We start from the raw sequence: 72,089 nt of genomic DNA, 5'->3' as shown, positions 1-72,089 counted from the left end.
GAGGCCAATATGACCTATTCTTTGCCTGTTTTCCACATTTCTAACCAAATGAACCATTTCTTTGTCATAATATGTCCATTATAGGTAGTTTTACATGGATAAGCCTTGAAATCACAAATAAAACCAACTCTCTAAGTTTTGGGAACGAATTGGACCCTAATAGAACCAACTAAGGCCAATATGACCTATTCTTTGACTATTTTCTACATTTCTAACCAAATGAACCATTTCTTTGTCATAAAATGTCTATTATAGGTAGTTTTACATGTATAATCCTTGAAATCGAAAAAAAAAAACCAACTCCCTATGTTTTGGGAACGAATTGGACCCAAATAGAACCAACTGAGGCCAATATGACCTATTCTTTGCCTATTTTCTACATTTCTAACCAAATGAACCATTTCTTTGTCATAAAATGTCTATTATAGGTAGTTTTACTTGTATAAGCCTTGAAATCACAAAAAAAAAACCAACTCCCTAAGTTTTGGGAACGAATTGGACCCCAATAGAACAACCTGAGGCCAATATGACCTATTCTTTGCCTATTTTTTTTTATTTCTAACCGAATGAACCATTTCTTTGTTATAACATGACTATTATATGTATTTTTACATGGATAAGCCTTGAAATCAATAAAAAAACCAACTCCCTAAGTTTTGAGAACGATTTGGACCCCAATAGAACCAACTAAGGCCAATATGACCAATTCTTTGCCTATTTTCTACATTTCTTACCAAATGAACCATTTCTTTGTCATAAAATGTCTATTCTAGGTATTTTTACATGTATAAGCCTTGAAATCACAAAAAAAAAAACCAACTCCCTAAGTTTTGGGATAGAATTGGACCCTAATAGAACCAGCTGAACCAATATGACCAATTCTTTGCCAATTTTCTACATTTCTAACCAAATGAACCATTTCTTTGTCTTAACATGTCTATTATAGGTAGTTTAACATTTATAAACCTTTAAATCACAAAAAACCAACTCCCTATGTTTTGGAGACGATTTTAACCCAAATAGAACCAATTGAGGCTAATATGACCTATTCTTTGCCTATTTTCTACATTTCTAACCAAATGAACCATTTCTTTGTCATAAAATGTCTATTATAGGTATTAGTACATGTATAAGCCTTGAAATCACAAAAAAAACCAACTCCTTAAGTTTTGGGAACGAATTGACCCCAATAGAACCAACTGAGGCTAATATGACCTATTCTTTGCCTATTTTCTACATTTCAAACCAAATGAACCATTTCTTTGTCATAACATGTCTATAATATGTAGTTTTACATGTATAAGCCTTGAAATAACAAAAAAAAACCTACTCTCGAAGTTTTGGGAAAGAATTGGACCCCAATAGAACCAACTGAGGCCAATATGACCTATTCTTTGCCTATTTTCTACATTTCTAATCAAATGAACCATTTCTTTGTCATAAAATGTCTATTCTAGGTATTTTTACATGTATAAGCCTTGAAATCACAAAAAAAAAAACCAACTCCCTAAGTTTTGGGATAGAATTGGACCCTAATAGAACCAGCTGAACCAATATGACCAATTCTTTGCCAATTTTCTACATTTCTAACCAAATGAACCATTTCTTTGTCTTAACATGTCTATTATAGGTAGTTTAACATTTATAAACCTTTAAATCACAAAAAACCAACTCCCTATGTTTTGGAGACGATTTTAACCCAAATAGAACCAATTGAGGCTAATATGACCTATTCTTTGCCTATTTTCTACATTTCTAACCAAATGAACCATTTCTTTGTCATAAAATGTCTATTATAGGTATTAGTACATGTATAAGCCTTGAAATCACAAAAAAACCAACTCCTTAAGTTTTGGGAACGAATTGACCCCAATAGAACCAACTGAGGCTAATATGACCTATTCTTTGCCTATTTTCTACATTTCAAACCAAATGAACCATTTCTTTGTCATAACATGTCTATAATATGTAGTTTTACATGTATAAGCCTTGAAATAACAAAAAAAAACCTACTCTCGAAGTTTTGGGAAAGAATTGGACCCCAATAGAACCAACTGAGGCCAATATTACCAATTCTTTGCCTATTTTCTATATTTCTAACCAAATGAACCATTTCTTTATCATAACATGTCTATTATAGGTAGTTTAACATTTATAAACCTTGAAATCACAAAAAACTAACTCCTTATGTTTTGGGGACGATTTTGACCCAAATAGAACCAGTTGAGGCCAATATGACCTATTCTTTGCATGTTTTCTACATTTCTAACCAAATGAACCATTTCATTGTCATAAAAAGTATATTATAGGTATTAGTACATGTATAAGCCTTGAAATCACAAAAAAAAACCATCTCCCTAAGTTTTGGGAACGAATTGACCCCAATAGAACCAACAAAGGCCAATATGACCTATTCTTTGCCTATTTTTTTTATTTCTAACCGAATGAACCATTTCTTTGTTATAACATGACTATTATATTAATTTTTACATGTATAAGCCTTGAAATCAATAAAAAAACCAACTCCCTAAGTTTTGAGAACGAATTGGACCCCAATAGAACCAACTAAGGCCAATATGACCAATTCTTAGCCTATTTTATACATTTCTAACCAAATGAACCATTTCTTTGTCATAAAATGTCTATTATAGGTATTTTTACATGTATAAGCCTTGAAATCACAAAAAAAAACCAAACACTAAGTTTTGGGATCGAATTGGACCCTAATAGAACCAGCTGAGGCCAATATTTCCAATTCTTTGCCTATTTTCTACATTTCTAACCAAATGAACCATTTCTTTGTCATAACATGTCTATTATACGTAGTTTAACATTTATAAACCTTGAAATCACAAAAAATCAACTCCCTATGTTTTGGGGACGATTTTAACCCAAATAGAACCAGTTGAGGCCAATATGACCTATTCTTTGCCTGTTTTCTACATTTCTAACCAAATGAACCATTTCATTGTCATAAAAAGTCTATTATAGGTATTAGTACATGTATAAGCCTTGAAATCACAAAAAAAACCAACTCCTTAAGTTTTGGGAACGAATTAGACCCCAATAGAACCAACTGAGGCCAATATGACCTATTCTTTGCCTGTTTTCTACATTTCTAACCAAATGAACCATTTCTTTGTCATAATATGTCCATTATAGGTAGTTTTACATGGATGAGCCTTGAAATCACAAATAAAACCAACTCTCTAAGTTTTGGGAACGAATTGGACCCTAATAGAACCAACTAAGGCCAATATGACCTCTTCTATGACTATTTTCTACATTTCTAACCAAATGAACCATTTCTTTGTCATAAAATGTCTATTATAGGTAGTTTTACATGTATAATCCTTGAAATCGAAAAAAAAAAACCAACTCCCTATGTTTTGGGAACGAATTGGACCCAAATAGAACCAACTAAGGCCAATATGACCTATTCTTTGCCTATTTTCTACATTTCTAACCAAATGAACCATTTCTTTGTCATAAAATGTCTATTATAGGTAGTTTTACTTGTATAAGCCTTGAAATCACAAAAAAAAACCAACTCCCTAAGTTTTGGGAACGAATTGGACCCCAATAGAACAACTTGAGGCCAATATGACCTATTCTTTGCCTATTTTTTTTATTTCTAACCGAATGAACCATTTCTTTGTTATAACATGACTATTATATGTATTTTTACATGGATAAGCCTTGAAATCAATAAAAAAACCAACTCCCTAAGTTTTGAGAACGATTTGGACCCCAATAGAACCAACTAAGGCCAATATGACCAATTCTTTGCCTATTTTCTACATTTCTTACCAAATGAACCATTTCTTTGTCATAAAATGTCTATTCTAGGTATTTTTACATGTATAAGCCTTGAAATCACAAAAAAAAAAACCAACTCCCTAAGTTTTGGGATAGAATTGGACCCTAATAGAACTAGCTGAGGCCAATATGACCAATTCTTTGCCAATTTTCTACATTTCTAACCAAATGAACCATTTCTTTGTCTTAACATGTCTATTATAGGTAGTTTAACATTTATAAACCTTTAAATCACAAAAAACCAACTCCCTATGTTTTGGGAACGAATTGGACCCAAATAGAACCAATTGAGGCTAATATGACCTATTCTTTGCCTATTTTCTACATTTCTAACCAAATGAACCATTTGATTGTCATAAAAAGTATATTATAGGTATTAGTACATGTATAAGCCTTGAAATCACAAAAAAAACCAACTCCCTAAGTTTTGGGAACGAATTAGACCCCAATAGAACCAACTGAGGCCAATATGACCTATTCTTTGCCTGTTTTCTACATTTCTAACCAAATGAACCATTTCTTTGTCATAATATGTCCATTATAGGTAGTTTTACATGGATGAGCCTTGAAATCACAAATAAAACCAACTCTCTAAGTTTTGGGAACGAATTGGACCCTAATAGAACCAACTAAGGCCAATATGACCTCTTCTATGACTATTTTCTACATTTCTAACCAAATGAACCATTTCTTTGTCATAAAATGTCTATTATAGGTAGTTTTACATGAATAATCCTTGAAATCGAAAAAAAAAACCAACTCCCTATGTTTTGGGAACGAATTGGACCCAAATAGAACCAACTAAGGCCAATATGACATATTCTTTGCCTATTTTCTACATTTCTAACCAAATGAACCATTTCTTTGTCATAAAATGTCTATTATAGGTAGTTTTACTTGTATAAGCCTTGAAATCACAAAAAAAAACCAACTCCCTAAGTTTTGGGAACGAATTGGACCCCAATAGAACAACCTAAGGCCAATATGACCTATTCTTTGCCTATTTTTTTTTATTTCTAACCGAATGAACCATTTCTTTGTTATAACATGACTATTATATGTATTTTTACATGGATAAGCCTTGAAATCAATAAAAAAACCAACTCCCTAAGTTTTGAGAACGATTTGGACCCCAATAGAACCAACTAAGGCCAATATGACCAATTCTTTGCCTATTTTCTACATTTCTTACCAAATGAACCATTTCTTTGTCATAAAATGTCTATTCTAGGTATTTTTACATGTATAAGCCTTGAAATCACAAAAAAAAAAAACCAACTCCCTAAGTTTTGGGATAGAATTGGACCCTAATAGAACCAGCTGAACCAATATGACCAATTCTTTGCCAATTTTCTACATTTCTAACCAAATGAACCATTTCTTTGTCTTAGCCTGTCTATTATAGGTATTTTAACATTTATAAACCTTGAAATCACAAAAAACCAACTCCCTATGTTTTGGAGACGATTTTAACCCAAATAGAGCCAATTGAGGCCAATATGACCTATTCTTTGCCTATTTTCTACATTTCTAACCAAATGAACCATTTCATTGTCATAAAAAGTATATTATAGGTATTAGTACATGTATAAGCCTTGAAATCACAAAAAAAACCAACTCCCTAAGTTTTGGGAACGAATTAGACCCCAATAGAACCAACTGAGGCCAATATGACCTATTCTTTGCCTGTTTTCTACATTTCTAACCAAATGAACCATTTCTTTGTCATAATATGTCCATTATAGGTAGTTTTACATGGATGAGCCTTGAAATCACAAATAAAACCAACTCTCTAAGTTTTGGGAACGAATTGGACCCTAATAGAACCAACTAAGGCCAATATGACCTCTTCTATGACTATTTTCTACATTTCTAACCAAATGAACCATTTCTTTGTCATAAAATGTCTATTATAGGTAGTTTTACATGTATAATCCTTGAAATCGAAAAAAAAAAACCAACTCCCTATGTTTTGGGAACGAATTGGACCCAAATAGAACCAACTAAGGCCAATATGACATATTCTTTGCCTATTTTCTACATTTCTAACCAAATGAACCATTTCTTTGTCATAAAATGTCTATTATAGGTAGTTTTACTTGTATAAGCCTTGAAATCACAAAAAAAAACCAACTCCCTAAGTTTTGGGAACGAATTGGACCCCAATAGAACAACCTAAGGCCAATATGACCTATTCTTTGCCTATTTTTTTTTATTTCTAACCGAATGAACCATTTCTTTGTTATAACATGACTATTATATGTATTTTTACATGGATAAGCCTTGAAATCAATAAAAAAACCAACTCCCTAAGTTTTGAGAACGATTTGGACCCCAATAGAACCAACTAAGGCCAATATGACCAATTCTTTGCCTATTTTCTACATTTCTTACCAAATGAACCATTTCTTTGTCATAAAATGTCTATTCTAGGTATTTTTACATGTATAAGCCTTGAAATCACAAAAAAAAAAACCAACTCCCTAAGTTTTGGGATAGAATTGGACCCTAATAGAACCAGCTGAACCAATATGACCAATTCTTTGCCAATTTTCTACATTTCTAACCAAATGAACCATTTCTTTGTCTTAACATGTCTATTATAGGTAGTTTAACATTTATAAACCTTTAAATCACAAAAAACCAACTCCCTATGTTTTGGAGACGATTTTAACCCAAATAGAACCAATTGAGGCTAATATGACCTATTCTTTGCCTATTTTCTACATTTCTAACCAAATGAACCATTTCTTTGTCATAAAATGTCTATTATAGGTAGTTTTACTTGTATAAGCCTTGAAATCACAAAAAAAAAACCAAATCCCTATGTTTTGGGAACGAATTGGACCCCAATAGAACCAACTGAGGCCAATATGACCTATTCTTTGCCTATTTTTTTATTTCTAACCGAATGAACCATTTCTTTGTTATAACATGACTATTATATGTATTTTTACATGTATAAGCCTTGAAATCAATAAAAAAAACCAACTCCCTAAGTTTTGAGAACGAATTGGACCCCAATAGAACCAACTAAGGCCAATATGACCAATTCTTTGCCTATTTTCTACATTTCTAACCAAATGAACCATTTCTTTGTCATAAAATGTCTATTCTAGGTATTTTTACATGTATAAGCCTTGAAATCACAAAAAAAATAAAAATACAACTCCCTAAGTTTTGGGATCGAATTGGACCCTAATAGAACCAGCTGAGGCCAATATGACCAATTCTTTGCCAATTTTCTACATTTCTAACCAAATGAACCATTTCTTTGTCTTAACATGTCTATTATAGGTAGTTTAACATTTATAAACCTTGAAATCACAAAAAACCAACTCCCTATGTTTTGGAGACGATTTTAACCCAAATAGAACCAATTGAGGCCAATATGACCTATTCTTTGCCTATTTTCTACATTTCTAACCAAATGAACCATTTCATTGTCATAAAAAGTATATTATAGGTATTAGTACATGTATAAGCCTTGAAATCACAAAAAAAATCAACTCCCTAAGTTTTGGGAACGAATTGACCCCAATAGAACCAACTGAGGCCAATATGACCTATTCTTTGCCTATTTTTTTTATTTCTAACCGAATGAACCATTTATTTGTTATAACATGACTATTATATGAGTTTTTACATGTATAAGCCTTGAAATAAATAAAAAAAACCAACTCCCTAAGTTTTGAGAACGAATTGGACCCCAATAGAACCAACTAAGGCCAATATGACCAATTCTTTGCCTATTTTCTACATTTCTAACCAAATGAACCATTTCTTTGTCATAAAATGTCTATTCTAGGTATTTTTACATGTATAAGCCTTGAAATCACAAAAAAAAAAAACCAACTCCCTAAGTTTTGGGATCGAATTGGACCCTAATAGAACCAGCTGAGGCCAATATGACCAATTCTTTGCCAATTTTCTACATTTCTAACCAAATGAACCATTTCTTTGTCTTAACATGTCTATTATAGGTAGTTTAACATTTATAAACCTTGAAATCACAAAAAACCAACTCCCTATGTTTTGGAGACGATTTTAACCCAAATAGAGCCAATTGAGGCCAATATGACCTATTCTTTGCCTATTTTCTACATTTCTAACCAAATGAACCATTTCATTGTCATAAAAAGTCTATTATAGGTATTAGTACATGTATAAGCCTTGAAATCACAAAAAAAACCAACTCCCTTAGTTTTGGGAACAAATTGGACCCCAATAGAACCAACTGAGGCCAATATGACCTATTCTTTGCCTGTTTTCTACATTTCTAACCAAATGAACCATTTCTTTGTCATAATATGTCCATTATAGGTAGCTTTACATGGATAAGCCTTGAAATCACAAAAAAAACCATCTCTCTAAGTTTTGGGAACGAATTGGACCCTAATAGAACCAACTAAGGCCAATATGACCTATTCTTTGACTATTTTCTACATTTCTAACCAAATGAACCATTTCTTTGTCATAAAATGTCTATTCTAGGTATTTTTACATGTATAAGCCTTGAAATCACAAAAAAAAAAACCAACTCCCTAAGTTTTGGGATCGAATTGGACCCTAATAGAACCAGCTGAGGCCAATATGACCAATTCTTTGCCAATTTTCTACATTTCTAACCAAATGAACCATTTCATTGTCTTAACATGTCTATTATAGGTAGTTTAACATTTATAAACCTTGAAATCACAAAAAACCAACTCCCTATGTTTTGGAGACGATTTTAACCCAAATAGAGCCAATTGAGGCCAATATGACCTATTCTTTGCCTATTTTCTACATTTCTAACCAAATGAACCATTTCATTGTCATAAAAAGTCTATTATAGGTATTAGTACATGTATAAGCCTTGAAATCACAAAAAAAATCAACTCCCTAAGTTTTGGGAACGAATTGACCCCAATAGAACCAACTGAGGCCAATATGACCTATTCTTTGCCTATTTTTTTTATTTCTAACCGAATGAACCATTTCTTTGTTGTAAATTCCAAAACCCAGAAAAAAAAAGCACATAAAAACCCCCAAAATCCCCAAAACAGTTTATTTAAAAAAAAAATAAAAAGGGGTAAACACTTACCACTATCCAACGGCGACGCATATGGTGAATTCTGATGAAGCCTTGGTGGTTGTGGTGGCTAATGGTGAATTCCGGTAAAGCCTAGGTGGTGGTGGTGGTGGTTAGGGTTTTCCGCAACATTTAAAAAAAAACCCAAAAAAACGTGACTTACCTGCACCGGCAGCGGCTGGTGGTGGATCAGGCGTTCTCCTTCTCCCTTTCTCCTTCTCTCTTTCTCTTTCTCCCTTTCTCTCTCTTCCTCTTTTTCCCTTTCTCTCTCTTCCTCTTGGTGTTATTTTTTTTCTGTCGGAAAACAACAATTAAACTCCAGGTTTTTTTTTTAATTTGTTGTAACGTTTTGACGGAATTAATTCCCTCGAAATTAACTTCTTCTGACGGAGTTTTCCGTCGGAAGGTACCTTTTCTGACGGATTTTTCCTACAACTTCAATTTCCGCCGGATATTTCAAATTTTCCGAGGGATTTGCAGTCTGTCGAAAAAAAGTCCGTCGGAATTAAGCCTATTTCTAGTAGTGTTATTATTTTTAATTACAGGGTGATTACGTTCATGCCTCAATTAAAATCAACTTTGTTCTACAATATTGTTCAAAATTGATTGAAGGAAAAGTTTACTCCATTCGATACTTTTCAGTCGTTACAAATAAGAAGCAATATCGCACGTATTGTCAGCGACAACAAAATAATTGATTCAATTTTCCAAAATACTATTGTTTGGGCGATTGGGGACGATGGAAAATTTTCAATGCATAGATTTAATTTTGTATAATTACAATTTTTAGATTAATTTCACAACAATTATTCACTTTTTGGTAAATATTTTAATTTATTTTATAAGACTATAAAGATTAATTTTATATGAATTTTATTTTTGCTAACATGTTCAATTTATCCACTTTTATTAGATGGAAGAAATATGGGTGTGAACAAAGTTGGTGATCCTATCGAATTTTTTTTTTAATACAAATTTTTCTACATCGAATTATTACATCTAATAACTATTATTTTTAATGTTCTTATTAAAATATTTATTAGGGGAATAAATTACATAAAATTAATAAAAAAATTATCCTTAACAAACAATAGCAAAGTAATCAAAAATATTATGAGTATGATCTAATTACAAAAATTATTTTTGTGAGATTTTATGTTTAAAAAACCGTGGATATTAAGATTTAAATTATTAAAAAAAATAAAAATTATCTTATGAAATTAATGGTTTTATCTAAATACCCGATAAATAAGATGTTTTTTTCATAAAAAAAAAATTTAAAACTTATAATGCAATAAAAAACTATACCTTCTTTAAACATTTTATGTCTAAAAAGTTGAAAGGACAGATAATTTGTTAGAGATCAAGAAATCACAAGAAATATACAAAATGATATATAGATTTGAGAGTTTAATTTCAGGTGTAAAAAGCAACGAATAATAATTTAGGATTTAAATTATTTTAAAAATAAAAAATTATTATCTTTTCATATTAAAGATCTTATCCTAATATGTAATCAATGAAATATTATATTTACAGTTTTTTTTTTAAAGATATCATGTTATTGTCATATAACTAACAACAACGAATAAAATACAAAACAACAATAAATTAAGTCGCATTATAAATAACATTAAAAAAATTATACTTTTGTAATTGGCAATATAACTTTAATTAAATTATTATAATTATTTTTTATTTTTTTATTTTTTTTATTTTTTGTCTGAAATTATTAAATTGTCAAATAAATCAAATAATTATTTATCCATTTATATAATTTTTTAATTTATTGGTAAATATATTGATTTATTTTATATAAATGTAAAGATTTAATTTATATTAATTTCAGTTTGGCTAACATTTCACGATTCAATTTATCCATTGATGTAGTAGGTTGGTTGTGGACGAGGTTGGTGATTCTATCGAAATAAAAGATATGGTAAAACAATTAATAATGATTGAGGATTTAAATTATTAAAAATTTATCATTTCACATTAAAGATTTTATATAACGAAAAAAATATCATATTTACAATTTATTATATTTAATAAATTCATTATAAATTATAGTAAAACAAATAAATATTAAACTTTTGTAATTTTGTGTAAAATTATTAAATACAATAAATGAGATAATTAAAAATCTTAGATGAAAAAACCGTGCATCGCACGGGCTTCCATCTAGTAATAAATAAATAAAGTAAAACACAAACAAATAAAAAAAACAAAACCTTTGCCGGATAGCAACCTTAAGGATAATCTGTACTACCTGTTACTCACTGTGAGTAACAAGTTTGTTACTCACAGTGGCAATTCAGAAAATAAGTGGAAGTTTTTCACTTACTGACTTGCTGAGCTGGATTCGTCTACGTGTCAAGTTGCAAATTTGGATTTGTCTATGACATCCTTCCGTCAATCTGTTGGAGACTTGGAGGGATGGCGTTAACTTCTTCACGTTTTGGCGGGAAAATATTCACATACCCGGAAGCTTGTTCGGAGAATTAGCGCTGTTCTTCACACATCGCCGAATTGTACAAGTCCAGTTGAAAAAACACGGAGCTTGTTCGGAGAATTAGCTCTGTTCTTCACACATCGACGAATTGTACAAGCCCAGTTGAAAAAACCACCGACATCTTCGAATTACGAGGTATTTTTCTGATCTATGTTATCGTCGCTTGTTGCAGTCTTCAGTTTTGTTCTGTAGTTGTCATGCGCCCACAATTCATGAAAATGAATTCATAATTTGGATCGAAGTCGGAATAATTTTGAAAGCAATAGGATTTTAAGGACCTTTTTGTCTGTTAAAAAGGGGGTTGAGGTTGCCGGAAATGGCCGGAGGATTTTGTTTACATTGCAACTTTTTACTTTTTGAGAACAACGTGTTGTCTTCGTATGTTTTTAAAAAAAATCCATGTGTTGATTTGTTAGTTTATGTGAAAATTGGTTGTGTTGGTTGTTCAATTGGTTGGTTGATTTGTGTCGGTTGGTTGAATTTCTGCGTTGGGTTGAATGTGTGATGTGAAACGTGTTTGGTTGATTTGTGTTGAATTTTATATTATAATTATGTTGGCGTTCTGTATTAATTTGTATCGTAGTAATTATGTTGGTGTTCTTTATTTGAAGGGTGAATTGTTGTTATTGGAGAAGATTGATATTATGCAAATGGAAACAGCAAAAAGCGTTATAAGGGGCAGTGAGGTGGTTGTTGGTGATTGTGGCAGTGGAGATAAGTTTCGGAGTAACGTCCATATGGAGGAGGGTACAAAAGACATAGATGATGCAGGTAGTTGTGCACTTGACATGGATGTTAGGTTTTTATCCCCCGTGAAAACAATTGATACGACTCACACTATGGTTGGTAGCAATGAAATAGCAGTAGCTGTTGAGGAGCCTGGTGATTGTGGCAGTGGAGTTAAGTCTCGGGGTAACGTCCATATGGAGGAGGGTATAGAAGACATAGTTGTTGCAGGTAGTTGTGCAGATGACATGACTGTGGTTGGTAACAACGAAATAGCTGTAGTTGTTGAGGAGCCTAAGGAAGGGATGGTTTTCCAATGTTGGCAACAGGTTGAAGCCTACTATAAGGACTATGCTGAGCAAACGGGGTTTGGAGTGACAAGGGCTCAAGGTGTAAATTCTAAGACGGGGGACCCAAAAAAAATCAAAGTCACGTGGAAGTGTGAGTGCTGGGGAAAACCCGACATGAGGGCTAGGCGGGAAGCGAAGAAGAGGACAAAGGCAATGAGCCATGAAGGTTCAGGTGGTTTAGTTGATGGGGTGGTATGTGCGGATGAATTAAGTGGTATGAAGAGGACTTCGAAAAAGTGCGAATGTCGGGCCCGTGTTTATGCTAAAGTTAACGAAGATGGCTTGTGGGAGTTGAAGAGCGTGGAACTAAAGCATAATCACGCGATTGATCCGGCAAATTATAAGCTTGTTAAGGAGTACCACATGAAGCAAATGACCTGCAAAGCGAAGAAGACACTAACAGATTTGTACGAGCAAGGTGTACCGGTTTCTCAAATACACGGTTTCATGGCGACCGAACGGAAGGGTAACATGGATCTAACGTTAAAAGATTTACAACATGAGGTGTACAAGGCTAGGCGGTTGAAGATGGTTGGAGGGGACTCGGTGGCAATGATGGAGTACTTTGACAAAATGTAAACCGGGAACCAAAATTTTTTCCATGCTCAACGTTTGGATGAAGAAGGGAGGCTTAAGGATGTGTTGTGGGTGGATGCAAGAAGTAGGGTAGCTTATGAGGACTTTGGTGATGCGGTTTGCTTCGACGCAACATACCTAACGAATGAGTACGAGCTCCCGTTTGCGAACTTCGTTGGTGTGAACCACCATGGGCAATCGTTGTTGTTGGGATGTGCTCTTGTTTCACATGAAGATTGCGATACGTTTGCGTGGATATTTCGACAGTGGCTAGCTTGCATGAACAATCGAGCTCCTAAAGCCATATTGACCGACCAAGCAGCAGCTATGCGGAGGCCCCTTGCTGAAGTCATGCCAAACACGGTGCATCGTTGGTGCATATGGCATATCATGAGTAAGATCCATGAGAAACTTGGCAAGTGTGCACGGTATGTTGTGAAATTCCTCCTTCTGGCTTTACAATTTCCAAGGTCTTGATATTAATAATCTGATTCCCATAATAAAGACAAGCTATCATTGTTGTGTAGTTACCAGGAGTTCGTCAACCCCCTCAAAGAGCTGGTATATGAGAGCTTTGACCCTGAGGAGTTCCAAACCCGATGGGCAGAGTTTATTGCTGAATATAAGTTGGAGGACAATGAATGGCTACAGAGCCTACACAAAGACAGTCATATGTGGGTGCCTGCGTACATGAAGGAGTTTTTTTGGGCCGGTATGAAGACCACACAAAGGGTGGAGAGCATCAATCGGTTTTTTGACGGCTATGTGAACCGCAAAACAAAACTCCATGAGTTTCCTCAAAAGTATTGCATGGCCTTGGATCAACGCGTTCGAGATGAACTGAGTGCAGATGCGCGTTGCTCGAAGTACCTTAGGAGGTTGGTTAGTGGATTCAAAGTCGAAAAAATATTCCAAAAGTTATACACGGACAACAAATTTCAAGAAGTTCAAAAGGAGTGTACGAGAATGATGTATTGCAACGTCCGAGGAGAGAAGGTTTTGTCTGAAAAGCTTATTCAGTATTCGGTGGTCGATCGTGTATGGATAGTACCTCCCGGTGCGAGTGAGGATGTCATTACAAACAGGCGAAAATCCTACAATGTTACTTTCTGTCAAATGACAAAGGAGGTGCAGTGTGACTGTAGGAAGTTTGAGACTAGTGGCATACTTTGCAAACACTGTATTACGATTTTGGATGTAAACTTAGTTGAAGATGTACCAGAGAAGTACGTTGTAGATCGTTGGAGGAAGGACATACCCCGGAAGCACACTAGGGTGAAGGTGGCCTACCATGATCCGGGAGACACGGTCAATGTGAAGAGATTCAACAAAATGATGAAAAAACTCGAGCCCTTATGTGAAACCGCTGCCATGGTGGACGATCAAACGGTCCATATGGTAATTGAAACACTATCGAAGCTTCAATTAGCTGTTAATGAGCGTAGGGACAAGAAGAGTAAGGAAAATGTTCCTGTAGTTAGTACATTGTCATCAGCCACTGAAGGCAGAACGTTTTCCTCAGTTAGGAATCCTGCTGCTGATGCTACTGCCGTAGACTCCTGTCCAGCTGCCATGGACCTTGTTATCAAAGACCCTATAATTAAGAAAAGGAAAAGGGGCAGGCCTAAGGGTTCAAGGCACAAGACGTTAGCTGAAACCGGCTACAAGAAAACCAACAAGAATAAGAAGCCTAGCCCGGTTAGGATTTATGCTTTCTTCAATACTCAAAGAATCTGACTGCTCAGCATGTTATTATTTTCTGACTGCTGTTATATCTCTATCTAAATCATACAGGAGCAAGTCGGAAATGTTGTTGAGGAGGATGCAGCAAACTGCGTTCAGGAGGAGGATGGAGTAAATGGTGTTGAGGAGGAGGATGCAGGAAATGGTGTTGTGCAGGATGCAGGTGTGTCGGAGGAGGAAATGGTGTTGCAGGATCTGGTGTTTCGGAGGAGGCAAGAAAAGGCAGGAATGGCAGGAAATGTTGTGGAGCAGGATGCAGGTGTTGAGGAGGAAATGGTGTTGCAGGATCTGGTGTTTAGGTAGACAACAAAGGGGAAGGGGAAGGCAAATACGTCTTCTCGGAAGCTACATGTAAGTATGAATCCTAAATTCATGTGATTTTACTTCAGTGATTATTTCACATTTAACCCATCACACTTGTCACAGGTGAAGCAGAAACGTCTTGATGAACTAATATAGCTTGAGCATATCTAGGCTGCTCGTTTGTTTGAGCATATGAAGACAGATTACGGGGGCATATTCTTTCCAACGATTTGTAAAACTGTTAAGCATTTGAAACATGTAATTAAACTCATCACATTTGTGTTTGAGATAATTTCAAAGGCGACAAATATATATACACACAAAGGTCCAAGGTCTTGTAATCCTTTTTAAGATGTACAGACAAAGGTCCAAGGTCTTGAGGTCAATTTCAAAAAACGATACTTTTTAAAAGACGATGCTTTGAGTATGTCTGATTTTCATGTGTTAACATGTAAACATGTAAAAATAACAGCAGTAAAAACAGAAGAAAAATAAGCATAACATAGTAACTTGCTTCCTTAAACATGACTTTAGCTAAAAATGCGTAAGCCATGTCATTATCCTAAAACATTCTCAAAACACAACATGGGATACATAGGCCCACTCCCACATCATGATGATATGAATGGCCTAAACAATAGCAAGTCATTGGAACTACCCTAAATTGGGGGCTACAAGACTTGAGAAATAGCAAGAATGTGCATACCCCGACACATGGGGGCTCCAATATTCACAAGAAACAAAATGAGATATTCATGCCATTTGAACTACTTTCGAGAATCTTCTAAACTATAAATAGTTTAAGTAGATCTCAAGCCTTATAATTTTCAAATACATCGCAACGATTTAATAATCATTATGTTCATTTGAAAACTAAGTTTGCAACTGAATTTGGCCATAGATTAAACTACAACTACAAACATATCACATATTCAAGCCATTTTCAAGTTCAACTTCAAAAACTAATCTTAGTACATAATTGTTGTTTCAATATTTCAATTTAGTCTAGGGATTAGAGAGTATGACTAGTATCAAAATAATGGAGAATTAAACGCATACGACATGCTTGCTCATTCATCATGAAAATGGTATCAAAATACTTCATTAACATAAGACAAACAATTTCATGAGCTACAACATGAATCGAAAACTCCCGAGTTCAAAACTAAGGGGTCTTCATTCAAAATTCCCCATTCCTGCACAAGTGACAAATTTTAAAACAATAGAATTTTGCAAAGGGGACAATAACTACTTTCTCAAACTTCAATCGGTAAAAAATTTGGGTTCAAGAGAAAGAGCTTGAAAGTAGCAAGAAGAGAAGGAATAATTACATCACATTTCCTTTGTTAAAACTATAAATGGTCGAAAACGATTTAAACACACTCGTATTTGAGAATACTATCGAGTGCAGAGAACACAAACTGATCATGTTCAAACAGCAGAAACCATATTCCTACAAAGACAATAGAATGTAAATGACAATGTTCAAATTGTTTGTCAGGTCCCACATCACAGTCGTTGCGCTGTTTTCCTAGTCCCTGGAATGGCATCTCCCAGACAGTCTTTCAATTCGTTCACTTCACACTGCACGTCGTCTAAGAACAGATTTGCCCGAGCAATAGGAATCTTCCGCTATAAGAACAGAACAGAACAAACACTTTAGCCAACCATTCTAGAGATCTTCACACAAAACACAGATATATACACCACGTACCACACTGAACCTCGTGGTGAATCTTCTAGCAAAGAACTTAATACACGCCAACATAAGAACACCGCAGTATGAGCTGCATATTAGAGGACAACAATCAACATGAAAGCTGGAGATACGTTCTCCTAACCTTAAAGGTAGGAAGATAGTCATTGGCACAATAAACAAACCAGGGAACACAAGTTCTTACTTATCCTTTGGGTCTAAAATCTCAACAGTGCATTTGGTCCAAGACTGTAGGTGACCAACCTTCCATGCTGGGTCACAGAGGTGGAAAAGGACGTCCAAGCCACTAAGCTGTAGTTTAACAAACACATTACACACTACTAAATGGTCCCAATAAATACCATGTTTGTTTAGAATGAAAGTCATCATTAGTACCAGAAGATCAATCTCCCTAGCATGTGTGTCGAACGGGGCAGGGTACATGGAATCTATCAGCCACAACCGTTGAGCCTTCATGTCTAAAGCTAAGCACCACCAGTGCGAATCTCCAGGGGAATCCTGAGGAACTTCGAGGACTGGGACAAAAACCTGTTTAAATGCCAATGTCAGTGCCGTAAGCACAATTTTAGCGCATATGCATGGAAAACACATTTAAACCTGCGCTAATAGTAAGTTGCTGACCGCTCGAATATCCGACAGGTTAGAGCTGATGAGAGATTTGGCATACTTCGTACAAATATTCTCTTCTTTGCCTTCGTTCAACAACAGTCGATTCTACGATCCAGACAATAAAAACAAGAAGCATGATAATCATCGAATGTGAACGTAAATATGTCACCCCAATGGTAAAATGAACCCCGAACGACTTACCGAAAAGCTTGGGTCAAGCAAAAAACGCTTGCTTCTGTTCAGAAAATCTTTGGTGGCCCATTGCTTGGTGTATAGCACACTGGCCATTCTAACGTAGTCAGTGGAAACCCAAGATTTATTGTGCACCACTTCATAGCAATCCCTCTGGCTGGCTTCCATGTGATCACACTTTATCATCACCATACCACAGCTATGTGGTGAACCGTCATCATAACACCAAGTATACACATAAAAATATTAGAATTTACAATTAATACAAAAACTTTGCAAAAGGCATGCACAATAAACAGACTTTTCACACTCAAATACACTTTTTTGAATTACCTAAGTGGATCCTTCAGGTCCTTCCACTGATTAACAAACTGTAGCAGACGCGTCTCCAACGCTGTATGGCGACGGGTGTTTAACACATTGGTGAACATGGCTGACAAGGCTGCCTCGGTAGGTTTCACCACACTCCTATCAGCAGACTCATCTTCCTCATCAGATGAAGATGACCTTTGCAATATGCACCGAGCATCAACCAAGACAGTCGTTCCCCTCGTCCCAAGCGAGCATACAACAGTTTCAGGTCCAGTGTCCACGTTCACATCTTCCTCTTCATGATCAGAATAACAGACATTTAAGTCTGGGGGAGGACCGCTATCAGCCCCAGTCACCTTGGATTCATCCCCTAACACGTTGGACACAGCCTGTTGTTCATGCGCAACACCAGCCTTCTCCGTTCGCCTATCCCTCTCGATTGCCTGCCCCCTACTCGCCCCCAAGGCATTAGCGACGTCAACACAATGCGACATCAGCTTATGCATTTCTTTCATAACATAAGCTATTTTATGATCTACCAGAGCCACCATGGCAGGAGTTATTTTATCCAACACCTTAAACAAAGCATGAGCACAAACTATTAACAGCTGCCATATATAGCACATGTCACTTATTTTTATACATTACAGAGCTACGTATGAAAATATTGTTGACTTGGATTATACTTGCTGCGTAATATTCTCTGCGTCTACCTCCCGCGTAGTCCCTATTTTATGATCTACCAGAGCTACCATGGCGGGATTTATTTTATCCAACACCTTCAACAAAGCATGAGCACAAACTATTAACAGCTGCCATAGCACATGTCACTTATTTTTATACATTACAGAGCTACGTATGAAAATATCGTTGACTTGGATTATACCTGCTGCGTAATAGTCTCTGCGTCTACCTCCCGCGTAGTCCGTTGCACCTCTATGCTTTCCACCCTTTGCTTTTGACCCTCCCGAGGACTCAACGGATGCGGCTCCCCATACGCTACATCCAACGACTGAAATTGAAGCAAACACAACAGGTTCAGCAGGGATGTATTCCCATCAAAAGTAAGTCAAACTGAAACTAACCCGCAATTTCCCAAAATCCCCAGATTGTTTTTTTGTCATCGCCAACCGCCTCATTGATCTTTTCTTGGCACCATGCCTCCAGTCTTGGTCTCACACCCCACCTCATTGGTACGCGACTGAGGTGATCTACATAAAAAATCTACAAAGAGGGAGACGGTAGAAAATTAGATAACATTACTAAAAAAATTATTTGATGTAGTGGCAATACCAACAATTTACTCACCAACAAAAAAAGGATACAACCCCCACAACCTGCTACATATCCATCACGAGCAAATTTCCTTTGGAAACTCCTCGCTGATGCAACCATCCACTTAAATACATAAGTGCACCAGTCATACTCATTGGCTTCATCGTAAACCAACAACGACGGTACAAGATTCACTCCAAGGTAGCTTGTGTTTGCCGTAGCACACAGTATGCAGCCAAGAGCCGCTATGAGAAAGGTTATCTTGAAATCAGCCTTCTCCTCATCCGACAACGGCAACACATTACCTTCCCCATCCTGTCTAATCAGTGCCTCCAAAGCAGATACTAATGAAATGTGTTCCTTCTTTCCAAACTTCTCCAAGATTCGGCTATGCTCTGCCTGCTTGTCCTCAGGAATCTTACACGGCAATTCCTGCGACCCCATGGGAATCCCAAGTACGTACTCAACCTGCACAGGGCTCAAAGGAAGCACAAACTCATCTCCAAAAGTTATGGAACCATCTGCCATCACCCTTGTCAACAGCCAGTACACAAACTTCCGGGGTACATAAGTGAGGGGAATACTTAATAACCCTCCAAAACCCATTTCTGTGACCACCTTCTTCCTAGAGTCATCAAACTTGTTCACTGCAGTTGCAAAAGCTTTCACACCATGCATATTTGGGGCCTACAACAATACATTCAAACAAGTCAAATGACCGATTAAATTTCTTTTAAGTTACTGAAAATTCTTCAATTCCTTTTGTAGGTAGCCTCAATTTTTAACACTTCGAACCACATTACAACCAAAATTACATAAAAACTGATTAAAATCCCATTAAAAGTACTTGCGAAGTTGCGATTATCGTCGTCCAGCGAAATTTAACCCTACTTACGGAGTCACATTAGTCATACTTAACTTGCAACTCAACTACAGTTTACAATTCATCTTTACTAATCAAGTTTAATTACCAAACAACCCCCTTCACTAACCAAATGCCCAACCACAGAACTCAGCAGACAATTTCGTTTCATGGATTTTATCAAATATATTTCAGAGAGTACCTTCTGCGTACTTCTTGATTGGGTTTTTACGACAACCCCTTTCTCCTTCACCACGTCTCCCTTCGTCTTCTCATCCTACACATGACATTACACATTTCATTTCTCCATCCAAGTGTAACAGAATCAATAAGCTTTCACTAATTCAATCCAACATGACATACCTTTAGCTTGCCCCTTTTTGTTGTCCGTCTGTCAAAATGACCTCGCTTGCGCTTCCCTTTGTCAACCTTTTCCCGCAATAACTTTATCAGGAGATCCTGGTAGCTCACTTTGTCCTGTTCTGGTTCGTCCTCACTACCTTGACCATCGTAGTCCACATCCTCATCTTCCTCATAATTAGCAGATGAGGATTCAACATCATTAGACGCAGCTTCATCAGAAACTGATTCAGTGTTACCACGATCATCATATCCCGGTTCATCAGAGTCCTTTATATACTCTTCCTCACAAAAAGGATTTGATTTCAGTGTCTTCTTCCCTTTAGTAGCTGCTTTCTTACTTGGCCCCGCTTCGTTCCCTTTAGACCGCCCCTACACAAGCCAAAAAAAAATTGCAATTTTAATTCAACTACAACACACAACGGGTACTACCAAAATCCACCAAACACACATTCTTTAATATCAACAAACAATAACTCACACACAATAACTCACCATGTGTGATGCATTGGTCCTCCTACGCGGCATTATTTCCTCCAGCGAAGTTAAAGATCCGAAATCGGATTTCCCAACTACAAAAAACCCGATCAACATACGCTTACATACCATTTCACATTAAAGTCATTATATCTTAATGTAAAAGTATGACTTCTTCATAACTCAGTACGTCTTCCACAAGGAACTCACAATTAATCACTCATTTAGGCTACAAAAAATTAAAAAACTTTCAATCAACACTCATACCTCTCATAAAAAAAAAAAAAAACAAAAAAAAAAAAAAAGATTGGAATTGGTGATTTGAATTACACTACAAAAGGTAGCATATTCGACGATCGTGTATCACATCCTCAAATGAATTCCAATTATAAAATTGATCAGCAAAGGAAACCCTATTTCGCTAATTTCACTGGACAATCAAAATAATTAAAACATATAAAACAATTGGTATACTTAACTCATTCTGCACTTGGTTTTAAATTTCTTAAAATGCAACAATTGAGTCCGTAGTAAACAATTTAGACAAAGGAATGAACGACTGTCGGACGCAACGGCTGCCGGAAAACAATTCCAGTCCATACCTTTAACGGCGACAAAGTAAGCGACAAATGACGGAAAACAATCGACCGAACTACCGAAGAACCAAAATTCCTGTTCGGCAACGGCATCAACCGCTGTCTTAGTCTCTTCTCCGGAGCACAGTAAATACGGAAGCAACAACTGTGTTAGTCTCTTCTTCGGAGCACAGTAACTACGACAGCACCACCGTCTTTTTCTCGTCTTTGGAACAGAGCACAGTATTAATTTCAATGAAAGGGTATAGGAATAGGCAGAGACTAAATTCGAACCTAATTGAAACTGAAAGTCAAAACCCCTGAATGTAAAAAATGACAAAAACGGGCATCCATAATAGTTCAAACAACAACGGGGTGACGTGGACCTCACCATCATTCAAGGATTGTATATTTAAATCTTAATTTGTTACAGTCCCGATGTATTTACAAAGTATACGGAAGGGCAACAAGGTAAACTCGGCAAGTTGATGGACAGAAGCTGACTCTACGGTGGTACAAAATAACAATCCATTACGTATGTTATGAAATTATAATGTACCATTAACCTAGAAGTTGTCCTGAAAGTATTGTTTTGAGTAATATTTTGGCCTGTAGTGTTGCTTACTTTTCATCATCGTATTAGTTGAATAATTACCCCTAACATAGTTCACCTGTCACTTACTAGTTATGATACGAATAACTAATTAGTAGTCAACTGACTAATAAGTAACAACTAGTCAAGTAACTAATAACTAATTAGTAGTGAAGATAGTAACAACTAATTACTAGTCAAGTTACTAATAACTAAGTCACAGTACACTACAATCTTAGTGATTTGCAAATCAGAACGTTCGTATATTTACGATGACCGTATAGCACAGTTGGAAACCATTGAGTGGCAGTAAGCGGTTTCAATGCCAATTTATCCAGCAACAGCTACATGTATCAATAGTAGAGTTCTCTTTAGCGACTATATATCGCAGTCCGGGGGTCATGTCCTTGACTCGTCGTAGGTTGTTAAACCATTTTACCAATCAAACGTGTCATGTTTCAAGTACACCGGGTCATGTGATCAAGGGTACCACTGTGACAACTTTGGTAGCGGGTTCAATGCCAATCTGTCCCGCAACAGCTACATGTATCAATAGCAGAGTTGTCTTTAGTGACTACATATCGCATTCCCGGAATCATGTCTGTGACTCGACGTAGGTTGTTAAACCATTTTACCATTCAAACGTGTCATGTTTCAACTACACCGGGTCATGTGATCAAGGGTACCATTGTGACAACTTTGGTAGCGGGTTCAATGCCAATCTGTCCCGCAACAGCTACATGTATCAATAGCAGAGTTGTCTTTAGTGACTACATATCGCATTCCTGGAATCATGTCTGTGACTCGACGTAGGTTGTTAAACCATTTTACCATTCAAACGTGTCATGTTTCAACTACACCGGGTCATGTGATCAAGGGTACCACTATGACAACTTTGGTAGCACTAAATTCAGGTACAAAACCTGTTATACAATGTCATTTTTCATGTGATCAAAGGTACCTCTTATCCTAAAGTCGTGGTGATGTAAAACCAATGAACCGCATGAAATAGAAATGGATTATACGTCTTTTGGGTGGTACAAAAACCTGCGTCGTAGGGGGACGTTGACCAATGAACCTTCTTCCTGGGTTTTCATGAGTCCAGGAATGTTGCTTCGCACAAGGAATGCCACATGCACAATTCACCATTTCACCTACAAAATTAACAACAGCAACAGAGCAATTAGTGCACAACAGAAGAATTACAGAGAAGAGAAGAACGATTGAGCGCTACAATGGTGAATTCGTCCCCTCAATTGTTAAACTACAAGAACAAGAACCCTAATTTACCTTGCAATTGATTTGATTTGGGTGGATATTTGCCCTAAGGTGCCGAAAAAGAAGATGGCAGAAAATTGTTTGAACTGAAAAGACAACTAAAGGGTTCTTTTTTAAAAAAAGGTCTCTTGAGTATTGAATATTTTGTAAAACACAATAAGCGAAGCAATGTCAGAAACAGAGAATTTCAAAAGCCACATTTTTGAAAAGACAGAACTAATCCATCATAACTGCATACAAAAAATAAGCGTGCAATACGTAAGCAATTGCACTGAAAAGATTACGATGTAATTACAACAATCTCAATGGTGAGCCAAAAAAATGCCCACCCACTTTCTCTCCAGTGGCGTCTCCATGATTTTCGAAGTGTGGGTTCGAAACTTCGGAAGTTTGAAATTGTAATTAACAAAGGAATAAAAATATAATAATTAAATGTTCAGTACATAAGTTCAAACTATGAATTACAAATAGATTACACATAGGAAAATGAAAAAAAAAAAACTACAGAAGCATTCTAAACTGTGACTTCCCGGCACGTTTCCAAAATGACTTTAAACTCATGGTATAATGGCATATACTGCTCAGTCCTACTCACACATGATAAATGCAGATTGCAGAATGAAATCAATGAATGAATGATAAATTCAATAATCAATATGACAATATCAAATTATCAAGTAATAAATCAGTATAAATTAAACAGAAATTATACTATTATACGGCATTACGGCTCAAATACTCAAATTAGTCAAATATACGGTCAAATAGCATATGAAATTCTACAATTTAGCAAAACAAATCCCCAAATTAAGAACTTGAGAAGTAAATTCGTAATGTATATTACTATATTAGGCTATTAGCATATGAAATTAAGTAATTAACGATTTAGCAAAAAAAATCCCCAAATTGAGAACTTGAGAAGTAAATTCGTAATGTATATTACTACGGTAGCTTATGAAATTAACGATTTAGCAAAAAAAATCCACAAATTGAGAGTAAATTACATAATTACATTATACGGCCTTACCTCACTACCGCTGAGTGCTGACTGCTGAGGGGCTGCGAGAGGCTCTGCGAGAGGCTGAGGGAGTGAGGGGCTGCGACGACGGACGACTGCGAGGCTCTCTCTTACTTTTCTTGCCCAACACTTCTTTATTTATTAATTTCATTTATATTTTAACAATATTACTCCAAATAAATAAAAACTAGTCTAAAATTTGTGCAACTTATTTTTTTTATTTGTGTCGTTTTTATCGTTATAATAAAGAATATGGAGGATTTATGGTATTTCTGAAATTATACCAAAATATACCAAAATGCATGTCTATTTATAGAGAATTAAATTTTATGACCGTTGGTAATTTTTTTTTTTTAAATGAATATGTATTTCAGAATTTGCATTACAAAAAATAAAACATTGCAAATAGTGGGGCCCACCATAGCACTATTCATCTTCAAAAATGATCAAGTTTTGGGCCATTTCAAAAATGCTCATGAGCATTTTTTGGGTTTTTCTCATTTGCTCACCATTGTATTGCATGATCAAATTTTATGCCCACCCAAAATGCCTTTGAGCAAATTTTTAGCTCACCATTGGTAGTGTGGGAAAATTTGTTAGACAACAAAGGCTTTTCGTTTGTCAGACTTATTTCTTCCTCGTTTCCCGGTTTTCCTCTGTTTTGCACTTCATGCATTACTACTAGTTAGTCCGACCATTGAAGTGTCAAGTCAAATCAAACCTTTTCGTTTCAACTTGACCCAACTCCTCAAACTTCACCTTCTTGTACTGATTAAACCCAATTTCTTTCCCTCTCTTCACTTTATAATGTATGATAAGTAACGAAATGTATGTTTTCATTTATATGTCACTTAGTCATATTTGTAACAAACATCGCAAATATTCACATATACTCGTATGTTTGACGTCATAGGACCGGATTGTTATTAGCAATAAACATATCACATTAGTTCACATATCACAGTTGGTTTCTAGATAAACATTTTGATTACCTAAAATAACCGATTACAATTTATCTCCATATCTGTCCGAAAACACTATGTATACCAATAAATTTAGGTGATTTTTGTACCACTAGAGACTACCATCATCAACTTCTATTAACACATTAATTTGGAAAACCCCCTGACCAACATAACGGACTCTAAGAGTATCACCATGTTGAACATCATTGTCCGCCACAAAGTTCTCCCAACCAGAACACATGAACAAACCACGCCAGTCACAAAGATCAGCACCGAGTAATTCCACACTCCACAATCGCCCATAATGACAACGTTGAACACGAACAGGAGCCGAAAAACCAGAAGCAACAGACTTCCAACGTTTAGGAAGAGGCTACGCACAAGGAAAACAACATAAGAACTAAATTAGTCACACACATATAATTATTCCACGAGTAAAAAGACAAACACACATATGCAAGTTAAAACCAGAACCAGAGCATATCTATGTTGATTCTTATATTTAATTATGCATTCCAAAGGATCATGAACACCACCAACCTCATTTCGTTCTCCAGGTTCTCCTCCAACACCACCTTCATCCCTCAATTGTACATGACCTCCTCTAACAACTTCATCCCTCTGTTGAACTGCCGCCCCGTCTCCCCCATATTCTCCCGAACGATATAACAGCTTCAAGTGTGAGCTCTCAGTCCAATAAGGTAAAGAAACGAGAAACGTTTTATTTCTCACAGTGAGAAACGTTTTTGTTTCTCACAGTGGCAATTTCGTACATAAAATGTACCACTTTAGTCACGGTGGTACATTTTATTTACGAAATGGATGATAAAATTGTACCACTTTAGTCACGGCGGTACATTTTATTTACGAAACCGCCATTGTGAGAAACAAAAACGTTTCTCACAGTGAGTAACAGAGATTTACTGTAAACGAATTGCATAGTAATTTGATTTTTAGTATTATTTTCTCTACGAGATCGGTCTATTATTATTGTAATTAGAATTGATAATTATAGGTGACACGACGTTATCAAAATTTATTAATAGTATAGTAGCTGAGAACGTGATTATAACTGTTAAAATGCTTGATTACATGTGAATTAAATCCTGATGCGTAGATGGTAAATAAATTAAGACATTAACCTTGGCTTCTTGTAGCTTCGCCGTATGTGCCGCTGTCATGGTATCCAATTCTTCTGCCTTGACCTGCCACACGGTGCGAATTTCAGCCAATTCACTGAACACCAATTCAAGCTGCGCAAGCATTGCACTGACTTCACTGTTGTTCTCCATGGTTTCGAGGTTCGTAGGATATGAATAAGGGGAAAACATTTCTACCAATTAACTAGAAGGTGCGAAAAAAAGGACAATGAAGACGAAGGAACTGAGAAGACAAGTAAAGGGGTTTTTAAAGAAGAAGGTGTGATGGGAATTGATAATTTTGTAAAACACAATAAACGAAGCAATGTTATCGAAAAGCCACATTTTTGAAAAGCCACCTGTAATACATCATTACTGCATAGAAAAGACAACTCTTTATGCTCGTTTCCCGATTTTCCTCTTTATCGCAATTCATGCATTTGTACTTATTAATCCTCCCATTGAATTGTCAAATCAAACCTTTTCACTTCACCCTTTCAACTTCGAACTCCTCCTCAACCGTCACCTTCTTCTGATACTTAAACCCAATTTCTTTCTCTATCTTCACCTTATAATGTACTCCGATTACAGGTGGCTTTTCAAAAATGTGGCTCCGTATGATCAGTGGAAAAATGTATGATTTCATTTATCACTTAGTAATATTTATAATAAACGTCGCAACTCTTCACATATGCTCGTATGTGTGACCTCATAGGACCGGATTGTTACTAGTAGTAAAGTAATCGCATTAGTTCACAAATCACAGTTGGTGTCTAGCAAAACATTGTGATTACCTAAAATAACCGATTACACTTAATCTCCATATTTGTCCTAAAAAATTATGATTACCTAAAACATCATGTTTACTTATATGGGTGATTTTTGTACCAATTTAGACACGAACATACGAATTGTTCAGGGTGGATTTAAACTTGTACCACTATTGTCAAGGTGGTACAAAACCCCCCTGATTTTGTACCACTTTCGAAACATGGTGTCACCCTTTTAATTTTGTCCTCGCTTAAGAATGAAACATACGACTTTATTAACGGTGGTTCATTAGTGGATTTTTAGTACCACTGAGGTGTGAGTGGTACAAGACCGTTTACATAATGAACCACTAAGACAACATTGGAGCCACTACAGGCTGGGTGGTACAAGACCTCTTATGATGAGAAACAATGGAAAAAGAAATGGATTATACTTCCACATAATAGCTTATATGCAAAATGCATTCTCTGAACATAGTCCAACACTACACTTGTAATATTGTTTCCAAAATAGACAAATAGATAAATATAATACAACCAGAAAGAGCTTAGCGGGGTGAGGGATAGCACTGAGATCAGATGTCGTAAGTAGCAGCACCGCTCATGATTAACGGCACATAGCAATAGTGGAAAAATTATTAATTGAAGGGGTTGTAAAGCTTTCGTAAGCTCTTTAGGTGTTTTTTTCCCCGTAAATGCATCTTAAGATCATCATTTCTTGTGCACCCGATCTTGCAAACATCACACCATGGTTGTTCGACTTTTCTTTTTTTTTGAAAGGTTGTGTTGTGAATTGTAACTCACTGGAACCGGTGTCTTAGCAGCAGCTGTGGTTGGAGTAATCAAGGGATTAGGGTGCTGGAGCTTTCGTAAGCTCTTTCGGTGTTTCTTTCCCCCCAAATGCATTTTAAGACACTCATTGCTTGTGCAGCTGATTTTACAAACATCACAGCGAGTGTCATCGTTTTTTTCTTATCTGTACAATCCGATTGTCAGAAAATAAATCAGAAAAAAACAAAAGACAGTGGATTCGAAATTCACAAACATTAATGTAAGCGAATTTATAAATTTATAGTATAGTTGTTAATATTAAACGTTAAAAAAAAAAGGAAATGTTGATAATATCACAGTACACAATTCAGAAAATTAGCTTCACTAAAAGGAGTCAGGGGTGAAGTTATTTTATCTAAGCAACTACCCATAGTTTACATATGTTATCAAGAACAGATAAAACTCAAACATAAACCCTAAAATCCATTTAAAAAAAAGAAACAAACGTATCCGGTTTTCACAGAAAACGAAAACATACCACAAAATAAGTAAGAGGGGCAGATTGTTTTAGAACCCAGTTTGGTGAAGCAGCACCCGGGTCCGAATAAACAGGTTGTGCTCCAAAACCCGGAGTGTAACCATAATTAGGAAGAGAGGAAGAAGGGTTAGAGGGAAGATATTGAAACTGATGAGGGTAGGAGAATTTTGGATTAACAATTGAAGGTGACAATGCTTGATTATTTGGATCAGACATTTTTGTTTTTGGTAATTCCCGATTTAATATTGTGAAAAAATTTGGGAGATTAAGGGAGAAACTGTATGACCATTTCACTGCGAAATAGTGAAGTACCACATCAGTGCAAATATTAACCTTGTTTCCCGTGAACTATGGCAGTGTAAGGTCATTGTCAAACTGTCAAATGTATTTGCGCTTCAGAAAGATACGATTTTGTAATGTCCCTTTACCACACCCATATTTTCAAAGATGACACACGCGCATTTGAAAATCGTATATGTAGCGTTGCTAATGCAATTGTGATTTGTGAACGACTATAATTGTTGGAAATTAAACACGTACTTTAGGACGGTTGTTTTAGTTTCTGTGTTAAAAAAAACAACAATTAAGATCACGAATGGATGAGTAAAGATCACGAATAAAAATCACTTAAGAGGAAGAGAGACTATTTAAATGTTAGAAAAATAATTATGGGAATGAAGGGACGTGATTACACTGTCCTTAAAGCAATTTTAACCCCCACTATGATTGCTATGGGTTACCAATAAATATGCTTCCAAAATTTTAACCCCCACTAAAGGTTAGGTGGTACAAGACCTCTTATGATGAGAAACAATGGAGAAAGAAAAGGATTATACTTTCACAGAATAGCATATACGCAAAATGCATTCTCTTAAAATAGTCCAACACTACACTTGTAATACTATTTCTAAAACAGACAAATAGATAAATATAATACAACCAGAAAGACCTTAGCCGGGTAAGGGATAGCACTGAAATCAGTTGTCGTGAGTAGTACACCGCACATGATTAACGACACGTAGCAATAGTAACTCACTGTGAATGCGATGAACGGCTTACATCAATTTCGCTCTGAATGCGTGCAATTCGCTGCTCCCGGAGCGGGCGCAAACGGGCCCACAATACCCTCGCTTCTTCAAGCTTTGCCTTATTTACTGCTATAACCTTATATACTTGTACTAGCATTTTATACGACTTTGCCACAGGCCCTGCTATAAGCTTACCGACTTCTTCTAGAATTTTCAACTGATGCACAGTGAGTTCGTTCATCTCTGAGTACAACTTGTCAAGTTGCCCTTCTAATTCAGTCACTTCCCAGTCACTCATGGTAGCTTCGCTGACAACCAAAGACAATAGAAAGGGTCAAACCATGTTTGTAAAGTGGTACATAACATGGGGTTTTTGCACTATCATGACTAAAGTGGTATAATATACTCTTTCATTTCTTGTACCACTATCAATGGTGTAAAAATTGGGCAGAAAGGAAAACCAAATCATGGTGTAAAAATTGGGCAGACAGGACAAAATTGAAATGGTAATTCCATATTTCCATGTATCTAAAGTGGTACAAAGCAGCACCACTGATTAAAGTAGTACAATTTCATGTCTCATCCATAACAGTGTCGTGGCGTGATAGTGGTACCAAAAACCCCCGCATAAATTTTAAAAAACTGTAAACACGAATAATTAGTTAAAAATTTGGGCAAAAAGGAAAACACTACAATTCAGATCAATTCCGTTCAATCCTAAGTAAGTGGTACAAAAATCCCACACGAAAAATGAGGAAAAAAGGGATAAACAAATAATTCCCTTCCCAAGAATGGCGATATCAGGAAACAAAACACAAAACCATGAACATACCAGACAGAACGGAAAGATTAGGAAAAACGACACAAATAAAACTAAACATTGGAGATATAAACAAAACCCTGAAAAGGAAAAATACCCCTAAAAAGACGAAGTGGAAAAAAAATAAAATACATACAGTGTTACAGAGTGGAGAGTGGAGATCTAAAGAAAAATCAGGGAACATAAATAAAGAGTCCGACACTAGTAAACGGCGAATTAAATTGGGATGTACCTTGGAGAAGAATTGAATTGGCGAGGTTTTTTTGTTTTTTTTTTGTTTTTGACGTTTCTAAGGTTTTGAAGGGGAACGAACAGGTTTTTACTGTTAGAACGAAGTATGGAAGCTAAATGAAGACGATCATGAACTATGGAATAAATCGTTCCAATTCTCGAGGGAAGGTAATGATGGCGTTTCATTTAAGAATTTTAACTATCCAATTTTCCGGTTGTTTTAAACTTTTTTATTTTTTGTTTGTGGTAGTCACGTGTAACCCCGGGAGTGCTTAAGTGGTGTTTGCAACACATTGTGCTAATTGGTACAACAAAAAGCATAATTAAAATCTAATTAAAAAATCATTGTTCGACCATTATCAGCAATGAGGAGAAAAAAAACCTTTCAATCTCTCTCTACCCACTTTCTCACTCTTCCCATCCAATTCCTCTCATGAGAGGTTTTTTTTACTACATCAATGCTAAAAAAAAAACTCCTCAGCACTTTTTCCTCCACTATTTACTATACCCCATCATAATAAACATCACCTTTTTTATTTTCTCTTTATTATTTTAAAAATGTTTATACTGCATATTTAACTTTCCAATACAATTAAAATGTAATTAAACTCATAAGTTTTTATTTTTAGCTTTGTTAATTACGTTTTAAATTTAATTGAGTGATTAATGAATATAGGATATTTTTTTTGTTTTTGAAAATATGTCAAAATATATGAAAATGGATGTCTATTTATAAAGAAAAAAAAATTATGATCAATTTAAATATTATTTATAGCCTTTATAAAATTACTTTTAGCATTTTTTATTGGGGCCCGCTGCTGCACTATTCATTTTCAGAACTCCTCAAAACTTGAGGAGTTCTTGTTCTCCTCATGAGGAGAATTAAAACTCCTCACTAGTGTGGAGCATTTTATTCTTTTTCAACCCTTATTTCTCCTCGTGAGGAGTTTTTCCCTCACTGCTGGGAATGCTCGAGTAATTCAAACATCAAGGATGATAATGACAATCGCAATTAACCATTACATTGGGGATCATAATAAAAGTCATAATTAAACATACGTCAATGATCATTAGCCTTCTTAGGAAAAAAAGGGGATTCACTCGACTTTAACTCATACGTCAAGGATCATTAAGCTTGTTACAAAAGGAGATTCACTTGATTTTACCTCATACGTCAAGGATCATTAGGCTTGTTGCAGAAGGGGATTCAATTGATTTTAGTTCCACAGACACATAAACATTAGGCTTCCTCATGCCCTATATGTTTGAGAAGAAAAATACTTCGTCTCCATTCCTCATGGCCGCACCCCGAACATCCGTAACTGGCAAGACCTTTCTGTTCTCGGGAAAGTTTTGTTAATGAAAATTACTTGGTTGATGGTGAGATAATGTTTGTTTATTATGCTGGTAATAGAACATTTTATGTCAGGGTCTTTTCTCCGGCTATGGTTGAAAGACTTGCTAGTATTGAACCTATTCAAAAAGATTAGGATATATAAATTTATGTAATTTTATATTTGGACTTTATGAATAAAACATTATTAGAGGTAATTTGAAACTTAAATATATATTTGACACTGTTGAAAGATTTTGGTATGCATTTTGCAAAATAATAATGCAACACAGTGGTCTATTTTTTCATCGGTATTTAACAGTGGTCTATTATTAGCTTCAACAATAGAGGTATGAAAATTTATATCTAAATAGTTAGCTTTGTTGAGGGGGGATATTTAAAGATAATATTTCTGTTGAAAATTGGACGTTGTTTTTGAACCCCAAGTGAACCGCAAGACCTATTCAAATACACGTTCTGGCTTTAACAGCTTTTAAATGTCGAGTTGGAGTTGAGCATGTTAAATAAGAGTGCATCCTCTCAGGGGAAGCAAAGGTGTGTTACGCTGCATAATATTTCAAGACCTAGAATTAAATTCATGTCAAAAAATTGATTTATTAGTTTCCGAACTATAACAGAATGAGTGCATATAGGCGCGTAGCAGCTACTGATTTAGCATGTATATAGGAGGGCGTTTTGGGGTTTTCCATTCTTTTTTTTTTATCTAATTTTATCTGTAGTGGTACATTGATAAGTACCATTAGTGACCAGTGGTACATTTAAGTGTATCACTAATTTTTGGTGGTACGTTATTGTGAACCATTAAGCTTCAGTGGTACAAAGCCGAAGATAACTCAAGCTACGTACTTCATCGATTTTTTCTTAGATTTGACTTCAATTTTGCCAAATTTGATTTAATTTATACAATGGTAAGATTTTTTCCATCTTCAACCAATAGAAATGGATAGCAACTGCCAAACTCCAAGATCTGCAGACATTAGGTTTTCTAAGTCCACCAGCCAATCCTGGAAGGCCTTATTATGAATGCAATTCTTACTTCAGTGAGAGGTTAAATTCGCAGTTCTCGCAGATATAATCTCAAGGTCTTGAGATCAATAAACGGATTTGAACAGTGAGAGGTTCAATTCGCAATTCCCACAGATAGATATAAACTCAAGGTGTTGAAACCACACACATAAACTATAAACTTAACAGACGAGTGCGGTAGCACATCACATATTGGTCTTCATAACTATAAGATATTAAGACAAATACCATTACACTCTCCCCCTTTTTTGACATTACATCCAGTCAATCAGAGAAGAAATGAGCAACAAAAATCAAAAACATTGTTTAGTACAGACCAAATATTAAAAAGGTTCAAAGAAATTAAACATTGTTTAAACAACACAGCTTTCAGGCCTTCATTTCCTAGATCGTTGAAAGCGAACATCATCCCTTGCCTTTTTACACCAACGCCTATGAGCTTCTGCGAAGACTTTGTCCTTCATCATCTCATCAATCCTCCGTTGCTCCTCCGCTTCCCTGTATTTTTTTACAACCCCATATTCCTCAACGGTAATAATTGTAGGTTCGGTCTGTTGGGGTCGTAAAATAGGCCTGTCCTTCACACTACGTACACAATTCAATAGAACATTGGCAGACTTATCTCGCGCCTGCTGAGCAACATCTTCATGTAAGGGCATTATGCTACCAGTGGCTGTGTAGGTTAAGGCATTGAGATAGAACATTTGATTGATCTTGGCATTAATAATTGCCAAAAGTTCATGAGTCTAGTCCAATTTTTTTGCTTGGTCTTGAATTTCAAGCATCATATCACGACGATTTTCATCTTGACAGAATTCCAGGGCATCAAGACGAGAGTCGAGGCCATCAAGACGAGATTCGAGGGCATCAAGACGAGAGGAAGACAAAGGAGGGTTAGCAGGGGCTTTCTCTTTCCCTTTGGACAGAGACGGTGGCAGGGCAGACATTTCATCAGAGGATAGCTCAGATCGGAGCTTCCATGTACCATCAGGAAGATAGAAAATCCCAATTTTGTTAAAAGAATCCATACCAATGTTAGGGGTTCGGTTTCTTTCGACTTCCTCATTCCCTAAATCGATTTCAAAGAACTCAAATATTTTGGGAAGCAGATTGGCGTAAGGAAGAGGAGTATGGTGGCGTGACGAAGAATAGCAGTGAACCATGTGGTTCAAGATTATGTTAGGTAAATCGAGGGCGTAATCATTAAGAAGCAGGAATATAATTTCAAGGGTTTGATCTGTGACGAGTTCCCTGGAAGTTATGCGGGGAACAATGCATCGAACAAGATATGTAAGGATAATTTTCGGTTCGAGTTTCAGAGAGGAATGAGTTAATTGCCTTGATTGTGGAAGGTCTGGAAGCAAATATTGTTTTCTTGCCTTAGAAACACATTCCTGACGAGGGGGATGAGAGTCTGTCCATAAATCAGGGGTAGTCTCTAAAATTTGGGCCAATGTAGACGAATTCAGGATTATTTGTTTCCCTTTGACAAGGGTTTTAAGATTAGTCTCCCCACCACGACTCTTGGAAACAACCATGTTTATGTAAAAAAGACAAGTAAGACGCGGGTATGCAATGTCACAAAGAGATGACATTTTAAATAAAAAAGACTCTCTAAAGACCTTAAAACAATTGAGAGTAGCAGAATCAATTAGGTCAGTGTTCATAATTGCGGAAAAATAGAGTCCGCGAGAATGATACCCATCTTTCCACTGACCCAGTGTTTGGTTATTTCTAAACCACGATGAAGGAAGGGAAGAAATTACCTCGGGTTCTGTCGGACATTTGTGAACTGGAGACCGTGGAATTGAAGAATCTGAGGAGAACGCCGATGAGGAGGAAGGCTCGGAAGACGAGATCACGGTAACCTTCTTCTTAGAGGAAGAAGCGGTTCGAGCAGCTTTTGAAGACGAAGGTTTCGAAGAACTGGTCTTTCTTTTGGGCGCCATTGGCGCCGAACCACAGAATTACGGTGTTTTTTCCCAAACAGTTCAGAGAGACGAAAAAAATCAGAGAAATTGGAGAAGAGAAGTGACGGATGAGAGAGAAAGTGAAATGGGCTTAAGTGTAATAAAGGTAGGAATTCGAAAAAGGCTGGAATTCCCAAAAGCTCCTTACAAGAATCAAGGTTTTGAATAAGGGAAGAGTAAAGAGAGACAGTAAAAGGAGGAGATAGATGACTTCTGTCACGTGACTAGACTACTCTAGAAGAGAAATAAATACATAGTAGAACTAGTGTTGTATTGTTATTCAATACACAAAACAATGTTTCAATAGACATAAACCAACACAATTAAAAGCTACTACAGACATAAACAAACACAAGGTTTCAATACACATTTGACTTCTTAGTTACCAGCATCACCATCATCAACATCTGTTAAAACAGTAATATGGAAAACCCCCTGACCAACATACCGGACACTGAGAGTATCACCATACTCAACATCATTGTCAGCCACAAAGTTCTCCCAACCAGAATACATGAATAGACCACGAGCGTGACTAAGATTAGCACCGAGCAATTCCACATGCCACGATGGCCCTCCCGGACCACGTTGAACACGAACAGGACCGGAAAAACCAGAAGTAAAAGACTTCCAACATCTGGGAAGAGGCTACGCAGAAGGAAAACAGGACAGGAAAACAATTAGGCACACACCTATAATTATTCCACGAATACAAAGACAAACACACATACGCAAGTTAAAAACAATACCAGAGCATATCTGTAGTGGTTCTTATAATTAATTATGCATTCCATCTCAGCATCAACACTACCAACCTCGTTCCGTTCTCCAGGACCTCCTCCAACACCACCTTCATCCCTCACATGACCTCCTCGAACACCAACATTCCTAAGCCGCTTCAACTGGGCCGTCAAAACCCTCAATTCTTGTAGCTTTGCGTTATGTGCCGCTCTAATTGTAGCCAATTCTTCTGCCTTGACCTTCCACTGGGCAAGAATTTTAGCCAATTCAGTGTACACCACTTCAAGCTGCTCTTGCAACTCACTGACTTCACAGTTGTTCGCCATGGTTTCGGTGTCGTAGGATTGGAATTACAGCAAAAGATTTCTTACAATTTGGATTAACCCTAAACGGAGAACTGAGAAAAATGATAAAGAAAACGGAGAAGTGAAAAGACAAGTGAAGGGGTTTTTACAAAAATGGGTCTGATGGCAATGAACGAAGCAATGTTAGAAAGAGAAAATATTACGCTTGTTTCCCATGAACTCTAGCAGTGTTAGGTCATTGTCAACTGGTCAAAACTATTTGCGTTTCAGAAAGTGTGTCATTGTCAATGTGTCTTCATTGTCGTCAAGTATCACTTTAGCCAAATCTTCATGATTTTGAATCGGCCTTTTACCACACCCATATTTTCAGACATGACACATACCCACTTGTAAATCGTATATGTAGTGTTGGTAATGCAATCGTGGTAATTGAATCTCTTAATTTTTCACCCCCAATTCATCTCAATCAAGACGTGGCCTAAAATTCTGAAGAAAACACAATTAGCTTTGGAAAATAATTAATTACACAAAGATCACTTAAGAAAGACCAATTTAAAATTATTAACTGAATTTTACCATCCATATTATCTCTGCTACTTATCAATTAGCTGATACTCCGGTATTATTACTAAGCCTTTAAGTGAAGAACGATTCAATTTTATTCAACTGGAGTTGAGGATGCTAAAGGTACACTATACCTATCGTATTATTTAGTAGATGTGTCCCGCTGCACAGTATGTCAAGTGCTTGACCCTTATGTCATGTCCTTGATATATATCGTGAATAACTAAATATTGGAACGGCATATTTGGTGAATATTGTTGAAATACTTTTTTAAATAGCTAATGAAAATATCTTTTGACAGTAGCTCTTCAAAATACTTTTGTGAAATTTTCTTGAAAAAAAACCATTTGGTTTCTCAATCTTATTTCTTCTCGTGTCCCGGTTTTCCTCTTTACCGCTTTTGATGCATGTCTACTAATTAATTCTCCCATTGATCCTTCCATTGAATTGTCAAATCAAACCTGTGTATAGGGTCTTTAATGCATGTGCTACTTCACTATTTCGCAGTGAAATAAAGTGTTGGAGGCCATACAGTTTCTTCATCATTCCTATGTACTCAGTTTCTTCATCATTCTTCTCCCAAATTTGTTTCCCCTTTTAAATTCGGAATTACCAAAAACAAAAATGTCTGAACCTAATAATCAAGGATTGTCACCTCATTCTCATACACTCATCAATTTTCATACCTATTCTCTAACCCTTCTGCCTCTCTTCCTATTTATGGTTATACTTCGGGTTTTAGAGCACAACCTGTTTATTCTGGCCCGGGTGCTGCATCAGCAAACTGGATTGTCAAACAATCTACCCCTTTTACTCCTTATTCTGTGGTATGCTTTCGTTTTCTATGAAAATCAGATACGTTTGTTTGTTTTTTTTAATTGATTTTATGGGTTATGATTGAGTTTCATCTGTTCTTGATAACGTTTAGATTTACTGCTTGATAACATGTGTACTTCCAGTGAGTAACAATGCACAACACAACCTTTCAAAAAAACGAAAAATCGAAGAACCATGGTGTGATGTTTGCAAGATCGGGTGCACAAGCAATGATTGTCTTAAGAAGCATGTAGTGGGAAAGAAACACCAAAAGAACTTACGAAAGCTCTACAACCCCATTAATTAGTAATTTCTCCACTGTTGCTGATCTCAGTGCTATCCCTCACCCCACTTATCTCTTTCTGGTTGTATTATACTCCGTACTTATCTAGTTGTCTGTTTGAAAAACAATATTAGAAGTGTAGTAGCATATGGTACATTGGTTGGACTATGTGCAGAGAATGCATTTTGCATATGAGCTATTCTGTGGACATTAGGATGTAATAGTTATTAAGGGCTTTGCCCTAGAATTATTGCGTGCTTCTTACTGTGTTTATAAAGTTTGTTTAAGATTAGGACCGGATTGTTATTAGCAGTAAACTAATCGCATTAGTTCACAAATCATGTAAACATGTTTTAAAATATCTTTTGAAAGTATATTTTGAAAATAACCGATTACAGTTAATCTCCATATATGTCGTAAAACATTATGATTACCTAAAACTCCATGTATACCTATACATTTGGGTGATTTTTGTGCCACTTTAGTCACGATATACGAAAATTTTCAGGGTGGTGTAAGAGAAATATACAAGATTGTACCACTTTTAATACGGTGGTATAAAAACCTCATATTTTGTACCACTCTCGAGACATGGTGTTACCCTTTTCAATTTCGCCTTTGCTTGTGAAAGAAGTAGAAGGCGGAGGGACTGAATTTGTTTTTCCTACTTGCTCAAGTGTGAAACTATGTTTTCTTGGTATCTGTACGTTGGAAATTTATTTGGGTTATCTTTGCTCCACTTTAGACACGAACATATGAGATTATTTAGGGTGGTAAAAAAGATGGATTACATGTCATACAAGACATTGTACTTTCCGAATCCTCGTCATAAAGAGATTGTTTAGGGTGGTAAAAGAGATGGATATTTGTTGTTTGAACATTGTTTCTCACAGACGCAGTTTCGTAAATAACATGTACCACTTCGGTCATCGTGGTACATTTTATTTACGGAATGGATGATTAATATGTACCACTTTAGTGACGGAGGTACAGTTTATTTACGAAATGGATGATAACATTGTACCACTGTTGTCACGGCGGTACATTTTATTTACAGTGGTACATTTTATTTATGAAATGGATGATAAAATTGTAACACTTTATAGTGTTTGTGTGTGTTGTTCCGAACTGCGAAACATATCATTACGTGTAACCTCAACACACAGTTGACAAATCATAATCTACGAGTTTGAAAAAGATATGTCATTAATACAGATCATATTCATTACACAGGGCCGGTGAGTAGACCACGTAGTATTTCATAAAATACACTTATTTCCCTAATGCATTTACATGTTATACAAGACATTGTACTTTCCGCATCCTCGTCATAAAGAGGATCCCATGGGTTTAAGTTCTTCTCGTGCTGTAGTTTTTTTTTTTTTGCAGAATAATTTCGGTTGTGGCATATAATGTACAATCATATGATTGCGCATCCAATTTGACATTGCCATCTGACGTAACTTCCTTCTGCACTGGACTATCCCTTCAGATCTGACGCTGTTGATAGTGTTCTCCAAAAGCTTAACACCCCTTTCTTCTTCTCCGGTGTATATGTATATGAGGCTTACTACATATTCTGCCATTGAATTATGCAACTCAGTTGCTCTTTCCAACATTGTCAAGCCTTCGTCTAGCACCAGGGTGTTGAAGTATTGTTGCTACGGTAAAGAGAAATGCTAACACAGTGATTAGAAGTCTACAACAACCTTTCTGACGAATAAAATTCCCAATAAATAAGAAAGAAGACGTACAAATCCAAAGTCAAGCATTGCCTCAGGATGTTCATTCTCCACGCACGTCATGAAGAACTTCTCCGTCGCTTCTCAGTGTGGCCAGAACATTCGTGTTTTAATCCAGCGGAGGTAAATTTGTTGAAGGACCCCTTTTTCTTCATCTATCCGTCACAGTGTTTTACAACTATTATCATCAAGTTATATCGGTGAAATTAGATTACTACATTCTCTGTGTATGTGATGAGAAACAGAGTGCATCTTCCAAGTATAAGCGTACCTTAATTTGCACCGAAATAAATCAGCAGGAGATGACTTGGCAACGAAACTTAGAATGGTCGCCAACACTTCTGACGGCAGGATGTAAACCATAGAGGTTGTAAATTTTCGCCCTTTCGCTACTACATCCATTTTTGAATTTTTTAGAGAGGGAGATCGCATTGTCCGAATAGAAGGAAGTTAAATTTGATGCAAAAAGAGTTTGACACATAAATAGACTTCAAAGTGACGGTTCACGGGAGTGGATGTAGTGGGTTGGGAGTTGTGATGATGATGGTGGATAATTGAATTAGTGGGGGAGACTTATAAACCGGCGAGGATTTCTTGGAAACTGCCAATTAGAAGTTAATTAGAAGTTCCGCATGCATATATTAATTTATCTTACATATCTTACGTAATAAGTGTACTACTATCCCAATATTTCTAGATGGACAGGGTAAGTTACTAATAATTAAGTACTAGTCAAGTTACTAATCACTAATTAGTAGTCAAATTACTAATAACTAAGTCGTCATAGTACACTAGAATCTTACTGATTTGTTATTCAGGACATAGTGATATTTACAATGAACTGAGAGCACTGTTGGGAACTCTTCAACTAATGGCACTGAAAAGGGTTCAATACCATTTTATGCCGTAACACATACATGTACCAACAGTAGAGTTGTCTTAGTCCTTAAATTATGTCTTTAGATCGATGTTGGTGGTTAAACCATTATACAAATCAAACGTGTCAAGTTTGAAGTAGGCCTTGTTTGTTTTGTAATCCAGGGTACCACTAGGTAAACTTCGGTATACCGTTGAAGAAACGATGGTACACTGGAACCTATAGAATGAACCACTGAATACGGAAATGGATTGTTAATAACCAGGGTGGTAATACCTGCGTCGTAGCAGGAGGACGTTTACATCACCCAACTAGTGAAGTTACTAATAACTAATGACTAGTCAAGTTACTAATAACTAAGTCGTCGTAGTACAGTAGAATCTAAGTGATTTGTAATTCAGGACGGGTGGATATTTACGACGAACGTAAAGCATACTTGGGAACTCTTCAACAGCAATGACCGGGTTCAGTACCAATTTTTGCCGTAACACCTACATGTACCAACAGTAGACTTCTCATAGTGACTAAATCATGGAAATTGTCTTCAAACTCCCCCTAATCACCTACTAAACTTAACCTGAATTTAAACTTAAAAGGAATTGTGTAGATTACATAACTAAATATAAACAAACCAAGCTAATCCCAAGGATCATTTTTGGGGGGAGGACTGCGCCGCCTGTAAGCATCTGAATTGACCCAGAATCATCTTCTTCATCATCTTCAGCAGCTTCACCCTCGTCCTCATCCCCATGTTAATCATCTTCATCTTCATCTTCTGCCGCTTCCTCATCCTCATCAACTTCATCTTCTGCATCTTCCTCATTCTCATCATCTTCAGCGTCGTAGTCCTCAACATCTTCATCGTCGTAGTCCTCGTCCTCATCATCTTCATCCTCATCATCAGCATTCCCTTCTTGATTCTGGTCATCATCAGCATTACCAGCATCAGCACCACAAATAGCCACATCACCACCCCTGTCCTCCTCGATAATCCTCTCATCAGGTTGGTCATTTCCAACCGCATAACCTGGCGTGGAACGAATTGCGTGGATTTCACTCTGAAGGCGTGCAATTCGCTGTTTCCGGAGCTGGTGCAAACGGCCCGACAAAACCCTCGCTTCTTCTAGCTTTGCCGTATGTAATGTTGTCATCTTATCCATTTCTTCTAACCTTATCTTCTCCTGTGCATTGATTTCGTCCAACTCTGAGTACAACTTTGCAAGACGCCCTTTTACCTCAGTCACGTCCCGGTAACCCATGGTAGCTTCTTCGACAACCTTGAGACAAAATTGAGAGGGTAAATCCATGTTTCTGAATTGGTACGAAACAGGGGGGTTTTGGTACCATCCTGACTAAAGTGGTACAATGTGCTCATCCATTACTTGTACCACAAAAATCGCCCAAATAAATTTACAGAAATTATAAACCCGAAATTAATGGTTTATAAATTCGGTAGAAAGGAAAAACAGATAATTCTGTACCACTGTGAGTAAAGTAGTACAATTTCATCATCAATTTCATGTACCACCTTGAACATTGTCGCTGCATCTTTACTACAGTGGTACAAAAAACCCCAACAATACTCCGTAAAAATTCATAAACCCGAAATTATTAGTTTCAATCCCTCCGCTTTTTTAAGTCTAAATAGGAAATACAAATAAATCAGTCCCTTCCCCCTCCACCCCATTGTTGTCGTAATAAAGCAGGAAAGACTCACCCCATTAATGGCGACATGAGGAACAACAACACAAAAACAAGTGGGTACCAGACACAATATAGCAAATGCAGAATCATGATCATGATCACATGTTCACCACACTCCACACTACAACAAGAAACCATTACTGATAAGAAGGAAAACATTGGAGTTAACCACATGCAGAACGAAATCAAAAAAACCAGCAAAAAGGAAACTACCAACAAAACCACTAAGTAAACAAATAACACATTACTACAGAGAAAAAGCAGGAAACATAATTAAAGAGTCCTAAACCAGTAAACGGCGAAATGCATAGGAACATACCTTGGAGCGGAATTCACTTGACGAGGTTTTTTTAGGTTTTCTAGACGGCTTTAAAGGGGAATGAACAGGTGTTTTACTCTTACAACGAAGTATTGAAGTAAAATGAATACGGTGATGAACTATGGAATTAATGCTCCCAATTCTCGAGGGGAGGTAATGATGGTGTTTCATTTAAGAATTTTAATTATCCAATTTTCCTGTTATTTTTTTTTATTTAATTTCTTTATTTTTTAATTAGGAAACCTTACCAATTTCTAATTGTATCAATAATTTGTGGTAGTTATGTGTAATCCCCAATGTTCAAATCCAAACATCAATGATCATAATGAAAATCGCAATTAAACATTACATCTAGGATTATTATGAAAGTCGTAGTTAAACATTCAATTGTAATTCATTGTCTAGGATCATTAGGTTTCCTACAAAAGGGGATTCAGTTGATTTTATTTCATACGGCAAGGATCATTACGCTTGTTACAGAGGGGGATTAAGTTGATTTTGGTAATTTGTGATATTTATTTAATATGTTATTTTGACATGTTAGACCTTTACACTGGAATACGGTTCGATGCAGAGCGGTTACGGTTTGAAACAAATACGTCGTCATCATTTTTTTTTCGTACTATTATTTTTTCACCAGGTTTCCTTTATTTTGTTGTAAATTTTTTTACAAAAAACGCTATAATTATAAAGAAATAAAATATTTTATTTCAACAACCAAATTGTTGGTGTAACATCAATCAACTAGGTATTACCCATACGCTATCAACCATTGCACAATAAGAACTTTTTAGCGAATAATAAAAATGGGAAAAAGGATTCCCCAAAAATAGTACAAGTGCAACCATTACGTAAATTAAAATAACAAGGGAAATGATTTAATAATTAATTGTTATAAAATTTTTTGAGGAGCATTGTAATTTTGAACTAGTCCAATGAATTGCTCCAATAATATGGTCTTAAATCTTGAGTATGGTTGAGTTTAGGGTGTTTCTCCTTTAAAATTGTTCTTCTGATTGAGTATTGGTTTCAACGAATTTACGGTTCGGGGCCCGTTCCGATTTCAACATAAGTTTTCGGGCTACGATCGAATAACAACCTTCACAGATTAACTTACATATTATCTTACAAAAATAAATACCAGGTTCAACTATACTTGTACATTTAATTATTATCCGACTCAAATTACCGTCGTATTGTAGTGACAATTATTTATAAACCTCATAAACGCAAATTGATAACCCCGAATATATATACAAGGTGAATTATTGAATTTTTCTAAGCTCCGTCGAAGAATTATTATTCCGTCACAATTGCATTACATTACCAACTTTGCAAATACGATTTACGAATGGGTGCATGGGACACTTGAAACTATGAGTGTGGTAAAAGGACATGAATAAACTATGGTAATTCACCTTCATTCACGTGACACTTTTTTCTGACAATGAAATTTACACACTTCCTACTTTCCTAGTGATTCAAATATTATTGACAATGACAACTCAATGCCAAAGTGTCTGAGACATTTGCAAGCAAGTCATTAGGACTGCTGTTGGCCAATTTTCTCTGCACAACAGTGACGGATGAGCTCACTACCCTTCTGTGCAAAGAAGTAGACAACCGTGATAAATTTGGCTTCGTTTGTCGAGAATTGATAATTATGTAAAACACAATAAACGAAGCAATTTTCGTTGAAAAGCCACATTTTAGAAAAGCCACATGTATTCCATCATTACTGCATAGAAAAGACAAGTGGGTAATCCATTTATTAATCCTCCCATTGAATTGTCAAATCAAACCTTTTCACTAACTTCACCCTTTCAACTTCACACTCCTACTCAACCCCATTTATTACTTACACCCAATTACTTATACGGAGTTAAACCCAATTTCTTTCTCACTCTTCACTTTATAATATATGATCCGTGAAAAAACGTACTCGTATGATTTAATTTATCTCACTTAGTCATATTTATAATAAACATCGCAACTCTTCACATATACTCGTATGTATGACCTCATGGGACCGGATTATTATTAGTAGTAAACTAATCGCATTAGTCCACAAATCACAGTTCGTTTGTAGCAAAACATTATGATTACCTAAAATAACCGATTACAAATAATCTCCATATTTGTCCTAAAGCATTATGATTACCTAAAACATTATGTTTTCCTATACAGTTGGGTGATTTTTGTACCACTTTAGATACGAACATACGAAATTGTTCAGGATGGATATAAACTTGTACCACTTTTGTAAAAGTGGTACAAAACCCCCCTGTTTTGTACCTCTCGAAACATTACATGGTCTGACCCATTCAATTTTGTCGTATTTTATCACAGTGGTACAAAACATCCCCGAAATATGATGTGACCCTTTTAATTTTGTCCGTGCTTAAGAACGGAACGTACGACATTTTTCAAGGTGGGACATTAGTTGGAAATTTAATACCACTGTAATCTAGTGGTACAAGATCTATTGCACATTTAACAACTACGATAACATTTGTACCACTGTAATTTGGTCGGTACAATACCTCTTATGATGAGAAACAAATGTAAGGCTACATCCAATGTAAGTCTACATCCATCTACAAACACAACAATATGACATGGGACTATGGGAGGTTACTGTACTTCTCTAAGATTTAGCAGTTATGATGAATATGTTCTGCTTAAGAAGTATCCGTATTTATATATAATCAAATACCAATAACAATAACAATGCATGTACTATGTTGTCAAAGTGAGTTAATTATGTGTGCACATCTTGGACCTATTTTAAAACCAAACATGAATACAATTAAAGTATCATAACATTCCTCAATCTATGTTGACTAAAATGATTGAATCCTAAAGTAATACTCAATACATTCTGAATTAATGTTTCATAAGCCCTTGTCAAGGATGGTGTTATCGGTTTTCGGCTTATTTCAATTTTCTGTAGCAGCGTATCTCGAGGGAATTTTAAGGTGGCTTACAGCGTCATTATCCTGAAACAACCTAAGGATTTAGTTATAGAGCAGAAGATTTTATAGTTTGGCTCTCCATCAGATGACTGAATCCCCTTTGACAACCGTCCCAATTGATCAAAATTACGGATAGTAAGGCCAGATAAGGGTATCATATCTCCCTCAAGTTTCGATAACCAATTGTCGCCTAATCGAAACTTGAGGGAGATATAATACTCTTATCTTCACCGTTTTGATAGTCAGCGGGCCGTAAAATTCACAAAAGCATACCTGAAACTACCTCTCAAAGGAAGTAAAAACCAACAAATAAATAAAGAGAATGGATTGCAAAGTGCCGAACCGGGATGTTACAGTTCGTCAGAGAAGTGCAATCGCGAAACGGGTATCTCTCGAGGGATTTCTTAAGGTGGCGTACAACATCAATACGGAGAAATAACCAACCATAATTGAGGTAGTGAAGGAGGTTTTACAAAGGGAGAAATGGGAAAGTTTAAGGAGAGAATTTAGAAATAATTCAGGAACTAAACAAAGAGAATTAAGATTTGACAGGCAATGGACTCTTTCGGGTGGCATTGCTAAAAAGAATGAGGCTTTGAGCTAGAGATATGATGGATTTAGAAAACGGTGAAGGGGGGTCATCCTTAAATATTGTATGAGGTGACGGTTTAAGAGGAGTGAGAAGGTGAAAAAGTGGAGTGAAGAGTTGTGATTTGACAATTCAATGGGTGAAGGCAATAAGTACCGCTAATTCCCTGTACTTGGCAATAATGACATGTGCATGTGTTTGGCAATAGGGACGCGGAAAGGTTTATAAAAGAGGTAGTTTCCACAAAAGAGTATTTCAAAACTTGATTTAATCAGTATCGAAAGATATATTCATCAAATCCTTATTTACTGCCATATTTGAAAATCAGACAGGTTTTATAGAAAATATAAGAAGATATCTTCATCAATTATTTTGTTCCAATTTATTACTGTATTTGCTGCCATTTTTCTATCCTGATATTCATCAAATATTATGCCAATATTAAGTGAATCAAAGGGTAACACCATGTTACGAGAGTGGTGCAAAACGGGTGGGTTTTGTACCACCGTCAGTAAAGTGGTAGAAGTTCATATCCTCCCTGACGTATCTTCGTGTCTCTAGTGGTACAAAAATCACCTAAATGTATTGGTATACATAGTGTTTTCGGACAAATATGGAGATCAATTGTAATCGGTTATTTTAGGTAATCATAATGTTTAGCTAGAAACCAACTGTGATATGTGAACTAATGCGATATGTTTACTGCTAATAACAATCTGGTCCTATGACGTCAAACATACGAGTATATGTGAATATTTGCGATGTTTATTACAAATATGACTAAGTGACATAAATGAAAACATACATTTCGTTACTTATCATACATTATAAAGTGAAGATAGGGAAAGAAATTGGGTTTAATTAATACTAGAAGGTGACGGTTTTGGAGGTGTGTCAAGTTGAAAGGAAAAGGTTTGAATTGACTTGGCAATTCAATGGGAGATTAATGCATGAATTTCAATACAGATGAGGACAGGGAAACGAGGAAGAAATAATAATGCATGTGCTACTTCACTATTGTTACCTATTTATTAGAGAATGTTAACGAAATACACTATTCCAATACTTATTGTAAATATTTTATAGGGTAATTTCCTAACACCGTGTTTGTAAATGATGTCTATTATTAGTAACTGATCCAGTGGGTCAACGTATTGAACAACTTAACTTAGGTTGAGGGTGTTTCTCCATTAAAATTGTTATTATGATTCAGTATTGGTTTCAACCAATTTACGGTTCGATAACCATTCCGATTTCAACATAAGGTCTCGGGCTACGATCAAATAACAACGTTTACATATTAACACGAAGTATCTTACATATGAATTACCGACTTCCAATTAAATTTGTACATTTTATTAGCGGCTAAAAATAGATTATAATGCCAGTTATTTATAAACCTCATAAACGCAAATTTGTAACCCCAAAAATATATACAAGGCGAATTCTCCAGGATTCTTTCCGTCAAAGACTATTATTCCGTCACAATTGCATTGCACTACCAACATTGCAGACAGGATTTACGAATGGGTGTAAGAGATATTTGAAATTATGATTGTGGTAAAAGCCTAAAAGGACGTCCATGGTAATGGCGATAATTTTTTAGACAATGGCTATGCAATGACAACTTGCATCTTGTTGAAAATGACTTCATTTATAGTGGATCAGATATTGTTGACAATGACAATATAAACACACATTGTCGGAAATATAGAAAAAGAAGTCCTTTGTCTGGGAAAACAATTTCCGCTGCCAAAATATTTCCTCTGACAATGATAATCATGGCACTTCAGTGAGTATAGTACTGTCATTAAATTACCGTCATTAAATGCGAAGTCAGTTTAAAAGGAAGTTTTCCAAAAAACATATTCACGAGATCTTTCCAAAATATATTTTCAACAGATATTTTAAAACCTATTTAAGAGAATGTTAGGAAATTACGCTATAAAATATTTATAGTAAGTATTGGAACAGTGTATTTCGTTAACACCGTGTTGGTAAATGATGTCATATATTAGTAAATGATCCGGCTAATAAACAGTCAGTGGGTCAAAGTATCGAACGACTTTTCTTAGGTTGAGGGTGTTTCTCCATTAAAATTGTTATTATCATTGAGTATTGGTTTCAACCAATTTACGGTTCGATAACCATTCCGATTTCAACATAAGGTCTCGGGCTACGATCGAATAACAACGTTTACATATTAACACGAAGTATCTTACAAAAAAATTACCGTCTTTCAATTAAATTTGTACATTTTATTATTGGCTCAAAATAGATTATAGTGCCAGTTATTTATAAACCTCGTAAACGCATATTATAGTGTCAGTTATTTATAATTAAACCTCATAGATTATAGTGCCAGTTATTTATAAACAAATTCTTCGAAAAACATTTCCAAAGTATAAACACCAGAATACATTTTTTACCCACTAGGGCAAGTAATCAAGTATGATAAACAAATAATTCACTTCCTCCCTCCTCCACTTATTTCTGAAGCGTAGACCAAAATTGAAACGGTAACACCATGTTTCGAGAGTGGTACAAAATGGAGCCATTTTATATCACCGTAATATAGTGGTACATTTAAAATCCCCCCTGAATGTATAGGTAAACATAAAGTTGTTAGGTAAACATAATGTTTTAGGTAAATCACCTAGATGTATAGGTAAACTTAAGGTTTTAGGTAATCATAATGGTATAGGAAAAATATGGAGATTAATTGTAAACGCTTATTTTAGCTAATCATAATGTTTTGGTAGAAACCAATTGTGATTTGTGCTGGAGGAGGTCCTGGAGAACGGAATGAGGTTGGTGGTGGTCATGATCCTTTGGAATGCGTAATTAAATATAAGAATCGCTACAAAAATGCCCTGGTATTGCGTTTAACTTGCGTATGTGTGTTTGTCTCTTTATTCGTGGAATAATAATATGTGTGTGACTAATATAGTGCTTGTACTGTTTTCCTTGTGCGTAGCCTCTTCCTAGAAGTTGGAAGTCTGTTGCGGCTGGTTTTTCGGCTCCTGTTCGTGTTCGACGTGGACCGGATGGGCCATCGTGGAGTGTGGGAATGCTGGGTTCTAATCTTAGTGACGGTCGTGGTCTGTTCTTTTATTCTGGTTGGGAGAACTTTGTGGCGGACAATGATGTTGAGCATGGTGATACTCTTAGTGTCCGTTATGTTGGTCAGGGGGTTTTCCAAACTACTGTGTTACCAGATTTTGATGATGGTGATGATGGTAACTAAGATATCATTTGTGTTTTGAAACCTTGTGTCGTTTATGTCTGAAGTAGCTGTTGAATTTCTGATAACATTGCTTTAACTGTATAATTTTGGTATTGTGCTGAATAGAAACAATTTGGTATTGTTCGCTTAATTATGCAGTGTCTTTTGGACAGTTTCTGCGTATTGAATAACAGTGTTGGGATTTTCAACATTATTCTATTGTTAATTATGCAGTGTCTTAAATATACTGCATTTGATTTGTTTTCTTTAGTACGCGGCTATTGCTAGAGTGCTAGGCAAATAAAGCTTATGCCGGGTAACTTACGGTGTACATTTTCATCTTATGTCGGGTGAGAGAGAACAAATGTTTTATATTCAGCATAGGGTCTATATATATATTCATGAGCATTTGCACATTATATATACTTAGAGGAATCATAATCCACCAGTTTGAAAAAGAGAGTTCATTAACACAGATCATATGTACACAAAACCGGTGAGATGACCAACTAGTATTTCATAAAATACGCATATTTCCCTGACGCATTTACAAGTCATACAAGTTACTGTGCTTTCCGCATCCGCGTCATAGTGAAGATCCCACTGGTTTAAGTTCTTCTCGTGCTCTAGTTTATGTTTGCAGAATATCTTCGGCTTTGGCAAATAATGTAAAATCATATGATTGCGCATCATATTATATCTCGCCATATCACGTAACTTCCTTCTACACTGGACTATCCCCACGGATCCGATGCTGTTGATAGTCTTCTTCAAAAGCTTAACACCACGTTCTTCTTCTCCGGTGTATATGTATATCAGGCTTAGTACATATGCTGCCGTCGGATTGTGCAACTCATTTGCTCTTGACAACATCGTCAATCCTTCGTCCAACACCATGGTGTTGAAGTATTGTCGCTACATTAAAGAGAAATAATAAAACACTGACTATAAGTCCGCAACATAAATTCTAACAATTACAATTCGAAAACTACCACTGCTGTTGTGGTGATACATATTATTTAGAAAAAGGATGATAAAATTATACCACTTTAGTATTGGTGGTACATTTGATTTATAAAACTGCCACTTTGGAAAACAAAACCGTTTCACATAGTGAGTAACAGAAATTTACTGATAAACTTCCCAATAATTGAGAAAGGAGACGTACAAATCCAAACTCAAGAAGAGCTTCAGGATGTTCATTCTCCACGCACTTGACGAAGAACTTCTCCGCTGCTTCTTGGTGTGGCGTTAACTGTTGTGCTTTAACCCAGGGGAGGTGAATTTGTTGAATGACCCCCTTTTCTTCGGATATCCGTCGCAAGGTTTTACAACTGTTATCAAGTGATACGGCAGAAATTAGATTATTACATTCGCTGTGTATATGATGAGAACAGAGTACACGTTGCAAGTACAAACCTACCTTAATTTGCACCGAAATAGATCAGCAAGAGATGACTTAGCAACGCAACTTAGAATGGTCGCCAACACTTCTGGCGGAAGGATGTCAACCATAGAGGTTGTAGCGGTATTCGCTTCTACATCCATTTTTTTTTTTTTTTTAGATAGGTAGATCCGAGATCGCTTTGTTCATACAGACGGGAGTGAATTTTTTCCGAACACTGTTTGACATAAAAAAGTAGATTTATCAGTGACGGTTCACCTTCATGCCTGGGATTGGATGTAGCGGACTTGGGAGTTGTGATGATGATGGTTGAAAATATAAATAGTGGGGGAGATTTATAATGTCAGTCTTTGGGAATTAATAGGTAAATTTTTTTTTTTTCAGGGATTTATCAATAATCAATAACTATATACTACGGAGTAAAAGACACACCAGCAATGACACGTGTCGATTTCTGGTGTGTTCTTAGTATATTTTTTTAATAATTAAATACTAAATTTTATTTAATGAAATTATTTTATAAAAAAAAGTTTGATTTTGTCAACTCTATAGATGAGCAATAATAATTACCATTTTTATGTTGACACTCAATATTTCATGTTACTTCAATTTTGTTCAAGATATTAAACAATTTTTTTATTTTATGCTATAAATAAACTAATTTGTCAAAAGTATATAAAATAACGTACCGTTGGTGGCACGGGACCAAACCTAGTTGTTATGTATAGTTATACATTATTGATTGATAAGTATTATAATCATAAATTAGTCCAGAAATAAGTGTGTGATAGGTTGATTTGGTATTTACATTTTTAAATTGTAGCATCTAATACAGAAATGAAACAAAAATTTGGCAAGAAAATCTGAGCATTCTTTTTTGTGTTTGTTTTAAACCAGGTCACAGATTATTTTAAGAATATAAGATTATTTTAAAAAATCTGACCATTTTTGTGACATAAAATATGTACAAAACATAATATTATTTTGGTACATGATTTGTTACCTTAACTAATAGTTTTTTTAAAGGAAAAAAGTCACAATAACACGGCAGAGATGACACGTGCCGTTGCTTGTGTGTCTTTTAGTATAGAGTTACTGATACAAATTCGTTTTGTGCTCCAAGCATTAACCCAAAAATATCAAATGATTCTGGTCATACATTCGAGTAACTAAACGTATTAGAATTAGTTAACTATATTTCTTGTCAGCCGAAATGTCCATCAAAATCGTTTTTTCTAAACTCTGATCAGATGGCAATGAACAGCTACAAAAAGGAAATGGATTGTTAATAACCAGGGTGGAAAATTGCCACCGTCGTAAAATAACGTTTACATCACCCACCCACCCAACTTACTAGAAATAATTTCTAGTGAAGTTACTAATTAATAAGTAGTACACTACAAACTTAGTGATTTGTAATTTAGGATTTTGGATATTTACGATCACCGTAGAGCATTGTTAAAAACCTTCGACGGCAATGAGCGGGTTCATTCAACACCTACATGTACCAACAGTATAGTTTTCTAAGTGACTAAATATTAGTCATTCAATTTTGACTTATAATCGAAGAAGGTTGTTAAACTTTTTTGCCAATCAAACGTGTCAAGATTGCGGTACGCCTTGTTATGTGATCCAGGGTACCACTAAGACAACAGCTGTACCCTCATAATTAAAATACAATTGAAAATCCTGAATGAACAATTGTAAAAGAAAGTAAATTACAAACAACCAGGGTGGTACAAATACTAGAGTCGTAGGAGAACGTTTACATCACCTAACTAGTGTGGAACAAGTACTAGGGTGGTACAGATATGCGTCGCACACGACCGGTGAGTCGGCTTTGCAGTAGAAAATAAAATACGCTTATCTCCCTAAGGCATTTACAAGTCATACAGGTTATTGTACTTTCCGAATCCTCGTCATAAAGGCGATCCCATGGGTTTAAGTTCTTCTCGTGCTGTAATTTTTGTTTGCAGAATATGTTCGGCTTTGGATCATAATGTAAAATCATATGATTGCGCATCCAATTATCACTCGCCAACTCACATAACCTATGTCTGCACTAGACTATCCCTCCAGATCCGATGCGGTTGATAGTCTTCTCCAAAAGGCTTACACCACTTTCTTCTTGTCCAGTGTATATGTATATGAGGCTTAGTACATAGTCTGCCATCGAATTGTGCAACTCAGTTGCTCTTACCAACGTCGTCAGTCCATCGTTGACCAATAATCCATACTCAAGCAGAGCTTCGGGATGTTCATTCTGCACGCACTTTTTCCAGAACCTATTCGCCTTATTTCGGCTTATACCTGACATCCGTGCTTTAACCCAGGGGAGGTGAATTTGTTGAACGACCCCCTTTTCTTCGGCTATCAATCGTAGGGTTTTACAACTTTTATCAAGTTATACGGCAGAAATTAGATTACTACAGTCTATGTGTATAGGATGAGAAACAGAGAACATAACAGAGTACATTTTCCAAGTATAAGCGTACCTTAATTTGCGCCGAAATAAATCAGCAGGAGATGACCTAGCAACGCAACTTAGAATGTTCGCCAACACATCTGGCGGCAGGATGTCAACAATAGAAGGTGAGAATTTTCTTTTCGCTTCTACATCCATTTTTAATTTTTTACAGAGGGAGATCGCTTTGTTCGAATAGAAGGAAGTTAAGCTTTTTGCAAAAACTGTTTGACATATAAATAGACTTCCACGAGACGGTTTTCCTTCATGCATGGGGTCGGATGTAGTGGGTTGGGAGTTTTGATGATGATGGCGGTTCATTGAATTATTGGGGGATATTCAAATATCCGGCGAGAATTTATTGGAAACTGCCAATCAGAAGTTACCCATGCACATAATAATTAATGGTTCAATTATTAACCGATAAACGTACCAATAATCCAAGATTTGTAGATGGACAGGGTAGGTTATTAATATATCTAACACATCATTCAAACGGAATAATTTGTCCTATGACAAATTATAAAATTCAATGACAAGATCGCAAATATTGAAAAGGGGAAATATTTTGCTCGAACCATTAACATAAAGAATCAAATGATTCTGATGATACATTACACTGATTAAACTTATTACAATTAGTTTACTATATTTCAATTAGAGTTATTAAATTAAATACATCAGATTGTTACATTTTTTGTAAATAAAATGTTTGCATCATGTAAGTAGTCTGCATGGGGAGTGGAAGTGATGGGTTGGGAGAAGTGATAATGATGATGAACAGGTAATAAATGTGAATGTTAAGCACATATATTTAGGAATCCGGCGCGAAAACTCTTGGAAATTTCCATTTCTCACTTACGCATGCATATAATAATTAATGGTACATGTTTACGTTTTTCAATGTACCACTAAGATATGCTTAATCCTTGTGCGAAATTCTATTTGTATTGTAAGAGTAGAATTTGCAATGTTATGTAACTATGGGACAATGAAAACTGAATAATGTCCTAATTGGGACACATAAACCTTTGTTTACTATTCACGTTGTAATCGCAACCCAATCCTGTAACTATAGTTCTCTTCAGTGACATAATAATAATGGTGGTACCAATACCTGGGTCGTACAAGGCCGTCGACATCACCCGACTGGTTATTTGTAACTCAACGTAGGTTGTGACGCCATTTTACCAATTGAAACGAAAAATGTACCACTGTCGTGGACTTTAATGTTTTTAAAACATCACTGGGTATGAACACGACCACACCAATTAAACTAACGTACCACGTTACAAAACTAATTTAACTACGACAATCATAATAACACGAAACTAGTCATCCTCATCATCGTCCTCCTCTTCGTCGTCGTCCTCATCATTTTCATCCTCATCCTCAACAATGCCCTCCTGGTTCTGGTCTCCCATCTCCTCATCACCATTACCATCACGAGCACCACAAACAGCCACAGCAGTACCCATGTCCTCCTCGAAAGTCCTCTGAACAGGTGGCTCATTCCCAACATTAGTGTCAATTCCGGCAATTCCTGGCGATGGACGGCAAGCAACAATTTCACTCTGAACGCGTGCAATACGCTGATCCAAAAGCTGGCTCAAACGGGCCCATAATACCCTCGCTTCTTCCAGCTTTGCCATATGTACTGCTTTAACCTTTTTTGCTTCTTCCAGCTTAGCCGCATGTACTGCTTTAACCTGCTCTGCTTCTTCTACCAATTACTTCCCCTGCCCAGCGAGTTCGGACATCTCTGAGTACAACTTGTCAAGTTGCCCTTCTAATTCAGTCACTTCCCAGTCACTCATGGTAGCTTCTTTGACAACCAAAGACAATAGAAAGGGTCAAACCATGTCTGGAAAGCAGTACATAACATGGGGTTTTTGCACTATCATAACTAATGTGGTACATATACTCTTCATTTGTAGTACCACTATAGTGGTGTAAAAATTGGGCAAAAAGATAAACCAAATCATGGTGTTAAAATTGGGCAAAAGGGACAAAATTGAAATGGTAATTCCATGTTTCTAAAGTGGTATAAAGCAGCACCACTATGATTAAAATAGTACAATTTCATGTACCATCCACAACAGTGCCGTTGCGTGACAGTGGTACAAAAAACCCCAACATAAATTGTAACAATCCATAAACACAAATAATTGGTTAAAGTTTTGGGCAAAAAGGAAAACACTACAATTCACATCAACTGGGTTTAATCCGAACTAAGAGGTACAAAAATCCCACACAGAAAAGTGGGAAAAAGGGATAAGCAAATAATTCTCATCCCCTTTCCCACCCCACCCGATTGTTGTCGTAATAAAGCCGGAAACACTCACCCCATTAATGGCGACATGAGGAAAAAGAACACAAAAAGCAGGAAACAATCACACCATTTATGGCGATATTACGAAAAAAAAAACACAAATCCATGAAAATACCTGACACAACGGAAAGATTAAGAAAAACGACACAAAAACAACGGAACATTAAAGATATAAACAAAACCATGAAAAGGTAAAATACCCCAGAAAACACGAAGGGCGAAAAATATAACAAGAATACAGTGTTACAGTGTGGAGAGTGGAGATCCAAAGAAAAAACAGGGAACATAAGTAAAGAGTCTGACGCCAGTACACGACGAATTAAATTGGAACATACCTTGTAGCAGAATTCAATTGGCGATTTTTTTTTTTTGGTCGAATAATTTTTTTTTTTATTTTTTTAAGTTTCTAAGAAGGTTTTGAAGAGGAATGAACAGGTGTTTTTACCGATAGGACGAAATATGGAAGTTACGTGAAGGCGGTGGTGATGAACTATGGAATTAATCGTTCCAATTCTCGAGGGTTGGTAATTATGGCATTTCATTTTACAATTTTAACTATCCTATTTTCTCGTTGGTTTTAACCTTTTTACTGTTTTGTTTGTGGTAGTCATGTGTAATCCCCGGAAGTGCTTAACTGCTGTTTGCAACACATTGTGCTAATTCATACAACAAATGTCATAATTAAAATCTAATTAGAACAATCATTGTTCAAGTTCAAAGAGGTAGGATGAGAATGAAAATTGCAATTAAACATTACATCGGGAATCATAATCAAAGTCATAATTAAACATACGACTAGGATCACTAGGGTTGTTACCAAAGGGGATTCAGTTGATTTTGGTTCCACAGACACATGACATTAGGCTTCCTCATGCCCTATTTGTTTGTGAAGCAAAATACTTCGTCGCCATTCCTCATGGCCGCACCCCAAACATCCATAACTGGCGTAACCTTTTTGTTCTCGTGAAACATAAAAATTTTGTTAGGACTCACACGCACCTCGTCACTCCAAGCTCGAAACAGGCCGTCCAGAGACTCATCCAACATGACTAGTACTTTCTTCTTCACCGAACGTGTTCGCGGCTCTCGGAGATAGACTAGCTTCTTACGAACATCCATGTTGGCCTCGGGTACCTACGTGTAAACAAAATTAAGAAACGCAATTTAAATAAGTTTGAACCACATACTTATACCATTATTATACAAATTTATCGAACCACAACTCAACAACATCAATCACTATAATTATACGATACATAACTGTAATTTTATGAATTACCAAGAAGAATTTAGCCGACATAAAAGATTATGTAATAAGGAAATTAACACATATTAACATCAGTTTAATATAACGACATTAAATGTTAACTTTGAAATACACTAGAGTGCAAAAATAGCTGGACCTGCCATCAACACCCCCATCACCTACCTAATTAATAGCCTAAGTAAGAGCCTAATAAACCAACCAATTTAACAAGTATAATTAAGAGTAATTAGTTTAACATGTGAGAATCGCTTTTGCTTCTTGCAGTGGTAGTTTCGTAAATAGAATGTACCACTTTGATAATGCTGGTACATTTTGACATGTTAAATGGATGATAAAAGTAAATCACTGTAGTCAAGGTGGCACATTTTATTTAGAACAGAGCTAGTCCAAACTACAGTAAATCACTACAGTTTTGCCACCTTAACAGCAACTTCAATTAAACCACAATAAAAATTACATAACAACCGCACTTTAACGAAATACTAAATTTTCAGAACATGACATTAAATTTTATCTTCATTTTACGAAAGGAAAAGGAACCGAACCTGGCTCCAAACCCACAGGACAGCCCCGTTCACAATCCCGGCCAACATTGGATTGTTATGCCAGGGAACGATGTCGTGAGCATTCCTGATAGTAATGTCTTCCGGGTGAGAGTCTACCCACCTAGCGTAGTCATAGTAAATTATCTTGAATGATTCATTGATCGTGAGTTTATACTCGAGGCCGGGGTCGTCGTCATTTAGGCTTCGAACCCTGAACGAGATCTTTGGAAAGAAGTTGCCGGGATTTGGAGGGGCAACCCTTGCTTGCTTAGCTACAGCCCCTCGGTTGGCAGCAGGCTGTACGGGCACTGGCTTAGCAGTGGCAGGTGCCATGACAACCACAGCATCAACATCATCATTTTCTATCTGAACGGGGTCGTCTCCTGGTATGTTAATCACTTGCTGAGGAGCAACACCTCTAGAGGCATTCATTGTCTGGGTCTGGTGTGTATCCTCAGAAACAATCTGGGGTAGTTTAGCAGCACGTCCTGCTTGTGTCGTTAGGTCAAGTACAGGATCTTCGATGATCGAAGCAACAAATCGTCGAGACTGACACACTCTACGGCCGGCTTTTCGCCCGCCGACCCTCACGCCACTAGCTACGACCTGCTCCAACGGGCTGTGACGGCCTGACATAGCCTTCCTTTTCCTAAGCGGTGGACAAGATTTGGAATGGACCGGACCGCGGTAAGGGTTTAGGTTTGAAGGGATGTAGGAACTCATATTGGTTGAATAACTGTGTATTGGTGGTAGCGGGTTCCAAGTTCTTTGCCAATTCTGTTTCGCTCGTTTCACTTTCACTGATAGGAATAAGAATATAGTCCTTGTGGGTGTGATATATAATTACTAGTAGATTAGGTCCCGCATGCACGGTAACTTTCAATAAATACTCTATAATTATTAACATTATATTTAATTAAAAAAAAAACTATTTAAGTTACTACTTTGTAAAATGAATTAATTATGAAAGAGTCTATTATTAGCAAAATATATAATTTAAAATACACATATATGTATATTTATATATTTTCACTAACTATTTTATATCATTTCTTCTTTTAACCAAATGAATATCTTACAACTATGTATACGTATCTAATTCGTAAATAGATTTACTTTTTACACACTATTAATCAATTAATTCCCTCTTACGCAGTACTTATTTTTCTTCTCAATAATCAACTGCTTAAAAAAATTCATATCTTTCCTAACAAGCTTTTCTAACATAATTAAATACACAAGTATTTTACAAAAAATTAATCCTTGTTGTAAAAATGTAAGAGTAGTATATAGCACTATGTATGTCACAAATTATGTTAAGAATTTGATTTTTATTTTATTAACTGTAACTTATGGTATCAATGTATATAGTGCTAGAATACATTTAACCTTCTTAATCTTATATTTATACATAATATTTGTTTTCTAAATATTTTTTTGTTAGTTTTAAACATCTGAGAATGACACGTGTCATTGCTAGTGTGCCATTTAGTATATAGTTACTGATGTTAAATTGACATATTAGACATCTGCATTGGAATACGGTTCGATGTAGAGCGGTTGCAGTTTGAGTTTACCTTTTTTTGCCAGTTGATACGATTACAAGTGAGAAACCGTGCGGTGACTTTATTGTACTTCTGGTTTCAGTGATTTACAGTAGACCCTGTAGTCAGGTTTAGCGCAAATGTGTTTATTTTTAGTATTATGTGATTAAAAAGACTCGTTTATGCATTGTGTATTTAGCAACATTACTTGACTAACATAGTCTACTACACTATTAATCCGTCCACTACACTTTAAATCTGTTACGGAATTATGTTGCAATTGTATACCCCATTATCATACTTCTTTGTAGTTAAAGCGTTATTTGCATAAATAATTACAACAAACTAAAGGACACATGGTGGATAAATAATAATACTAGTAAAAACAATGATGACGACGTGTAAATTCACCAAACCTAAAAGCTGTTAATGTCTTAGCTGTTGGTGCAGTGGTAGGTTCTTGACTTGTTGGTGTCACAACAATCAACTAACTACTGTATTACCCAAACGCTAACCATTGGGTGAATAGAATGTGTTTCCGAATGAGAAATATGGGAAAAAGGATTCCCAAATAATGGTACATGTGCAACCATTACGTGAATCTAAATAACGAAGTCAAGAACCTACCACTGCACCAACAGCTAAGAATACTGTATTACCCAAACGCTAACCATTACGTGAATCTAAATAACGAAGGGGTAATAGTGGGACAATCAAAAACACATTCAACCCCATCGTACTGAATATTATGTTCTAAAATAAACTAACAACCCGAAAATCAAATCCTCCAAAACCCTAAAAACTAAACCCTTCAAACCCTAATGGCTAAAACCTTACATAAGTTACATATGATCAAACTCGGGAATGTGGCAGTTGAAGTAGCCAACCGTTCAAGTATTCGTATCTACTTCAGCATCGGAAACCAAATGTTACTGTCCTTTTCTATTTGATCGTATTTTTTCAGTCATTGCTCCTTTGGATGATTATATTGTGCAAGTTGTTCGACGTACGGTATTAGATAATTGTTGATTCGTTCATATTTGAACTAAGCGCACCCTTGTTAGTGGGATAGTTACTTTTCCTCGTCGTCATCTACCATCGTTAGATTTATCTAGTCTACTAGATCGGAATATACATTTCATTTTCTCACAGTTCACTAGTGTGGTTCACTTTCTTTGACTAAAGGATCCATATTGGTAGAAAATTTGTTTGTAAAAAATGATACTTATAAGGCGTACTAAGGTCAGGCAACGATTTAACAATCATATGTTATTTAATATCCTGAGGAGCATTGTACTTTTTGTACTAATCTAATGAATTGCTCCAATAATATGGTCTTAACTTCAATTGTACGTGTACAGTTTATTATCCGACTCAAATTACCATCGTATTCTAGTGCCAGATATTTGTAAACCTCATGAACGCAACGGAAATTTTATAACCCCGAATATATATTCAAGGTTGGTTAATTGGTGAATTCTTCTTAGCTCTGTCGAATAATCATTATTCCGTCACAATTGCATTACATTACCAATATTGAAGATACGATTTACGCATGCGTGTATGAGATATTTGAACCTATGGCTGTGGTACAAGGACATCCATGGTAATTCACCATGGATACGACAACGCAATGACAACTGCATATTGTGGACAATGACTTAATTTATTTGTTGACAATGACAATACAAGGAGATAGTGTCGGAAATATCGGAGAAGAAGTCAGTCGTCTGCCAAAGCAATTTCCTCCGCCAAAATATTTCTCCTGCCAAACAAATTCAGCTTCCAATGAAGTGACATAAATGAAAGAATACAGTTGTCCTCTAATCATACTTTATACAGTGAAGAGAGAGAAAGAAATTGGGTTTAAGTTACGAAGGTGACGGCTATGAGGTGAAAAGGTTTGATTTTGACAATTGAATGGGTTGATTAATAAGTAGTCCAATAGAAATGCATGCATAGCAATAAAGAGAGAGAAGGTTTGATTTTGACAATTAATTAATAAGTACTCCGCAAGGAAGATGAAAACTAATGTCCAGTGACAATGATAATTGCATTACATTACTGTTGACGACACAACTCAGAGACAAAATTCGGAGAATATGGCCAATGGTAACAGTTGCACTGCAGTGTTGGAGGACGAAAGTTGACAATCAGCAGAGAACCGTCGTAAAATTGGCTTAGATTCTCGTGACTTGTATGGGCCCTATGAACTTCTGCGGGCCGTCTGAAGTACTCCGTATTAATTTATTACCAAACAGTATTTGAAGTACAACATGAACCCTTTATACACGGACAAGAAATCTAGTGTAATGAATGATTATTTTCACAAACATACAACAGAAATGACCTGGCATGTCGTTTCTCACAGTGAGTTGCATAACTGCATCTAACAAGGCGAGTTTTTGTACCTCCCTGATTTTGGTGGAACTTTTAGGTAACGGTACCAGCGTTAATCTAGTGGATAAAAAAAGTTGAATTAAAATATGGTGGAACTTTTAGGTAACGACGGTCGTACCACCGTTTCTCTAGTGGATAAAAGAAGTTGAATTAAAATACAAATTTTTGATTGTGAGATACATTTTGAGATACATTTATGTATCTCACTGCGAGGCACTGGGGCCTCTTAGAATACGACAACTATTGGTACAAATCTAAGTTAGTCATGAAAATTTTGAAGGAAAACATAATAATTTGTAGTGTTCATTTTGGTATCAATGCTAAATTGCTAAGAGATTGAAGGACATTACTATTCGGACATTACAATTCTCAAAGGCGTTGCATTAGTTTCAAAGGTGGAATAAAGTGATTCAATTATCATAGTTAAGGCTTTGAGATGTACCTCAAGCCTCAACATTGCAACATGGACAGAATAAAATTTTAGCCAAACAGAATTCAGGGGCAAAGTCAATCAAAACAGATACAAGGCTACTCAACTACAGTACAAGTTCAACAAAGACACAGAGCATTATGGAGGGTTGGATCCCTGGTTCTTCATAGGTCTTTCCCCAATCCCAGGTGGTGGACGGAGCCGTCGAAAGCCAAGCTAGAATTGAAGTAGTAGCTACCTGGCTCTGCCTCCTCGTCCGAGCTTAACGGGTCATTGTTAAAATGAACTGGTTTCGGAGGCCACGACGGTCGTGGTGGTGGTGGTGGTGGAGCCTGTAATCGTAAACAACAATAAGTTGCCTAATTAATTTAACTCCCACTAACGTACAATTCAACACAATATTATAAATCAGACAAATCACCTGGAAAAAAGCATCAACAGCCACCCAAATCGGCTCACTCAATATGTGGAAGAAATTGGCCCTTAACATATGTTGTTGCCAACACACAATAACTCCACCAGGGCATGACTGCGGACCACATATCTGTGCTTCATAATCACCAGGTAGGCTACGAACAACGAGGTCGCTCGCCTCATGTTTTCCAACACGAGCTTCCAAAATGATGAACAACATCGGGTTAAATTTATTGTGCAGGGCTGCGAAGTGTTCCGTGAAGGAGGGCCTTGTGCACCCTCGGGCATTCCAAATTAGAATGTTCGACCCCCGAGCGAGTATGCCAAACTGTTCGGTGGCTGACAAAAGATGCTCTCCTTTATAGGTAACACGGTTGTACCGTTTACGAATGGGCCACCGATGATTAACACTGGGTTTAAAGGTACAACCTTCAACCTGGAAACTCAGGTGGGTGTTACTAGTATCGACCGTCATCAGGTGGAGGGTATCCGTGAATGACCCAACAAATATTGTGCGCCTCGTCGTGGGGAAACTGTAAGCAACTATGGAGTCGGTACTAAGACTGGGCTTCAAGTCAACTGCTTCCTCTATTTCAGGTGGTACTGTGAGTGGGGACGCCGAGGAATAGAACCTGTCTATGAGGCAGTACAGCAGGACACAAGCTCCCTCGTCGTAGCAGCCCACCAAGTCCTCTAAAAGAGGAAGGTGCCCCGACGTCGTCCTCCCATCTTGTAACACCATGCCTTCAGTTTGGCAGCATATTGACTGGAGGAGATGTGCTCTAATGGACTGCACAGGCTGGTATATCCCATTGTAAAAGGTGTAGCAATTTCTAAAATACTTAACTAAATTCAGGTTTAATTCGGATTCCCCCCTCTCTGTTTTTTGAAAATACAATATCGGTTGTTCCGGGTGGGGTAAGGGTTGGTGAGGTGAGACATAGTATTACACACCGGAAGTTCCGGCCATTATTGTTTCTTGTAATGATAAATGGAAGGCAATGGATGCAGAAATACGGTAGGAAGTGAATTTATTTTTGGTGTAAATGTTTCAAATTCTTTTATGCTGATGCGTCAATTGCATTGTGTATTTTCTTGTCAAATACAGCACAACGTCTTGGACATTGTGCCCAGGTACATTTGACTACTGTGGAACCATAAGCCTTCTAGTACAGAAGTAAATGTACCACTCTACTGTACGTATTGTTTAAGCTTCAACCTTCAGTTACGGTGGCGACTTTTGGAATGGACACCCTTAAACAGGGTGTGCTTAACAAATCGTTGAGGGATTATGAATGGGTTAGATTACGAAGGATAATAGGGAACGAGTTCGACTATAGTAATTATTGAGTAGTAAGTTGCTAACGTCCTCCTAAATATCATCCATTTCCTTTTATAGTGGTTCTTTTGTAAGGGGATTAGTACCACCCATGCAAAAGTGGTACCCTATGTATCCTAGTGGTACCCTGGATCAGATGATGTAGCAAAATGATTTATGAATAAACTTTAACTTGATTTCCATTAACACAAAACCAATCAATTTATAGTACAATGAATAAGATCTACTATCCTCTCTAAAAGTCTAGAAAACCTAGATAAAGTAGGAAAAGATAATTCCTAATATTATCCAAAATCCATATACCCTAAATATTATGTAATTACCCTAAATTTATCTTAACAGATGACAAGGTAGACTATGAACTTGACACGTTGTATGGGTACTGTCGCATAACAATCCACGACGACCATCTCATGTGATACATGCATGGCACCACTAAGACAATAGGTTGCACCGATACGGACACAGACACGGACACGGTTACGATACGGACACGACAAAACGGTAATCCTAAAATAGGGGACACGGGTACGGAAAATAACAAGACAAATTATATATCAAAAAATCAAGATTTTGACAACCTATTGAACAAAACCCTAAATAATTAACCTGAAAACAAGTTCCTTACCGTAGCTAAATAATATTTTCCTAATTCACATACAATAATGTGCTATGAAATGTGTTTTGAAGGCGATCATATTATAAGTCTTACCTTTTTCTCTCATACTTTACCTTAACTTTCTAATTCAAAAGGTTAGAAAGATGAGGTGACATATCAAAATGTAAACTGGATCGTATCATAGTAGGATACAATTCATCTCAAAGTGTGTAAATATATTAAAGACCTGGATGTAGTTTTTATGTGTGTCCATCGTGTGTCGAACGAGTGTCGGCGTCCGACACGGTGTCGGCGTCCGACACGGTGTCGGACACGGACACGACTTTTGCACGAAGTGTCCGTGCATCCTACCCACTAACACAACATTGGTATCACTATTTCCTGGGTGGTATAAAATATCTTATAAAAAGAACCACTGAGAAATGCCACTGGGATGCATTATTACAAGTATAGTTTTGATTTTTAAATCACAACCTCTTGACAGAATAACACTTTGAAAAACTATTGGATGATAGTGTACGTTAATTCTAACAACTAAGTCACATACTTCGTAGGTTCTAGGAATGCTTTAGTGTAGGAATGCTACATCGCACGAGAATTTTAACTCACGATTGTTTGTGTTGGGGATATTATATTAAAAAACAGGGAGACAAAGAAGAAATCGGGAAAAAATAATAATCTTTCAGGCGTGAACGGAATCAGTTTCCCAAAAGTAATATTTCGACTGTTAAACTACAACCCCTGGATCCCGAAATCCCTTAGGAGATACAACGAAGAGCAATCACAATTATGTGTAGAATAATAATTAGGGTAACACATAAATCCCTAGGAGGAGGGTATAATACGGGTCGGGTTGGGTTTGTTAAACGAAATTAATCATTGCACGGTATTTTGAACAAGGCTTAGGGGTTTGGTTTATGTTAAACGTTTTTTACCTGACTGATTAACTTTACAATTAATGTTAACGATTTACCTTGATTTATTGTTTGAACCTTGTGAATTGGTTAATAACCGTTATAATTGCTTGTTTTTTAACCGTTTTTGTATAGTAAACTGCTGTTTACTGAGTTAACGGTGTGGGAACTTAGCTTGAATCGTGTTAATCCAGCTATAGTACACATCAATTTTCAAAGTTTCAGGGTTCACCAGCAGACTATTTTTCAATCCTCCCTAAGAGCAAGATTATTGGAGAGGATATATGTCCTCTTGTGTGGGGTTTTTGCTAATTTGGAGTAGTCCACTTTGATGTTGGGTAATGTATAGGATCCTCAAGGGGAAGAGGACTCTCAACAACAATCCTCTTCTGGCCTGTGGATTGAGCACCTTGTCCTTTGTGCCAAGGGGATGAAGTGTCAACCTTTTATTTGCTTTTTTGTTACATAATTTTACTAACTCAAAAAAATTATAACGGTCATTAATCACAAACGGTAACATAATTTTAAAAACTAATTTTACCAACGGTTGTATTTTTTTTTCCCTATAAAATGAACCTAATTTTGGCCATCTTTTATGCACTTCAATTTTGCATCATTTTCACTCCTTCCTCTCTTTATATAATTTTCTTTTGTAATGGATGAAAATAATCATAGTTATGGAAGAAATATGAATTTGGCAGAATATTTGTGGGCAAGATTTGAGCATACTAGTAATCGGTAAGGAAAAAAGAGGATAATTAGTTATTTGTCTTTAATTTCTTGTATTTGTTGTACTTTAGTGTATCAATTAGTGTTTTTATTCCTAATTTCATGTGTTATTGTATCAAAATATTGGTAAAGTGTGGTAATTTTTATTATGTATGCTAATTATCGAATCTTAATTATTATTATTATTATTATTATCATTATTAGACCTTATCATTAAAGAAATCAATAAAAAATAATCTTTCACAAAGAAAAAATTTGAAGGTGGGGCCATATTTATAGTATAAAATATATCAAGAGGATACCTTTTGCTGTGGGAAAAATAAATAGAAGAGGATGGAAGAGAGGAAAGAGATAGTGGGAAATGAGGTGGATGAAAGATAGTATGAGGTGTCAAAATAGGGTAAGGAGAGAGAATGTTTGAGAGGACAAAACCATCCTCACCAATATTTATGCTCTAAAAACAAGTCACGACAGTCGGAGCCATTGTTTTTACGGTTTACTGCACATTTTCGTAGAGTACGTCCTACAACATTGTAGTCACATTATGAACATTGACGTAGTAAATTGTAGACAACAGTAGTCATGATATGCTTTCAGAAATCTCAGAGACTTTGGCATTGAGTTGTCAGTGTCAACCATATATCAATTCACGATGATGTGTGTATTGGCATTGCTTTGTCATTGGCCAAAAAAGTGTCACTTAAATTAAGGTGACTTACAATTCTTGAAACCATGTAATTGTCCCTCTACCCCACTCATACATGGTAATATCTCATACAACCATTCATAAATGATATATGTAGTGTTGGTAATGCAATTGTGACGGAATAATAATTCTTGTACGTATAAGAATTCAACAAAAGAAGAATTTAACAAAAGAAGACTTCATATTGTATATACATATTCGAGTTTACAAATTTGTGATAATGAGGTTTATGTATAACTGGTGCTAGAATACGATGGTAATCTAAGTCGGATAATAATAAAATGTACGTATAATGGTAATTGAAGTTGTTATTTATGTTTTTACGATAATATCTGTATGCGTTGGGTCGTACGTAAGGGTTGTTTTCCGAGCACATACCGAACCCTTTTGCATTGTTGAAAACTGAATGGGAACCTAGATACGAAATTCGTTGTAACCAATACACACAAAAACAATAACAATTCCAGTGGAGAAACACCCTCAAATTTCCTAAAACTAGTAAATAATTTGACCAATTAATTCTTTATTACCCGGATCGACTGCAACCAAAATATTATTAGAACAACTAAAAAATAAACAGAAACCAAATCGGATTAAAAACTTTTTAACCCGACTTGAAAATGTCGAGAAAACAAACCGTTTCACTCCGCATCCGGTTTGCAGCGACCCGTATTGCAATGCAGCCAATGCAGGGGTCTAATAGGTCAAATGAACAAATTATATCACACCCACAAGGCCACAACCACTACACAGAAAACCAAAATTGGCATAAAACTAGTTCAACTGTCTCACCTACACAGACAAACTCAATCCAAATGAGTTCCTCCACGCCTCCAAATCCCAACCACCACCGTAGTCCGATCCTTTCCAAATCCTGTCTGCCGTTGTGGAAAAGGAAGACCACGAGCCGCCGTCGCAGCCTATTAGCGGATCTAGCGTGCGGCGTCAAGGGCGCCGGTCCAAAAGGACGACACGGAGTGTGCCAGTCATATGTTGCTCCGATTGTCGAAACGACACAAAGAGGACGCCCTCCTAAACTGCCCAAGGTTCGTTCGGAAGAGGTTGTTTCTGAGCAAACCCAGAAAACCAAGAAATTGAATGGTGAGGACAAGCATTTTCCCGCTGAGGTAGCTGTTGAGGAGGAGCACACGGACGTCGTTGGTCCTGTTGAGGAAAATAAGGGCGTTGCTTGTGAAGGTATTGCTGTTCAGCAAGTTATTGACATTCCAGGTGAGGACCCCGTTCGGGTAGAAGATGACGACGTCGATGATGTGGTTGTCCTGGCACCTGCCAATGTAATGTCAGGGCCTGTACAGCCTGCTGCGAATCGTCGGTCTGCAGCTAAGCAAGCAAGGGTTTGTCATCCAACTCCCGGCAACTTAATTCCAAAGATCTCATTCAGGGTTCGGAGCCTAAATGACGACGATCCCGGCCTCGAGTATGAACTGAAGATCAATAAATCTTTCAAGATTATTTACTACGACTATGCTAGGAGGGTAGACTGTCACTCGGCTGATATTACTATCGTGAACGCTCGCGGCATCGTTCACTCCAATAACAGTCCAGCGTTGGGTGGGATTGTGAGTGGGGCTGTCCTGTGGGTTCGGAGCAAGGTTCGGTTCTTATCCTTCCGTAGTTTGAAGTCTGTCATTTATCTTTAACTAGGTTAGGTCCCGTGCCATGCACCGTAATACTACTCTTTAATTAACATTATATTTAATTATTAAATAATTTTACCAACAAATTAATAGCGTTTTGTTTTTTTAATCAAATGAAATTCTTAACAATATGTACTTAACTTATAAATAGATTTCTTTTTGGCAAACTATTATTCATTCTTTGTTATGTATGTTGCATTTTTTTTTCTCAAGAATCAACTAACTTAAAAATATTTTTTCACATCTTTCTTGGCAAGCTTTTCATACATAATTAAATACAAAAGTCTGGTTTTTCAAAAAAAATACTTGTTGTTATTAATTGTAAACTAGTACATAACCTTACATATGTCTTAAATTAAGTTAAGAAGTTTATGATATCAATTATTATTTGGAAGGATACACTAAATATTTTTTAATCTTTTTTTTTTTTAGAAACTGTTTTGCAACATCTTATTTGGTATAATAATTCTTTCCTATTTAGATATTTTAAAAAAAAATAACTAAGGGACACACCAGAAAATGACACGTGTCATTGATGGTGTGTCTTTTAGTAAATACTGTAGTTATGGACTTATACATAGGTTGAGGTTCGCTGTTTATGTGTGGGTAATTTGGTTAATGGAGAAAACTGTTTTTTGATGAAATTCGATGACTTTTATGTCCACAAAATATAGTTGTTAACATTAGTGTTATTTCATTCCTCTTGAAATTAGGTCGCCTAAAAAAAAGAAACGTTGACTATACATTAAATTTTAGTGAAATTTGCATTGTGACTGTCGTTTGCTGTTCCATCTAAATTTAACATCCTGTTTTTTTAAGTGATTATTGTCGTTCAATATAAGTACGGCATATTCGTATAGTGGAATAAGTACAGTGGCTTGTTTCGGAGTATTACACTTAGTCAATTATACAGTTATTCATTTCGTTTAATTTGTGCTTTAACAATACTAATTTAACCCGTTAATTAAAATACGTTTTAGTTGCTGAAATAAAACTCCAGTATTTACGTGTTTAAACTTAGTTACATTGTGAAGCTAAATGTCGTTTTCACGTAGGACCCTGAGGCCAACATGGATGTTCGTAAGAAGCTAGTCTATCTCCGAGAGTTTCGAACACGTGCAGTTAAGAAGAAGGTATTAGTCAATCTGGTTGATTCTCTAGACGGCCTGTTTCGAGCTTAGAGTGAGGAGGTGAATGTGTGCCCAAGTAAAATCCTCATGATTCACGAGAACAAGGAGGTCTCGTCATTAATGGATGTTAGGGGTGCGGCCATGAGGAATGGCGATGAAATCTTTTGCTTCACAGACAAATAGGGCATGTGGAACCCTTACGTGTTTGTGTCTGTGAACGAAAATCAACTTCCCTTTTGTAGGATGTCTAATGATCCTTTGCGTATGGATGTTTCATTATGTTTTTGACTATGATCCGTGATGTAATGCTCCGTGTGGGTACATGTTGTGGTTTATTTGGTGTTAACTAGTTGGATTATATGATATATTTCGTTCAAGTGTCGTTAATACCGGATTATGTTTTCAAATCAGTTATGTGACGCTAAACTTATGTACAGTATGACATTGGAGGTAACTGTACATCTTTTCAATTTAGAAATTATGATTAGTATGTTAGTATCCGTATTTATATACAATCAAATACCAATAACAATGAACTGTGTTGTTAAAGTATTTTAATTATGTGTACACATGCTTGACCTAATTAGACTGAATACAATTAAAGTTTAATAATATTCCTCAATCTATTTTGACTAAAACGATTGAATCCTAAATTAATACTCAATAAATTCTGAATTAAATAATTCTATTTTATTTGTTTATTTGTTTGACAACAACGCTTGAGTGATTGTAATAGTCAAAATCAAGTACAATTAATAGTCAAGTATTATTTTTAATGAAACTTATCGTGACAAGTAACAACAACTGAAATCAAAACTTTAAACCTATAATAAGAATGAAAATAAGGTATGACCTCCATTATAAAGATGGGGACAAAAAACAATTTCAAAAGTTAAAAACAGAATATTTGATGAATATTGGAACGGAAAATGGCAGTAAATAAAACATTGGAGCAAAATATTTGAAGAATATGTCTTTGGATATTTATTAAATAAGGGTTTTAAAAATTCTTTTTGGAAATTACCTCTTATAAACCTTTCCGATGTGATAATAAGGTTTTGTAAAATTGTTTTTGGAAATAACTGAAATAATTATTTACCTTGTTTAAACTTTCCAATGAATATTGGAATAAGAAAATGGCAGTAATTAAAATTGTATCTGATAAAATCTTTATGATATTCAAGGTATTTATTAACCTTGTTTCCCGCGCTTCCCGCGTCCAAATACATGCATATGTCATTATTGCCAAGTACAGGGAATTAGCGGTACTTATGCCTTCACCCATTGAATTGTCAAATCACAACTCTTCACTCCACATTTTCACCTTCTCACTCCTCTTAAACCGTCACTTCATCCATTATTTAAGCTCCCCGTTTTCTAACTCCACTTATTTCACCCTCATCTCCACCTCAAAGTTCCTGAATTATTTCGTTTTTCTCTCCCAAACCTTCCAATTTCTCCCTCTCTAAAACGACCTTCCAAAGTTATGGTTGGTTTTTCTCCATAGTGACGCTATTCGCCACCTTAAGAAATCCCTCGACAGATACTGACGCTGCAGATAATTGAAATATGTCGGAACGGTTATAACAGCGCCCTTGACAATCAAAACGGTGAAGATGTAGCCCTTTTTAAGGGTGCTGGTATAACTGTTCCTGAAAATTTCAATCGTCTGCTGCCCGCAATCACTGGCGGGGCTAATTAAGTGACGTTGGGTGACTAATTTTTTTTTATTATAAAATTAATAAAATTGCGTTATTTGGTATCACATGAAAACTGCAAACCTAACCCCCAAGAATGTTGAGTAACATGTCTTGTTTTTTAATTGAGATTCTTCTGTAATTGTTAATGTTGTTGATGCCGCCATTAAACAAGAGAGCCAAAGCAAGAAAATTAGAGTCAGGAAGAGAGAGAAAGTGAGAGCTTATCTAATTTTTCTGGGATTGGAAAATGTGTTGGATTACTTTTTTAATTTCGAAAGTTGATTTCCTCGGCATTTTTTTAAGGATGGTGGTCTACTTTTTTAATGCTTTTTTCTAATTGAGAAACTTAGAATAGAAAATCTATTTTTGCCATATTCTTTGGTCTGTTTTCAACAAATCTAGTGTATTGGTTTAGCTTGTTTTCGGTAGGCTTTGAATAATTAAAGACTAGAAGGATGCAAGTGTTATTTTAGTTAATATTTCACTTTGAATTGTAAGACTAATTTTTTTATTTTTAGATTTTAAATTTAAGTTTTGACCAATTATTGTGTTTGGATTTTTTTTTTTGGTTTTAATGATTTTTGGTTGTGATTTTTGTCAAATTATATGATATCCATAATCCGTCCCCCCAATTTGACTCGCTTGGCTCCTCCACTCAGCAGTATCTCTCGAGGGATTTCTTAACGTGGCTTACAGCGTCATTATCCTGGAAACACCTATCATGCGCGAGGAAGTTAAGGTGGTTTTAGAGAGGGTGAAATTGGAAAGTTTGTGAGACCAGAAGAAAGAGAATGTTATATACTTATATTTATAAGTACCCGATGAGGTAGAATTTTATCATGAAGGTCTAACTTGCAATGCTCTGATGTGAATATCTGGCCTTACTATCTGTTTGACATGGTTTAATTATTTGATTGATTATCACTTGCAGATTTCGGTCACGGCCAACTCATGCCCAGGCAGCTTAATCCCATCTAGATGGAAGTCGGTGTCATCGTTCTCCCTGTCACATCGGGAATCATACCTGTAACTTCTCACACGAGCATCCTGATGTAATGAAAAGTTTAGATGAGTGTCATTAGAACATTTAGTGGGACACCAATCCGCACAGCACAAGCCACAGTCACGCAAATTTTCGTTGTTCCTCCATGGCATTTTTTTAATTTCTATTTTGAATTCTTTTCCTAAATGTTTCAAAAGTGTAATGGGGTGATTACGGGTAGAAGAGAGGTGATCTTGTAAGTGCTTTAGGGCTCTAAAGGAAGAAATAAAAAAAGTTTAAAAACCTACTGCTTGAACAATCCAAGTCGGAGCCGTAGGTTTTTTTGGCCGAATTTCGTAATAATATCTGTTTGTTTTCCTGCTGTTTT

The 72,089-nt window shown here is 36.2% G+C and overlaps 4 protein-coding genes across 4 annotated transcripts; 1 reads left to right on the top strand and 3 right to left on the bottom strand.

Annotated features, from left to right (window-relative positions):
* Positions 1 to 13,336: 13,336 nt before the first annotated feature.
* Positions 13,337 to 15,259, top strand: LOC110722477 (protein FAR-RED IMPAIRED RESPONSE 1-like). The gene is made up of 4 exons (XM_021901745.1): positions 13,337 to 13,485; positions 13,585 to 14,755; positions 14,852 to 15,099; positions 15,190 to 15,259. Exons 1-4 carry the CDS (start codon positions 13,337 to 13,339, stop codon positions 15,257 to 15,259), a joined length of 1,638 nt encoding a protein of 545 aa, XP_021757437.1.
* Positions 15,260 to 41,062: 25,803 nt separating this feature from the next.
* On the bottom strand, positions 41,063 to 41,617 carry LOC110722476 (glutamic acid-rich protein-like). The gene has a single exon (XM_021901744.1). The coding sequence runs from the start codon at positions 41,615 to 41,617 to the stop codon at positions 41,063 to 41,065; it is 555 nt and encodes a 184-aa protein (XP_021757436.1).
* Positions 41,618 to 49,600: 7,983 nt separating this feature from the next.
* Positions 49,601 to 50,671, bottom strand: LOC110722474 (putative F-box protein At1g67623). The gene is made up of 3 exons (XM_021901743.1): positions 50,547 to 50,671; positions 50,292 to 50,457; positions 49,601 to 50,038 (listed from the first exon to the last, which is right to left on the bottom strand). The coding sequence occupies exons 1-3, from the start codon at positions 50,669 to 50,671 to the stop codon at positions 49,601 to 49,603; spliced, it is 729 nt and encodes a 242-aa protein (XP_021757435.1).
* A 1,919-nt stretch (positions 50,672 to 52,590) lies between these two features.
* Positions 52,591 to 53,151, bottom strand: LOC110722473 (putative F-box protein At1g67623). The gene is made up of 2 exons (XM_021901742.1): positions 53,024 to 53,151; positions 52,591 to 52,921 (listed from the first exon to the last, which is right to left on the bottom strand). Exons 1-2 carry the CDS (start codon positions 53,149 to 53,151, stop codon positions 52,591 to 52,593), a joined length of 459 nt encoding a protein of 152 aa, XP_021757434.1.
* Positions 53,152 to 72,089: the final 18,938 nt, after the last annotated feature.

Source organism: Chenopodium quinoa, unplaced genomic scaffold (genome assembly GCF_001683475.1).
Source record: "Chenopodium quinoa cultivar QQ74 unplaced genomic scaffold, ASM168347v1, whole genome shotgun sequence".
Lineage (NCBI taxonomy): Eukaryota > Viridiplantae > Streptophyta > Magnoliopsida > Caryophyllales > Amaranthaceae > Chenopodium > Chenopodium quinoa.
The sequence above is the reverse complement of the archived record's forward strand: the minus strand, read 5'-3'. Positions and strand labels throughout refer to the sequence as shown.

What these genes read in the sequence shown, in the direction of transcription:
- LOC110722476 (XM_021901744.1), bottom strand. Translation starts at nt 41,617, where the DNA reads ATGGATTTACCCTCTCAATTTTGTCTCAAGGTTGTCGAAGAAGCTACC.
- LOC110722473 (XM_021901742.1), bottom strand. Translation starts at nt 53,151, where the DNA reads ATGGATGTAGAAGCGAAAAGAAAATTCTCACCTTCTATTGTTGACATC. An exon ending in TTATTTCGGCGCAAATTAAG is followed by an intron (nt 52,922 to 53,023) that starts GTACGCTTATAC and finishes ACTTGATAAAAG; the next exon opens with TTGTAAAACCCTACGATTGA.
- LOC110722474 (XM_021901743.1), bottom strand. Translation starts at nt 50,671, where the DNA reads ATGGATGTAGAAGCGAATACCGCTACAACCTCTATGGTTGACATCCTT. An exon ending in CTATTTCGGTGCAAATTAAG is followed by an intron (nt 50,458 to 50,546) that starts GTAGGTTTGTAC and finishes ACTTGATAACAG; the next exon opens with TTGTAAAACCTTGCGACGGA. An exon ending in CTCTTCTTGAGTTTGGATTT is followed by an intron (nt 50,039 to 50,291) that starts GTACGTCTCCTT and finishes TCTTTAATGTAG; the next exon opens with CGACAATACTTCAACACCAT.
- LOC110722477 (XM_021901745.1), top strand. Translation starts at nt 13,337, where the DNA reads ATGAACAATCGAGCTCCTAAAGCCATATTGACCGACCAAGCAGCAGCT. An exon ending in AAACTTGGCAAGTGTGCACG is followed by an intron (nt 13,486 to 13,584) that starts GTATGTTGTGAA and finishes ATTGTTGTGTAG; the next exon opens with TTACCAGGAGTTCGTCAACC. An exon ending in AGAATAAGAAGCCTAGCCCG is followed by an intron (nt 14,756 to 14,851) that starts GTTAGGATTTAT and finishes TAAATCATACAG; the next exon opens with GAGCAAGTCGGAAATGTTGT.